General features: G+C 29.8%; 7 protein-coding genes across 8 annotated transcripts; 4 read left to right on the forward strand and 3 right to left on the reverse strand.

Annotated features, from left to right (window-relative positions):
- Positions 1-6,260: 6,260 nt before the first annotated feature.
- Positions 6,261-9,508, reverse strand: LOC115712913 (uncharacterized protein At4g28440). Its single transcript, XM_030641332.2, has 3 exons — positions 9,249-9,508; positions 8,216-8,448; positions 6,261-6,887 (listed from the first exon to the last, which is right to left on the reverse strand). Exons 2-3 carry the CDS (start codon positions 8,436-8,438, stop codon positions 6,697-6,699), a joined length of 414 nt encoding a protein of 137 aa, XP_030497192.2. The 5' UTR covers positions 8,439-8,448; positions 9,249-9,508; the 3' UTR covers positions 6,261-6,696.
- An 8,528-nt stretch (positions 9,509-18,036) lies between these two features.
- Positions 18,037-20,980, forward strand: LOC115714925 (2-methylene-furan-3-one reductase). Its single transcript, XM_030643683.2, has 4 exons — positions 18,037-18,538; positions 18,916-19,239; positions 19,792-19,951; positions 20,539-20,980. Exons 1-4 carry the CDS (start codon positions 18,125-18,127, stop codon positions 20,802-20,804), a joined length of 1,164 nt encoding a protein of 387 aa, XP_030499543.2. The 5' UTR covers positions 18,037-18,124; the 3' UTR covers positions 20,805-20,980.
- Positions 20,981-22,024: 1,044 nt separating this feature from the next.
- LOC115712181 (enoyl-CoA delta isomerase 1, peroxisomal-like) lies at positions 22,025-23,092 on the forward strand. The gene has a single exon (XM_030640430.2). The coding sequence runs from the start codon at positions 22,200-22,202 to the stop codon at positions 22,896-22,898; it is 699 nt and encodes a 232-aa protein (XP_030496290.1). The 5' UTR covers positions 22,025-22,199; the 3' UTR covers positions 22,899-23,092.
- A 16,635-nt stretch (positions 23,093-39,727) lies between these two features.
- LOC115712180 (enoyl-CoA delta isomerase 1, peroxisomal) lies at positions 39,728-40,999 on the forward strand. The gene has a single exon (XM_030640429.2). It carries the CDS (start codon positions 39,843-39,845, stop codon positions 40,539-40,541), a length of 699 nt encoding a protein of 232 aa, XP_030496289.2. The 5' UTR covers positions 39,728-39,842; the 3' UTR covers positions 40,542-40,999.
- Positions 41,000-41,933: 934 nt separating this feature from the next.
- LOC115712179 (carbonic anhydrase 2) lies at positions 41,934-51,085 on the reverse strand. 2 transcript variants are annotated; one of them, XM_030640427.2, is made up of 10 exons: positions 50,807-51,085; positions 49,283-49,351; positions 45,263-45,324; positions 44,855-44,995; positions 44,182-44,230; positions 43,975-44,091; positions 43,789-43,842; positions 42,925-43,010; positions 42,467-42,572; positions 41,934-42,352 (listed from the first exon to the last, which is right to left on the reverse strand). In XM_030640427.2, exons 2-10 carry the CDS (start codon positions 49,331-49,333, stop codon positions 42,185-42,187), a joined length of 834 nt encoding a protein of 277 aa, XP_030496287.1. In that variant the 5' UTR covers positions 49,334-49,351; positions 50,807-51,085; the 3' UTR covers positions 41,934-42,184. The 2 variants fall into 2 exon arrangements, with proteins under 2 accessions (XP_030496287.1, XP_030496288.1); XM_030640428.2 differs by lacking the exons at positions 49,283-49,351; positions 50,807-51,085 and adding an exon at positions 45,592-45,746.
- An 8,747-nt stretch (positions 51,086-59,832) lies between these two features.
- LOC115715287 (AMSH-like ubiquitin thioesterase 2) lies at positions 59,833-62,801 on the forward strand. Its single transcript, XM_030644136.2, has 8 exons — positions 59,833-59,880; positions 60,260-60,553; positions 60,652-60,741; positions 60,876-60,938; positions 61,043-61,117; positions 61,209-61,271; positions 61,473-61,525; positions 62,393-62,801. Exons 2-8 carry the CDS (start codon positions 60,269-60,271, stop codon positions 62,565-62,567), a joined length of 804 nt encoding a protein of 267 aa, XP_030499996.1. The 5' UTR covers positions 59,833-59,880; positions 60,260-60,268; the 3' UTR covers positions 62,568-62,801.
- A 2,080-nt stretch (positions 62,802-64,881) lies between these two features.
- Positions 64,882-66,222, reverse strand: LOC115713001 (uncharacterized). Its single transcript, XM_030641468.2, has one exon. It carries the CDS (start codon positions 66,038-66,040, stop codon positions 65,120-65,122), a length of 921 nt encoding a protein of 306 aa, XP_030497328.2. The 5' UTR covers positions 66,041-66,222; the 3' UTR covers positions 64,882-65,119.
- Positions 66,223-72,089: the final 5,867 nt, after the last annotated feature.

Below are 72,089 nucleotides of genomic sequence, written 5' to 3' on the forward strand. Positions count from 1 at the left end.
ATTTTTGTAGTTTTCATAAATAATATATATATACAAATGTGCAGTAGTATAGTCCCTGCTTTAACTTCTAAAGACTTGCCCAAATAGTTTTCTATGTCAGTCTTTTCTACACACATTTCCCTCTTCTCTTATTTTGATCATGAATCAGCCTCTCTCTCTCTATCTTTCTCTAGTAGCTTCATGTGATCATCATATGGTATTTTCTACATTATATATGAATATGTTGTAATTATTCATGTGTCTAATTTTTTGATAAGACAGATAAATAATTTATATAAATAGTACCTAACAAAACAACTTGTTGTGTATGAAAAAACAAACAACATGCTTTTACATTTCATTTTGTAATTTGAACATGGTATTTTTCTATGTATTATGGTTCAAACCATTTCAACAAATATATCAAAACTTATTAGGCTGATTTATTTCTTGCTTGCCCTGTTTAGCAATGAATAATAATTGTAAGTCTTATAATAAACATTTTATACATTTATAACTTCAATGTTACTTTTTTCATTTAATGAAAATACTTTTGTTGACTTTCAGAATTCAAAATCAGTACTCACATTCAAAATTGGAATATAATAAAGTTAAGATGAGTAGTGAATGCATAAAATGTGTTCATAATGCCATACTTTTTTTTTTTTTTAATTTCTCTTTATCCTTTTTCATGTTCTCTCCTCTACACAAATTTAGAAAAACAAAGCAAATTACCCCACTTGTACTATTGTTTCTTTTTAATCCAATCAATAATGGTTTTCTACCTATGTTCTCATATTATTACATATTGTTTGGTAAATTAAGATTTTTCTTTTTCTACTAATTTGCCATCATAAATATCAAGATTGGTAATTTATTAAAAAGGTCAATATTTTAATAAATTAGATAAGACCAGTTAATATATTGGATTTACTAGATAAGAATTGTAGAGTAAATTAACAAACTAATTAATTAGTGGATTTTGATGATGGGTATTATTATTGGACACTAGTAGTATTTAGTACTTCTAAACATGTCGTTTTGTGATTAATAATCGATACTTTCTAAAAATTATTATGTTAAACTATATAAAATTTGATATTTAGTTGGACCAATAACGATATTGACATATAAAAGAGTATTAAACACTACTAATACTTTTTAAGAATTTTCTTGATATTATATATTAGCTTTGGATTTGAAATTAGTGAATTTTGGGAAGTGGAGAAAATGATGATGAGATACTCAAGTGACTAAAAGATGAAATTTTCTTATCATCCTTGAAAATAAGATTTTAAGAAAAGATATTATGGTAGCAAATGATGTCCAATAAATAATTAGTAATTTTTTAAATATATAATAAGTGAAGGTACTACACATGTGCCCCTTTTGCATTTCTCTTTGTAAAATCTACCTAGGCTTACTATCATAACATATTTGGTACATTCATAAACCATTTTGTTTTTTCATTGTGGCATAAAAATGTGTGTACTTTTTAGAAGACTTTTTGTATACTTGGGTAGTTGGTACTACACATACATATATATAAATATAGTTTCATCAAAATCAAGAAGCACATAATTTCATCATTGTGAACTTTCAGAGCTTATTTGTAATGAATATATAAAGTTATTTTTTACTTATAGAAAGGGGTTAAAAAGAAAATTTTAACTTCATTTGGCTTGTTATCCCTATCTTATTAAAATCCAGACAAAAACTATATCCTTTGCATATGATAAAATAAGAGATAACAGCTTTAACAAGTATATATAGCCTAGGGGTACCCTTCTCTCTCTCTCTCTCTCTATACATATATATATATACATATATGTGTCTGTTTGTGGTGGTGTGAGAAAGAGCAAAGATATAATGTTATGAGAAAAAACCAAATACACAATATGAAGAAGTTAGAAGGTTTGGCCATACAAGAGGCCAACTCTCCTTTTACACTTTGTTTTATGGAAGATATCCTTTTTCAGCCTAACATTTATATTCAACTGCTTTCCGCGTTTTACACATAAATACATACAACAAAACATATATATATATATACATGTATTTTATAATGAAAAAACAAAATACAAAATACAAAATAAATCATTAAAATAATAAACTCTCTAAAGATCTTCAAACCGCGTTGACTATTATTCTCTTATTCACAACCAATACTTATCCCACCTAATCACTTCTACCTATATGTCTATATTTACAGACACCAAAAATACTACTTGGTTACCAATAATGAAAATATAAAAATAAAAATTAAATAAAATTTAAAATATATGAAAAATTAATAAAAAATTATTAATTTTTTTTTTATGAGAATAGTCTTTCGATTTATTTTAGAATGAAATAATTATTTTATTAAAATAGTAGAAAAGTAATTTTATTAGAATGATTTCTAATATTTTAATATGCAACTAAATAAAAGAATAAAATAAAGATTGTTTCCTTTCTATTTCATTCTATTTCATTATCTCCAACCAAATATTAAAAGTAACTATATAAAGTGTAATAGTATTATTAGTGTAATTTAATATTAAGTCACTTCATAGTGATACCCAGACCGGTTCTTATAGTGTGCAAGTTGGGGTATTGTACAGAGTCAAAAAAAAAAAAGGGGTCAATATATTTTTTTTTAATGAACTCAAATTTTAAAGGGGCTAACAACTTATCATGATTGGTCATTTTTATCTCAATTTTCAAAGTATATTTTCAATTCTATTACTGTTTTTAAACTTAAAAAAAAATCAATTACTATTATTTATTATTTTTTTTCAAACTTTTCATATTTTTTTTTGTTATTGTATTAGAATTAACAACAATTTTAATAAAATAAAATTGTACAATATATTTAAAAATATTATTTATAAATTATACTATTTTTATAAAAATTAAAACAAAGCTTCTAAAATATGTAAAACGCGTGGTGATACCAATCACCTTGGTGGTGGTAGAAATGCTATATACACACAAGTATATATACAATTATGAGTAGAGTAGTATTCCAACTGGAAAACATAATAGAAGAGCTTCAATAGTGAATTGGGAATAAACCTTTGATTGTTGCATTCACATTTTCCATTAACACATATATATATATTCATGTATATCTAAAAAGAATCATATAATGAATCCCTTTTTTTTAATGGTGAAAAACTGCCTTTTTTTCATAAGTAGTCTCAGTGGGCCACATTACAAGAGTGTAAACAAAGTTTATTTTAGTGTGCCATTCTATATAAACACTGTTCCATATATATATAAAAAAAAAATGACCAAAATCATGTAGTGGAGGAGAATCTTGTTCTAGTCAATTTTACAGAGTTTTTTTTTATATATAATATATATTTTTTTTATGTAAAAAAAATAAAATGTGCCACTTGTTTTAACTCTTTATCAGTAAATCTGAAACAGAATAATACACGTTGAGCTAATCATAACTAAGGCATATGAACACATACACACACATGTTGTACACCAATGAATCACAAAAAAGATTAATAATTTTTCTAAACAAATGTCAAAAATCTCCTTTATAAAAATGAAATTGGTCAGTATAGGAACTTCTTTATATTATTACATATTATTATTATTATTATTATTATTATTAAAATATGGTTTGTGTGGTCAGACTGTTCCCCCTTATCTCAGTTAGCAAAATAGACAAAATTGTCATGCTGCTGATAACTTATGAAAGGTTCTATCATATAGAAATAAATTATTTATAGAGAAATTTTTTATGTTTTAAAATACTGGCCAGAGAGATATATTAGAATTATTATGAAGATGATCAAGAGAAGAGTCTTCATTTGGATCTGTCAAATTTTTGTAATGAATTCCTGGTACTTAGGCTATATATCTTATCTTTACATAATAATCTCATCTCATGTGCTCCCACATGCATAGCCGGTTTTGACTAAGAAGACAAAAATTTTAAGTATAACGATATGACCTTACTTATTAGAAAGATGCTACCTACTACTACAACAGTTGCCTCCATATAATCATGATAGTGTTTTTTTCTTCCTTTAATTAATAATTATTTACGAGTAAAATAATGATACGTGCACCAAAATATTACATAGATCGTGACACTATTTTTTAAAACAATGGGTAAATTTGATTGGTTGAAACAAATTAACGATCATATTATTAGTGTTAGTTTGTCCCAATTTGTACCAAAGAACAAGGGTATTACTAAACAAGAAAATTAGGTTTGTTCCTTATATACATGCATTTATAACTTTACAACTGTGTTTTTTGATATTATAATGTATATAACTCCATATATATATATATGTATGCATGTAAGGCCAATTGTTATTTGAGTAAGAAGAAAGCAAAGTTGAAATAGGTCTATAAGATCATAATGGATGAAGAGTGAGACATAACCAACAACAAAATTGTTGGCAAAGAGAGCAGCTTTTTCTCAAAGCATTTTCTTTGTTTTAATAATCATAAAGAAGTATATTTAGAGATAAATAAACAAATGGGGTTGGATTTTGATAAGGAGTTTTTGAATTAAAACAGATAATATATATATATATATATTGGGTTAATTTATAACTATTTTACATATATACTACTGTACCACTTAAGGATATAGTGTGAGACAGTGGAAGTCTTGTGTGGACTTGAACTACCAAATAAGAATTAAAGAAAACCCACCAACAACAATTATTTCTCAAAAGAAAATCTATTATAACAAGTGCACTACCACACATAATCATGAACACTTAGCATATATATATATATGTGTGTGTATATGTATATAGTAGAGCACCTAACAAGTATGCTCAGCAGTGCATGCATGCTTACTTCATAATGCACTAATCCATAAATGTTCGAAAATGATAGTAGTAACTTAAATGAAGTTAAAACCATTCAGTACATAGATATATTTTCTTCTTTATAGTAAAAAAAAATGGTACTTTTTCAATCTAAGTATTTGATTAGTCCTCTACTTAGTCACGGGTTTTGTATTAATAAAGAAAACCCCATTTGAAAATATACACTAAAGTTATCTTAATGATGGTTTTATTGATCTTTAATTGGTATGTAATTAATTACCTCTTTATTGCCTATGTGTATATGACGTTGATAAAACGTAATGTCATATATCTATATTTTAGTCTCATGTATTTAATAAGAAGTTTCTTTTTCTTTTCTAATGACTTTTTTTTTTTGGGTCATTTGCCATGTGAATTTTGAGTGGTCCTTTCTCCATTTTAAGGGCAAGACAATGTGTGGAGCCTAAGTAGCACTTGAGCAAAGACAAAGATGATTGCATATGAGTATGTATGTGAGTAGGGACATGTACCCCATTACACTATCAACTCATTCCACTTATTTGCAATCCTGTTTGTGCATAACAAAAACCACTTACTCTTAAAAAAAAAAAAAAGAAATAAAGAAATGTACTACCAGATATTCATTTTCGAAGATTCAGATGGATATGGTTCCTTCCTTCCATATGGGGTTTTCCTTTTTCCTTTTTATTCATTATATAAGAAAAATTAACCTTAAAATAATCTCAATAAACAACACAACTCTATCTAATAATTAAAGCTTATTAATTTTGCTTAGTCCATTGTAGTGTAAGTTTTTCTATACATTTCAATATGAAAGTTTACCATTTTCATGATCTTACTTGCTCACAAAATGTACAGAGAAGATCATGTTGATTGAGACTCATGAATCATGATATATATTTTCCAATTTCATTTTTTTTATGTATATAATTAGAAAGGTTGAGCTTCTGCTGTCGTTTTAATAAAATCACTTACCGACCAAATTTCATTACGGGCCACTTTTGTTACGATTACTGTGACTTGTGATACTCCTAGTCACATTCAGAATAATAATACTAATAATAATGCCAACAAACAACATACCCTTTAAGAATTGGGTAATTAAATTCCAAAGATAAAGTTCACGGGAGGCTAAAACAAGGGCATATCCAGCTCAGACACGTCTCTGCATAAGATCTCATCACTCTACATTTGGAGCCCTACTAACCTCAACTTTCGAACCCTTTTTAACTTTTTCTGGCTCAAGTTTCAGAGTAGACCTCTTCCCGTGACACATAATTTATGTACTACAAATCCAAAAACCAAACTCATCAACTACACACTCTCACTTAATTCAGAGACTAGTCAGAGAATGGACGAGAATAAGCTTCTATGACTTTCCCACCACCACCACCCCTTTTCTTTATTTCTTTCTTTCTTCCTCAAAAAAACCAAGGCACATAGATAGAATGTACAAAAATGAAGGCAAAATTAAGTGAAAATAGCAAAAGGGCATATTAGCATTCAAGATATTAAGTAGGAGAAATCACATTCCAGTTATGCAGAAGAGACAATGGTGGCTTCATAGTGTTTATCTTATATGTATTCTTCGAAAAATAAATAGCTAATTGTAAACAGACAGCCAAATCCAAAAAGCCAGCTCCCTTCATATCAAACTTACCATATAACCAACCAACGATTGCACCCATTTTTTTTTTCTTTTGCTCAAGGTGAAATGCAACTCGAGGGTAGTAACTAAGCTTCAAGATTTCTTCTTCCTACTAGTAAAACTTTCATGAGATTGATTGGCGAAAAGATGCCCCGTAGAGAACCGTACTTCTTTTTTTTGTTTCTTTGCTGGGTTTCGATTTTTTTTTTATTATTATTTTCTTGGGCCAAAATGTAGAGGGAGCACCATCCTTGAAAATCACTCTTCAACAACGTTCACAAGTTCGTACTCGATCAGAGAAAGGTTGTTGTCTTCTTTCACGTTGAATTCTGCAGGTTCAGTGACTTCGACACGGCCCCACTTGTCCACAGCTAGCCTCATTGATCCTTTGAACATGTCGATTTTAGCATTCCGAAAGATAACGGTTGAACCCTCTTTCATCAGGTCCACTGGAAACATCAAGTAAGATTAATGCACATTTAAAAAAAGTAAAACACATTTGTTGGATAAAATTTGAATGAATAAAATACATTTGTTGGGAAAGAAAAAAAAACACATTCTTGGTAAATAAAACATACCAGCTACATAACCAGCACTGCGAAAGGGAAAAAAACCTTTCGTGTTCTTAGCTAGGATGCATAACCATCATTACGACAAGAAATCTTGCCTATAGTATTCTAGAACAGAAAACCATGCATATATCTACTCTACGTGAATATTTATTCTTTTCAGCAACTAGATTTGTAAGCTTGCAAAACCAAAGACCTCAAAAGAAGTAAAATATTTCTGTTGTTACTCAACTTCCCGTCAGCACCACCCCCTTAAGATATCTCCCAAAAAATACCTATTGCCCGGATAAAGACTTACTGAACATATTTGGCAATGAAATACACATCAATCACAATGAAATAGCTTTGGAAAGCTTGTCTAAATTAAGCTGAGGTCCATCTTGTTGTCAATAAAACAAACAAGCATCGAGTCATGGCAAGAAAAGAAGACACCCTGTCTAAAGACCCCAAAATAATATTGTGTAAAGACTTATGGAAGGAAAAAGAAAAGTTACCAAGTGAGTTCCACATGACAACTTAATCATCTTAGAAAACAGACAACAATGAGCAATGCAGAACTGACCAATGAATTCTAATAAAATTAAAAGCACAAAAACAATGAGAGACTCATGAATAATTAAAGTAGTTGAACACAAAATTAATAGCCTGTACGGTTCTTGCGGCCATCCGATTCCATCAGATTACAAATCCCTTCACTAACATACTTTTGTTTTAGGTTTCAAAGCTTTAGAATTTCAAACCTAGTCAGCTTATCTAAGTACGCTATACTAGGATTGCAAAAGCATCAGTCATATAGCACTGCCTAGACAACGACACCACATTGTAAACATACAAGATATGAGTTAAAAAAAGAAGAAGTATGAAGACAATGGTGATAAGACACTATAATGGTACAAGGTAGTCAATTTTAGAAACTTTCCAGTACACCTAACACGCAAGATTATCGTACGAAATGAAAATGAAAACAGAATTTTGTAAAAACAAAGACTACCATCCAACAATCACCATATATAAAAGCATAATATAAGAATAATATCTCTAAAATCCAGACAAAAGAAAATGAGCCCATAGTTAGCACACAAGAACATATGTTAACAGAACAGAAAAGTCCCCAGGAACAGAACATATGCATAATTATCAAAAGCCAGAAGGATTCTCAACATTCAGCAATGCATCAATTAAACAGAACATTAATTCAATATTCACACCTTGGTCATTTCTAGCTGTGAAAATAATCATTCCAGTCTCATCCCCAACCAAGCATTCAGCAATTCTCATTTGACGAACCTGGGGACCATCGGCACGGCCCTTCTGCAAAACCATTTTAGTACTGACAACCTTTACTGTGAGAGTGTGCCCACTGGTCCCAGGCCGCAGCTGCTCAACCTTGGTAAAGACTGGTTTCCTCAAACTTGTTTTTGATTCTGCCATTACAAGAAGCCTACACAACCAAATGTTAAAAAGTTTCATCAGAATTGCACAAAAAACATAAAAACCTCAACAACAACAACAAAATTTCATGTGTAGAAGTCTCAAATTCAACAATGAGGGGCACTTGATAGCTCTTAGGACCCATCAAAACAAAAATGCTCGAACATTTATTTTATACCTTCTCAATTGACAAAACAAATCGCATTAAACCCATTTCGATTAAAAGGAATAAAAGCAATTCAAACTTTCACATTTCACATTTCATCACACCTAATCCAGAAAAACTAAATACCATAAAACTATTATACCCCCAATACAAAATACCATGAAAGTATTATACCCCCAATACAAAGCAAAGGTCCTAATTTGAAAAGAGAGAAAAAATAACTAGGGCTTGATTGGCAACATTTTGTTTAATTGCTCATTTTAAAAATTGAAATGAATGGGTATAAGATACCTACATAAAAATATAAATACATATCACCAAATCAAATGCAGCAATACAGTACCACATTAATAAAATAAATACAAACAAAAATCCGTAATCTAGATTTCAAATCAGATATATCATCCATAACTAGCCAAATTACATAAAAACTAATCATAACCAACACATAAAACCCCATGAATTTCAATGTATAAATCCGCTTCGAATAAAAAATGAAACAGATCAGAAACATTCAACATAAACAAACAATTCCAGTTCCAAAAGATCACAACTTTGATTATAACGAATAAGATAATAAATTAAACAATAAAATTAAGATCAATGGATTAGAAAATGAAAACAAGAGATGGGCTTTAGATTACCTTGAGAATGAAATGAAAGGATTTGGGAAGAGAGGAGATCTGAAAAAAGTTAAGCCGTCACAGTCGGCTGATGAAGGAAGGAAATGAGGGTTTTGTATGAAGAGAAGAGAAGAGACTTTCTAATATTCTCTCTTTCACTTCACAATCATCCTCACCGTCCACCTCATCTTTCACTCTATCTCATTAAGTCTTCATTTCCTAAAGTCAATGACTTCATATTTTTCAAATTGACAATTTCTTTTTTTTTTTTTTTTGACATTCTCTTTTTTGAAAAAGAAAAATACTTGCACTTTATTTTACACCCTCATTAAAAAAAGATTATCAAAATTAAACCATATTAATAAGGCTAATTACGATTTTCGCCTTCTGAACTTTGACATCTACTAAATCATGTCTCTTGAACTTTTAAGGTCGTTAAAAATGCCCCCTGAACTATTGAAATTATTGAATTTAAAGACTTTTTTTCAATTTTAGTAAAAAAGTCTAACGTTGATGAAAATTCAAGAGATATAATTTAGTATATGTCAAAGTTCGAGGGACATGATTTGATAGATATCAAAGTCTGGGAATCATAGTTTAGTACATAAACAATCATTGAAATAATAAAATTGAATGAAATTAGACAAAAGTCCTTAAATCTAATAATCTCAATAGTTCATGGGACATTTTTAATGACTTTAAAAGTTCAGAAGGCATAATTTAATACATGCCAAAGTTCAGGAGACAAAAATCTTAATTAGTCTATTAATAATAATACATAGACCTTGTTGATTTAGCTTTTACAAGCCCTTTTTAATTTTTAGAAAACAAAAATGAAAAATTTTCTCTTTTTTTATTATATTATTTTTATTTTTATAATGTTTTTCATATTTTATTGCTTTTTTGACAATTTATTAGTATTATTTTATTATTACTTAGTTTTGTTGCTTTTAAAGTCTAATCAATTATTTACTAGTATTATTTCAAATTTACTACATAATTGTTTGTTTTGTATGTTTTGTGGTAGTTTTGTTTTTGTTTTGTACTACATAAGGGTGGTTTGTCATATATGGTAGTTTCACGTTTAAAGTACTTTTGGTTCATCCTAAGAATGATGTGTGCTAGACACCCTAAGTTCAAGAGATTTTTAAGATAAGTTTTTATTCACAACAATTATTATTTGGAATGTTTTTTCTAGTACTCGAATTAAAATTTTTATTTTCATTAAGTAGAGTGTGACATTAACTGAATTTTATATATTTTTATAGGTGGTTCTCTACTTCACTCACTTGTCTATTCAAGGATCTAAGGAGTTTCCATGAGATAAGTTTTTATTACAATTTATTTTTAAAATTTACTCTCTGAAACTTATACATGACATAAATTCTAAATTACTTATTTTAACATCTTTTAAAGAAATTACTAATTTCAACTATCTTTTATAGTTTTGCAAAAGCTTCAACTTTACTGGTAGGACTAAGATGGGTCAAAGGTGTTTTATTTTCAAACATTAAAGTTTTATTATCTAGCTTTCTTAGGGCATATCTCTCTTAGGTTAGTTGTAATTTTTTGTTACGACTCATAGATTGGCTAAGCATGCCCTTAGGATAGATAATGAGTTTTTTTGGATGAAAGAGACCCTCCTCTTTGTTGGTGCTTACTTTTTATGATCAATTAAAGTGATCATGACAAAAAAAAAAAGAATAAGCTAGGATTTGTAGCTTCTCCCAAAAGGACTTTTGAGAAGTTATTTTTAAAATTAAAATAAATTATAATTCATAATTTACTCACAAAAGATCTTCTTCTAATGATATCCAAACACTTTGAAAAATATTTTTCATTAAAAAAAAATCTTTATATAATAGTTATCCACATGGTAAAAATAAAATAAAGTTTATACTTATCTTACATTTCTAGCTGTAAGCAAAAATAAAAAGAAAGTTATTGCCTGATAATAATATAGGAAATATATGAGGTAGACACCCTTAAAAGGTTGAATGGGTGCACACTCAAATACATAAATTTGATTGGTGGTTTACTTTTGTTATTAGTTGTTACGGTGAGCCTACACTGCATAGTAATATTTCCCTCCTAATAAAAAGTAGGGCATTTTACAATTTTGTATACATTATTTTAATTAATTACAAAATATGTGCAAAAAAACTTATTATCATTTTCTCATACATTTTTATATATAATTAAAAACTTTTTTTCAATTTCTTTAATAATATATATATGGTAATAATTATTAATTATTATATATATGGTAATATTTGCTATGTTTATTTTTATGTTTATAATTATAATAAAAAACATACCAATAATATAAAATATTTTATATATGTGTTTATTTTATTTTCTATTAATTAAACATACTAATTTAATAAACAAAATAATAATATTCACATAAGTTTATTATATCACTCTATTATGTTTATTTTTTAGTAATTTTTTAGAAAATAAATAATATATATAAAAAGATTGTTTATCTTTATCTTTTTCTTTATTTATTGTGTCATGTTTATTTTTTCTAATTAAATAATTTTTGGAGTTTTATAAAGTTATGTTTGTTTATTTATTTTTTGATGTAAGAATTATACTTCAATAGAAAATTCGTTCACTAATTCATTAGAAAATAATCAATATATAGAAACAATAAAAAAAATATACTTATTTCAGTATAGTATAAATTGTCTATGTCTATTTTTATGTTTACAATTATAATAAACATACTAATAACATAAAATACTTTGTATATATATGTTTATTTTGTTTTCTATTTATTAAACATACTAATTTAATAAACAAAATAATAATATTCAGATATGTTTATTATATCATTCTATGTGTCATGTTTATTTTTAGTAATTTTAAGTATTGATTTATATTTATATACATTAATGTTTATAATTTTGATATTGTATTTTATTTTTAAAAAATCTTATTAAATTATAATAATTCATACTAAAATAGATAATAAACATTTATCTTTTAATAACAAAAATTAACTTATTTAATTTTATAAAACTGTTTAATTAATTTTAAGAAATTGTTTATTTTGAGTTTTAATAAACATAGTTTATTATTTAATGATTAAAATGTATGATTTCATGTAATAAGTTTTCAAAATATATAAGTTTTTAAAATAATTTTTTTTTGCATATTTTTTGTAATTATGTTGTTTTTGTTGTACATTTATGAAAAAAGCCCTAAAAAGTATGGATAATTATATTAGGAAAATTTTATAGGGATAATTACATAAAAACACTAATTTTTGTAAAATCTTTACATTCTTACGTGCAAAGATTTTTTTTTTATATATATTTTTATGGTATTCTATAAAAATACAAGAAAACAAGAAAACAACCACATAAAAGTAGCAAGAAAACAACATAAAAATAACATCAAAACTACATAAAAAAATAATATACAAACAATAAAAAATCAACAACAAAATAACAAGAGTACAATATAAAAGATCATATTTTATGTAAATAAAATCTAAAAAAACTGTAAAAATATTGAAAATTTTATACACACCGTATTTTTGTAATTTTTTTTTTTTTGAAATTATCCCAAGTTTATAATCCATACTTAAAAAATCACACAATTACTAAAACAACACCCCGTAATTATACTATACTATTTTATCCTAATAATTTTTACTCTTACCCAAACTACCCCACCCATTTAATTTTTTCAAAAATCTCAAAAGTCTCTCTCTCTCTCTCTCTCTCTCTCTCTCTCTCTCTCTCTCTCTCTCTCTCTCTCTCGTGCCTAATGAACCCGACGAACCCTCTGCCTGTTGGGTTTTGTGCCCTAAATAAAATTCATTTCAATATAATCAGATTCACTAATTAATAAAGATCAGAAATCATTTTATGTTGCATGGTTCACATAATTTATTTCATGATTATATTTAATGTATAAATTCTATTAAGTCCAGAACATATGTATTTGTACATGATTATAGTGTTGTCAGCACAGTGAAATAAAATCATGATTATATGTTCAAAAGTTTAATTTCCTGATTTGTCAGTTCACTGGATTTAGACTGGCATGATAATCAACGATAGGTATGCTTACATCTTGGATAAGTGTTATGTCCTTTCCAGGGCATTGACAAAGTTTACCAGTATCGGATGTATGGAGTATACATTGGAAGAGACCAATATTGATCTTGGTAAAGATATTATAATACTTACCGTTGTATCTTTCTGAGTCAATATCACTGATTGATCTTAGATCAAAAGATCTTAATCTTGACATGCTTATGTTCAATCTCAGGAGTGTTATTCATGTTCTTTGATTTGTTAGTTAAGCCTACTTTTTTGGTCCGGGTGATACGTACATTTTGGGAACATGATAGTATAATTGAGTAGGAGCGCTAAACATAAATATGGAATTTATAGCTTCTATCAAGACATAGGAGTGAAACGATGATTTCCTTTGAGCTTGGCTTAATAGAGATAAATGGAAGAGCTCTTGTTTCAGTGATTATATTTTAGTTCACTGAAATATCATTTATAGGAAGCTAAGTGTTTTAAGGATAAAATACAATGAGGGGTGAAACGGTAAATTTATCCCTACTCGGTGTAATCATTTATAGAGGATCTTTGATTATTGAGATTAGAATGATGGTTAAATGTTTATAGCGTATCTATATCGTGGAACATATAAAACGTTCTATATGACTGAGAGTGCAATTCCAAGTTCTATGAGTGGATGCAATAAGGAATTAATAAGTTAGGGAATTTACTTGGTGAATTCTAGTTCTGCTTATTGGAAGCTCGGTTGTATAGACCCATGGTCCCATACTAGTTGAGACCATACTACTTGTAAGACTCGGATAATTGATTTTAATTAATTAATTATAATTCTAAAATCAGACTATGTCTTGCTTGGTTTTCATTTATTTTTTTAAAAAAGAAAAAAAAATATTATTTTATATACTGCTGGTTTGATGAAAGTAAAGTTGTTGTGATCATACAAATTGCACACTTTATAATTCTATTGGTTCCAAAATGAAGACTAACTTATTCTATTATTTGCACTTTCAGTAGTGGGGTGATGCTATTTTCTTCCCATGAGTTTGAGATCATTGGGAGAAGAAGAGGGCCATGAATGAGCTTTCACTTAGAGCTGGTTTCTCTCAAGAAGCTGTCGTGTGGCATAAACTTACTAAAGTAACTTTTACAAGAATAAATGTAATAATGTATTCAATTCATATATGTTTAGTTTATTATCATGATATCCTCACTTAACTCAAGCAATCAAAATATACCTGTAAATTATTCTTTTTGGGTAAGATTATTTTATTTCATTTTTGAACAAATTGTGGGTAAGATTATGGACTATTGAGCAGTATTACATTTTGTATAATTTTAACCTAATGTAAATGAAACAAATATAGACAACTCCTAAATAAAAAATGAAAATGGAGAAGGAAATTAAAAAAATTGTTGAATAAAATTATGATCATATAAGTAACACTATTAATTAATAAGAGCAATATATTCATGCAATATACTTAGTACTATTTATTGGAAAATGATAGTGATGTTGCTCATAGCCATGGAAATATTAGGATTGCTTATTTGGATTCGACCAGTCATTCTATCACTAGAATGAGACTCAGTAATAATATTGATCTTTATGAACCAAGAATTTAATAATTTAAATATATATTTATATATTATATAACTTTATCAATCTATTCTATATAAAGTGTGCTTATATAACTGAAATTCTTGTTTTATGAGAAATTCATGGATGACTTTTAATTTTTATTTAATAAAATAATAAAATATTATTTATATATAATACAATAATAATAAAACAAATCCTATTAATATTTGAACTGATATTAAATAGCTCTTCCCCCATTTAAAAAAGAAAACAACCGAGCATTTATGCTGCCTCTAAGGTCACATCATCTTTCTTTTTCTCAGATCTGTTTTGTTTTTCTTTTTCAGGCTGGTCGAGCTTCTGCAATTGAAACAGGGACAAAGCTTTACATATCAAACTTGGAATATGGTGTTTCAAACGAAGATATTAAGGTTACTTTCCGCATTATTTCTAATTATATTTTTTTCCCTTCATATATACATATATGTATTAGTTTTAAATAAACATTTTAGATTATTCTTTGTTTATTCTGAGATTCCGAAGTACTACAAAATTTAAAGATCAACAGAGCTCAAAACATTTAGGATTATGATTGAGATAGTTCTATTTAGCATAGTATTCATTTACGCGAGCAGTATATGACGTTGAGTAGAAATCACTTTCTTTATTATCATGTTAAAGTCTAAAGTAAACATGGGTATGCATGCACACATCAAACATTGTCTTACATAAACATTAATGGAATCATGGAACAAGCAGTATTTTTCTTGTATGGTCGAAATATGAATTGTGCAGGAGTTTTTTTTTCTGAAGTTGGTGATCTGAAACGTTATTCAATCCATTATACGACCGAAGCGGTAGATCGAAGGTACCTAGCAAAGTTTGGCATAATTAGATCCTTTCTGATGATTCATTCTATGCTACTGTAGCTTAGAAAAAAATGCTCTTTTTCTTAGTGATTAAATCTTTTGATCAACTAATAATTAATAATAAAAATAAAATAAAATATCTAATTGAAATACACCTCACCATACGTGTGTATATATATAAGTATATATAATGCAATTCAAAAATAAATTAACCATTATATATGACTTACACTACACTAAAATTAATTATCATTTATTACCCTGATTTTAATGTTTGATTTATCTATTTTGTAGATTTCTCAAATAAATTAGTATCATCATCATAATTTTATTTATGTTTATGATTTTATTTATTTTATAGATTTCTCAAATAAATTAGTATCATCATCTACCTATTGTTTATGCAATAGAGAGGTAAAAGTTTCATATTTTTAAAGAGGGCTTAAACAAGTTTATTCTTTTATATATATCAACCATAAGTTATATATGATCATAATTTTATTTATGTTTATAATTTGAATTTCTATATTAATAGTATTATTGACTGAAGTATTATGTGTCTCAATCTTAATTTCAATTTCAATAGGTATGTTCATTGTTATATATTCATATGAATTTTAATAATAAAAAATACATATAATTTTTATTAATTATGGTTAGAAAAAAAAAGGGTCACGTAGAACTTAACAAGTTTTTAATCTTTGAAAAATTCTCCAAATGAGTTTTTAAAATAGCTTAAAATACTTCTATTCTTTATGTAGTTCTTTACATATAGATTTTTAGCTCTACTTTAAATTTTTTTCGTTTTTAAATTTTTTTTTTATTCTATTTTAAATTTATATATATATATTGTATATAACATGTGAAAGAGTTGTTCCAATTCTGTTCTTAGAAAGCCATTATAGCTAATTTCTATTCTATATATAAAGTGTGCCAGAATTTTTGGTTTATGAGAAATTCAAGGGTGATTTTTTATTTATATTATTAATAAAATGATTTATTATTAAAAATAAAATAGTTTATGAGAAATTCATAGGTGACTTTTTATTTATATTAAAAATAAAATGATTTATTATTAAAAATAAAATAGTTTATGAGAAATTTATGGGTCACTTTTTATAGTTTTACATGCCTTTCATAAGTTGATTTTTTTAATTAAATAAGCTATGCACACCATGTCTAATCATTTTAAATGAAAATACATCACGGTTTGCAGGAACATCGCCGCTTTGTCGACACTATCATATTCAATTTATCAACGAAAAAGTGGACAATCCAGATATATGCGGACCCGGCTAGAATGAAAACTGCAAAATACAAAAATTACACTATTGTCTCTATCGAAGCAAATGAAGATTGAAATCCACCAATGACTATCATTAGTTTTCTTATCTACAATTTTTAGACAAATGCTATCCTCAATTATCAATAATTTAGAGATTGATTTTTAATTTTCTTTTTATCTTACACCCATTTAAGTAATGTTTCTTTAAGTATTGGAACATCAATTTTTAATTTATTTTTGGATTAATTTAAGAATATATTTAAATCATCAAGCTTTTTTAAACACTAATATATTGCATTCGGTATTCACTTTTAATTGATAACAATATAAACTATAATATTCAGATACACATAATAATAATCTCATCTAATAACTAATAATATTTTTTCTTTAATTTTTAATTGTATCACTTTCAAATAACATAGAAAAAAACCTAGCATAAAATTTAATATACGTGCATCGTACGTAGTTTTTTTGCTAGTATTACAATATATGTGCATAATAACTTATTTTTCTATAATTACACATTTTATTTATTATGAAGAAAATTATTTTCAATTTATTATACAATGTATAAATAATAAGTATTTGATTGTGGGAATTTATTCCCATTCATTATTATAATTAATGAATAATGTTATATTAATAATTATTTTATATAATTTTAAAAACCAACTATTATTATAAATATTGAAAGTTTATATTTAGATTAAATTACTATTTAATTCTGTGTTATAAAATTATTATTCAAATACATACTATATCTAAATACAATATATTTAAATTTTAAACATTTATATTTATAAAAATTATAACGTTCAAGAAGAAGAGTAATTTTCGAGATGAATGTACAATGTTGAAGAATAAATTGATATAAAAATTTCACACTAATTTAGTGGTCTGACCCTAAATATGCTAAAAAAACACTTTTTTTTTTTGAAACAAAAAGATTTATTGAGTAACCAATACCATACATTTTTCAAATAACACTGTTAAAAAAAAAAAATTAACAAAACAGAAAATGCATATAAATAAAATAAAAAAAAAAAAAAAGTTAAAATGTAGAGAAGAGTAGAGAAGATAAGCCGTTAAGCCTTAAGGGACAGTTGGAAGCAATGTATGCCATTGCCACTCTCACCTTCCCAACTCCCCAATTGCGCCTTAATCCACACCCATTTTCCATCACTTTCCCGGGAATCTCTAAAACTTTCTCTTCTACTATCTTCTCCTCACCCCACAAACTCTACCTTTCCCATGTTCCTTCTCGTGCTCTCAGAGTCTCCGCTAGTTCCCAACCCTCTTCCCCTGCCTCAACCGAGACCTCGAAGCTCTCTTCTGTCCCATCCCAGATGAAGGCTTGGGTGTACGGAGAATATGGAGCTGTAGATGTTTTGAAGTTGGAGAGTAATGTTTCGGTCCCAGAAGTGAAAGATGACCAGGTCTTGATTAAAGTAGCTGCCGCTGCTCTTAACCCAGTTGATTTCAAGAGAAGACTCGGCAAGTTCAAGGCCACTGATTCACCACTTCCGGTAAGTTCTTCATTTTCTTTCGAGCTTTTATAGTTTTTAGTCTGATGGGTTGATGAGAAAATGCCTGACTCGTATTGGGTATTATTAGATTTTCCCATTCATTAGCTGCTTTAGAAAATTTTCTGTTTTCTTAGTCTGTTTGGTTGATGAGAAAATGCCAGACTCAAAACTGAGTACTCTTATAATTTTCTCATTCATTAGATAATCGTGTTTGGTTGCACAAACTACCAAAAATTACACTATGAGACCATAAAAAAAACCATAAATTTACATTGTTGCAAATTTAACATTTTCATGTTGTTAATGGTTATAAATATTATTTTGAGTATGAAACTTGTAGGGTCACAAGTTCTGATTTTTTCTTATTGGTTTTGAAGACTGTTCCAGGGTATGATGTAGCTGGTGTGGTAGTAAAGGTTGGGAGTGAAGTGAAGGAGTTAAAAGTAGGGGATGAAGTATATGGAGACATACATGAGAAAGCCTTGGATGGTCCTAAGCAATTTGGGTCTCTTGCTGAGTACACTGCTGTTGAAGAGAAACTTGTGGCCTTGAAACCTAAGAATATTGACTTTGCTCAGGCTGCTGCACTTCCTCTTGCCATTGAAACTGCTTATGAGGGCCTTGAAAGGACTGGATTTTCAGCTGGAAAATCTATTCTTGTTTTGAATGGTGCTGGTGGAGTTGGAAGCTTGGTCATTCAGGTATCTTTTTAGTTTTACCTACATTGCTAAAAACAGAATAGTTACAATGGAAAACGACAATGATTACAAACCATGTTCCAAATTCCAATCATGTGTAATAAAACTACAGTAACTTCTTAAGCATTAAAATTAACATAGAACGTAATTTTCATAATGAGCACTATAAATCTTACCTTAACTCGTTAACACTCATTGAAATTTGAGGCATGTAGGCCTAGTTTAAATTCTGAGCTACAATTCACTCCAAAGCATAATCATTTGCATGAGCAAACCACATACTTTGAAATGCACATATTAGCTGTTATTAAGTCATTACATAATTGGTCTCCTGAGCACATAATCCTTTTGTTATTCAATTCAGTAATTACTAATTACTCTAATATACATCAATTATTACAAGAGAGTGAGTGAGTTACTGACCACAAATCATTCCAATATGGAAGTATTGGGAATGAAATGCATTTGAAATTTAATGTATAAGCCGTTGCATATTGTTTTCATTCTCTTAATTAATAGTAAAGCTGTCAATTTCTGTGTCTTGGTTCTTCACAGCTGGCAAAGCACGTATTTGGTGCTTCAAGAGTTGCAGCCACTGCAAGCACAGGAAAACTGGAGTTCTTGAAAAGCTTAGGTGTTGATTTGGCCATTGATTACACAAAAGAAAACTTCGAAGATCTTCCAGAGAAGTTTGATGTTGTTTATGATGCTATCGGTAAGCTTTATTCATTAACTGCATCCGCAACAATCCTTTTACTCAAACCCGAATAATAACAAAAACAGAAATTTATGTTTCTTTTCTCCTGGTATTGAACCAGAGTTTTTCATTGGGGTAGGCATGATAATTTTCTTAGGGGTCATTTGGTATCTCATACATTATTTTGAAAAGTTAATGTAAAATTATCAATATGTGTTATCCATTGCATGAATGTTTAGAAACCACCTTAAAAAGCTTTAAAAGCTTTAAGATTACCTCTCAGGGCTTCAAAAATAGAAAAATTTCATTACCAAAATGAGATTGTTGAAGATCTCCATTTATATGGAAAGATTACACCATACCAAACAACTCCTAGAGTCCAATAAAACTAATCAGTTGCGGACTTTAAAATTGAAGGGATAAAAGATTGAGGAGGCATATGACAGTTTTGAGGATATATATTTTTCTCTTGTAGTGAATTAAGGATTTTGAAGGTGGCAAAACAAAACAAGGAAAACTTTTACTCTTGGGTTTAAGATTAGGATATATTTTCAACCAATACATTATTATCATCTCAAATATTTTCTATATTATGACAATGGCAGGGCAATGCGATAGAGCAGTGAAAGCCATTAAAGAAGGGGGAAGCGTAGTGGCCTTAACCGGAGCGGTTACGCCTCCTGGTTTCAGATTTGTGGTCACTTCAAACGGTGAAGTTTTAAAGAAATTGAATCCATATTTGGAGAGTGGGAAAGTGAAGCCAATCATAGATCCGAAAGGGCCATTTCCATTTTCACAGGTTGTTGAGGCTTTCTCTTACATTGAAACCAACAGAGCTGTGGGGAAGGTTGTCATTCATCCAATTCCATAAGACGAAATATATCTAAATAAATAAAAGCCATTTTTTCAAGGCATTTGAATTATATACGCTATGGATAATATTGCACTATAAACTCGAAAGTTAGTCTGTATAAATTAATGGTATAAGTGTTCAATGTTCTCTACCATTTTAAATTTTACTTCCATCTATAAATATTACTTGTTTTATTATCATGTGTATTGGTATATGCTTTTCTTGTTTTAGCATCATCACATTCTCATGCAGAACTAGAGCCAAAAAAAAAAAAAAAAAACTTTTATATTCAGAGCAGCGCTATGGGGACACGTGAGACACATTCTATAATAGATTAACGGTATTCTATAATTAAATAAGTTTAATCAAATATTAAATTACACTAAAAATAATATTTTCACTAAAATTTAAATTTGGTGTATATAATTCATTCAGTGACGCTTTAAAAACAGTATTTCTATAATGCATTCTTTTAAAATATATCTATCCATATGAACCTTAATTTGTTGCATCTAAAAAGATTTGTTTAGCTTAATTTTTGTATGGTCGACTATGTTATAGCTATTTAAGACATTCAAATATACTGAAAATAAAGTTTAAACAATCCTTAGCACGTGAAACTTTTTTATTTTATACGTGAAATAAACAAGGTTCAAACTCTTTTATTTTGACAAATAATTATAAAAAAAAATAAGAATAAAATTGCTATTAGACATCAGTAGTGTCTAGTATGTTCAAGACGTGTCGCCTTATGATTGGTTAGAGATACTCTATAAAAGTTATTATATTAAATTATATAGGACCCGATACTTAATTACATCAATAGCGATATTGACACGTAGAAGGGTACTAAGCACCAGTAGTAGCCCTTTAGCATTTTTCAAAAAGAGCATTGCTATTAGATAACTATAAATGTTATTCTATTATAAACTATATGAGACCCAATACTTAATTACACTAATAATAATATTAACACATAAGAGGGTACTAATAATACCTTTTACCATTTCTTCAACTCTACGTAAATTGTTATTCATTGCTACACAAAAAAAAAAAAAACTCTACATAAATTCATTTTCAATACATCAATTAAAGCATTATATATCAATAATTAGTACGCTAATAATTATTCTACCTAACTATCCCTTAATTATTAATTAATTATATATCAAATAAACCAATCTCATTAAATTCAAAATCATATGCCATACGTAAGTAACTTAACTAACATGGCCTACTATTCCTAACCACCTTATTTTTCCCTAACCAATTAATTTTTGTTCTTCTATTTGGAGTTTGAAGAACTTTTTAAAGCTTTAAACTTCTTCCTCCCATATTTTTTATTTTTTTTCTTTTTAATTTCACAAAGTCATTGAAGAGGCACCCATTATCACAGAAGGTTCAAATTCAATTATGTGCACGTTAGTGAAGAAAGGCAAAATCTTCATACTAACCCTAACGGCTCAAGATGAACACAGGCTAAACCCAACTCTTATCGATTCAATTCACTCAGCCATACGCAGAGTCAGGTCAGAGGCTTCTTCTTCCTCATCTTCCGCTCTCATTACCACAGCCCAAGGAAAGTTCTTCTCCAATGGCTACGACCTTGATTGGGTTGGTTCATCCCAAACCCGTGGTCCTCTTCTCGAATCCAAGCTCAAACCACTCATCGCAGACCTTATATCGCTCCCCTTACCGACCATAGCCGCCGTTTCCGGCCACGCCTCTGCTGCCGGATTCATACTCGCTTTAAGCCACGACTACGTTCTCATGAGGAAAGACAGAGGATTCATCTACATGAGCGAGCTCGATATTCGACTACCGATCTCGACCTGGGTCGTGGCTTTGATCAAGTGCAAGGTCGGCGCGCCAGCGACTCGGCGGCTTCTTCTTCTGACGGCAGCGAAGGTAACGGCTAAAGATGCTATGGAAAAGGGAATTATTGATTCGGCGCACGATAGTGCTGAGTCGACGGTTAAGGAGGCGGTTGGTTTGGCGGAGAAGTTAGTGGAGAGGAAATGGGATGGTGACGTGTATGCCCAGATAAGGATGGAACTGTTCTCTGAGGTCTGGGGTCAAATTCGCGTGGACAACTGTGCATCCAGGCTTTGATTATTGGGCCGGCCTTGCCAAAGGCCCATATCTATCTAAATCTACATATAGGGGTTTTTTTTTGGATAAATATGGGAATATACAATAGAGTTCACTTTTTTATATGACAAAAATAAATAATGTAAAAAAATATAGGATTAAAAAATAATTAAAGTTTGAAATATGAAAAAATATAATAAATAAATTTGATAAAACTTTAATAATGAGTTTTTCTGGAAAAGTCATTAGAAAAGTTATTATTGCCAAAAAAGTAATTGAAAAAGTCACTAAAAGTAGATGTCTTAGTATAAATAAAAATAGAATTAATTTTATAATATATTGGATAAAAATAAATAACACAAAATAACTCAGTTTATAATTGAAATATAACCGGTTTTGAAATATAATGAATAAAAAAAATAACACAAAATAAATCAAACCAGTGTTATAATGAATAAAAATTAATAACACACGAAATAACTCAAAATGATTATAACTAAAATAAAATCAGCTATAATGAACACAAAAAAGTAACATGCAATAACTCAAACTAATTGCAAATAAAAAACAAAGAGAAAGTCAATTACTTAAACATTAAAACATATATTAAAGACAAAATTAGTTCCACAACAAAATATCTCATAACACATAATACCTCATACAACCCGTTATAATTTTTTTTTAAAAAAAAATGGGAATTAATTCTAAAAAATATTAAGGCATAAATATGAAAATAATCGGTTCCATAATAAAATAAATAAACTCAAATTATAACACATAAACTCAAATAATAACACACAATAACTTAAATATAATATGAAGAAACCAGCTATATTTATTAACTAATTAAAAATTTGAGAAAAAATTAGTTCCGTAAAAGAACTAAGATAAAAACACACACACAAAAATCAGTTAAATAAAATAACTCAAACAAAAATACCCATTTAACATGCTTCAACCTACCAAATAATTACACTCATATCATATCTACCCCAAAACACTCATTCATTATGATATATAACCGGTTTTATTTTAGTTATAACTGATTTGAGTTATTTCGTGTTATTTGTTTTTATTTATTATAACACTGTTATAGAACCGGTTCTATTTTAATTATAACTGGTTTGAGTTATTTTGTGTTATTTTTTTTATTCATTATGTTACAGAACCATTTATATTTTAATTATAACCGGTTTGAATTATTTTGTGTTATTTTTTTTATTCATTATATTATAGAACCGGTTCTATTATTAATTTACATTTGAGGCACCTACTTCTGATGACTTTTTTAATGACTTTTTCGTTGACGACGACTTTTCCAGTGATAATAACTTTCCTGGTGACTTTTCTAGCACCGAAAACTTTTTCGACAAAACTTATTATTTTTTTTACAAATATGAGATTTTTCACTTTTTTTTTTTACAAAAATATGACATAAACAAGTCCATATGAATGTAAAAAAATAAAGAAAAATAAATAACCCTATGCTATTAGTTATTTATGCCATAAAAAAGTAAACTATTATAATTTTTTTTATATATTATATAATTTCTACATATATTCTTTATATATTAAAAGTGATTATTTAACGTTAATGTCTTGTTTAACGATCTTTTTTTTTTTTTTTTTTAACGTTTTCAATAATGTCGTTAACCTATTATTCTTATGTAAAAAAACTAAAAAAAAGAACGTCTCAAGAAATCAAAGAAATCAAACAATAATCGTGAAATCAAAGAACATCTATCTCTCTTGCAAACACGATCTTCTCTTCTTTTGAAGAAATCAAAATTGGAGAACGTCTGTGATAACTCTAAGATTTAGAGTTATTTTGATATCTTTAAACTTGAGTTTTAAACCAAATAGTAGAGAAATTAGTGTCTATTTTATGTAATTGTGTTTAGTTTGTTGTGTCTTTGTAGTAAATAAAAATGTGTTTGTGCTATTAATTGTTAGAGTAACTTATGTTACTAATTTTGTGTGTGTTAAGCAAGAAAAAGGCGGAAGTAGGTGGTGGGAAATTTTGGGAACAGAAGAAAAAGAAGCAGGGAAATGCATGCATGATGCTGACTATTATTGTTGTAGCAATTATCATGTAGCAATCGGCAAGCCCAGTAAGAAAATCGTGACAGTGTTCCAGCTAGATTAAATGAGGAATAAAGGGTGCTTAGGTGGTGAGAATGTTGTACAATGAGTCAGCTGATGTGTGGAAAAAAAAAAACAAGTGGACAAATGACTTGGATTCCCAATTAGGGTAAAGTTTAGTACCCTCATTGGGGCAACCAAAAATATAGAAAAATGGAAGATAATGGCTGCACTTTGAAGCTTTAAGTAGTAGTACCATTTTCAGCAAAGTACAGAGAAAAAAAAAGATACAATGAAGAGAAGAAGAAGAAGACCAAGAAGGAGAAAAATGCAATCACAATAGAGAGGACTTGAGCTCACTAACTCATTTGTTTTGCTCTCCTCTTTAAATTTGTATCATCTTCTACTCTTTAGTGTTCTTTTTAACTCCATGGATTTGCTATTTTTTGGTTTTGTGCTTTTAATTTCATATATGAACTAGGGTTGAACATCGGGCGAGTTTACCGGGTTTTAGGTTCGCGGGTTTCGGATTCAAAAAAATAAAACCGAACCCGAACTCGAATAGGGCACGGGTTGGCATGTTTCGGTTGGCCGGGTTGGCGGGTTGACCCGGTCAACTCGTTAAAAAAAATAATTTTTTATTCAAATAATTATATCCTTTTTTTTTTTATTTATTAAATTAAACATATATAATATATAAATTTATTCATCAAATCTACTATTGAAGAAAAGAAGCATTAATCAATTCAACCAACAAACAAACAACTTGTAGACCCAACTTCTTCCTTGTCCTCCCTACAAAGAGGTCTTTGGATTTGACCATTCCAGGAACATTTCCAGAAACGGTTGTGAATGTGAAATGAGCCACTGCCTCTTTCCTCCCAAGTGAAACCATTACAGCTGCCTTTGGTGTACGAGGCTCATACTTTTCCAATTTGCTTTCTTTCTCACCATCCATTATTAACTTCAAGTTCCCACCATCCGTGTGTGTGTGAAATGTTAGTGTTAATTATGTTAGGTTAGGGCTGCTGAAATGTAAAAATGTTTTAGGATTTTTTATTTTTTAATTAATAATTTAATATATATAAACTGTAATAAAAAAAAAATAAAAAATATATATAATATATTTAAATTATGGGTTGGCAGGCGGGTTCTCGGGTTCAACCCGAAACCCGGTACCCTTAAAAACTCAACCCGCGAACCCGCTCGAAGGGTACCGGGTTGAACCCGACCTACCTGAACCTTTTTTAAAAAAAAAAAAAAATTGCGGGTTCATGGGTTCGAGTTCGGGTGGGTTGTTCAGGTTCGGGTCGAACTTATTAGAATATTTCTAATTAAGGAAATAAGATAATATTATTGATTCTGATAAATGAATATTTTATATTCATTGAATATGGACATAATCAATTACGTAATATTCTATATATGGTCAGATTTCTATATTCATTACCTGATTTGATTTCCTGAATTAATTGTCAAAATATTCTGACAATTAATGTGGCACAGATACTGATGGAGTATCTCACCTATAAATATAGGGTCTCGGTCCCCGAGCTCCTCACTCATTCTGTTCATAACAGCAAATTCCATCTAAAGAGAGTTGAGAGAGCGAGGAAGCCCGATTACCCACATCAACCAGTTTCCTTTGCAGATCAAAGCTTATGTGGGTTTGAAGCTCAAGAATCAATGGCTGGAGGTATTTCGATCCTTATTCATAGTGCATATATGATTTATTAATTCCGCACTTTATTCATAATCATGTATGTTTTAGTCTATACAAATAAATGTCTAACAGTTGGTATCAGAGCGGATTATATATCTCTGTCTTGATTTATTTTGAGTTTCATATATATATATACATACATTTACGGGGTTCTTCATTTATAATATAATATATATTTTATATATATACTTTCATATTATATAATTCCCGATTATATATATATTCATATACTCAATTTTTTATATATACATATATATATATATATTCATCTTCATATTTACGTTCATATATATATATTATATACATTCATTTATACCGTATAATATATATATGTTTCTGAGTATACACTTTCATATTATATTCATTGATTTCTTTCCATATAATTGATTATCATATTCTTTTATATATCTTTATGATATTTTATATAGTTTAATGTGTATATGTAAGTATATATGTATATATATATACATATCCAGTAATAATTTTTGTTTGCATATATATTTTATATACATTTTCTTTTCATTTACGTATATATATTCATATTTATATATATACTTTTATATTAATATTTCATAATCTATATGTTCATATATATATGCACATTCATATTTATATTCATATACTGTGTGTATACATATAATTTTCATGTATATATGTTTATGTATAATACTCAATGCTTTCATATTTTTGTTGCATAAAATTGTATGTAATACTCTCTTTCATACATTAATGATGATTTTATGCAGTATATATACATTGTATACGAGTATATATATACATGAAAGTTTTATTTTTCGGTCTATAATTTTTCCGTTTTTATTTTCGGTATTTATTTTAAATCCTCTATTCATTACTATATTCATATATTATTTTAGATCGATTTTATGAATGAAAAGGATTTAAAACCCATTTGAAAACTGAAAATTTTTTCTTAAGAACACGATCGGACCCGAAAGAATTTTTTATGAAATTAAAGACTACATTTTACGTGTTTTCGATGCTTGAAATCAATATGGATTTCTTAATTTATTCATTTAGATCATTTTGGGATTGGTTTCATGAATTTTGGTCATCGGTGTTGTTTTTCATGGTAGTTTTTCAAAAAAAAAAAGGGAAAATTAAGAAAAATTTAAGAAAATTCTGAAATTTTGTTACTTTGATTTATTTTTGGAATTTTATTTTATTTCCTTATTTTTGTTGATTTAGTCAATTAAATTACATTTGTTTAACTTTCCATTCTTATTTAACATATATCTTCATATATTATATGTTATTTAGTAATAAATTATTATGAAAAGTTTTTTATTTGGTAAATTAATTACATGCTTTATTTTTTACATGTAATTACAATAATTGTGATATTTTAAGAATGTGAATATTTAATTATTCTACAATTAAGTGCGCAATTATTATATTTATTTACCAATTAAGTAATTTATTGATTAAATTAATTGATAATCTGTCATCAAGTATATTCTTTAATTTTGCATTTAATTTATTTCATATAATTAATTGTACTAATTTGTATATTTACGTTATTTATACAAACTAATTATTAGTACAAATAATTAAGATATTATATGGTTATAAATGCATAATTAATTACATATCATGGAATTAAGCATTTAATATATTATCATACAATAATTGTTTTAATTTGTATTTATTTGGAAAATTTATTTTTAATACAATTAATTTTGATTTGTATGATTTAAATGCTATACATAAATTCCTTTTATAGTGCTAGATATATTTAGAAATGTTCAAACATTAAGATATGTTGAATATCTTATCTAGCACATTAAGTTTCATAAAATTTCATAAAATTATTAATAAAATATTCATAAAACTTCCTAAAATGAATAAAATATGAATAAAATGTAAGTAATTTTGTGGTTTGACATAAGAAAACATGAACTCGGGACAAATGCTCATATCTAGAACGATTTTTAATGATCTTTGGACGACCACACTAGGAGCACTAATCTCAGTGATTGTCTACTATGTTAATAACGAAATTACTTTTAGGTAGAGCCCAATACCTAATGTCAAAGTGAAAATATAATTTTATATAATTAGGGAGTAGCCACAGCATCCTTATTTGTATAAAATTATACATTAATTAAAATTCACCTTAATGGACATAACTTGTAATTAATTATATAGGTATAATAATTTTACCCCACAGGGATTTTATTATATTTGTATAATTAATTAGGATAATATGTTAAATTAAATTCTCTTAATTTACCCCACAGGGAGTTATGGGGATTTAATTTAATAGTGTTATCACAAATTTAATAAAGATAGATAATAAACCTTCATTTTCCTAAACTAATAGTTTAATTAAATCTATCATAAGGTTCATCTAATTTTATTAAATTTAAAATTTAGCCCACAGGCAATTTTAGATTTAGTAAAATTTTAATCTTCAGTTTATATTTTAGTGTCTAGTGAACCACATAATTTTAAATAATTAGGGAGTAGCCACAACATCCTTAGTTATATAAAATTATATACATTAAGTGGATCAAGATCACATAATGGACATGAATTATGTGAACATAATAATCTTACCCTACAGGGATTTTATTATATTTACATAATCAATATGTTAAATTAAATTCTCTTAATTTATCCCACAAGAAATTATGTAGATTTAATTTAATAATTTTATCATAAAGTATAAAATTTTGAAACATTTATAAATAATTAAGTGTTTCATACCTTTCATTGAGATAGAAATATTAAACTTTAAGTTTTTCATAAATTGTGTAAATCTATCATAATCTATACATCTAAATCTAATCTTATTAAATTAAAAATTTAGCCCACAGGCAATTTTTGTTTAATAAGATTTCATATTTAAGCATGTTTATTCATTAGTAAAAACATGATTCATTTAAACCTCAAAACTATATGTAATTTTATTACATCACTATTCATAAATTTTTACCATACTAGTAGAAATTTCCAAAATTTATTCTGATAACTTCATCCAAAATGTACAGTTTTTACTGTATAATTAAGAAAAATAAATCACACTTTATTATCACCAATAAATTTTCAATTTATTGTGTATGAATTCATTCTAATATAGTTAATGTGATTATTAACACATAGTGGATTATTTTAGATTGTTATTCCACATTCATAATTTCTTGCAAGGTTTACAAATAAACCTAAGAAAGTCAGTAACTGTGAGCAAATCTTATCCATAGACAAGATAAGTTCTCACATTTAGAAGTTTAAGGAACAAGCAATATAGTAGTGGCTTTGTTTTAAAATTGGCAAAGACCTTTATGTTTCAAGATTCTATTGAAACTTGATTTAGACACATTTAGAGGTCTTTACTACAAATGATGTCACTCATAAAGATATGCAAGTTCAATCTGACAATAAGAAATGTGTTATTAATAAGAATTCTTCTACATTATAGCACCAAAAATTATGGAACATATCTCCATAAATAGAATAAATGTTAATAAATGGTGGGGATCTTCATTACACTTGATTTTACTAACTTTATTTAGAACTTGTGTGAATTTCATTAAGAATATGTATTCCAACAAGTCAAAATTGGTGCATACTAGAATTCTACCATATTAGAAATCATACAAGTCAATTAATTTTGAAGACATGGACTCAAATTTTGCATCTCATTTTTAACGATTACTCACATAAATTATTTTTCTACAAAAGTATAGATTTATATGTTTCAAAGACATTTAAATCTTAAGTAGAGAAATAGTGCATTTTGCATATTAAGATAGTGAGATCAAATATAAAATGGAGAATACTACATTAAAATTCGTGAGTATGGATAAACTCCCAGTCCATTTGCAAAGTTTCTTTAAAAGCATGGGTTCATTGCCCAATACATATGCCTGTTACACCTAAATCATAGTGTGTGACAGATTTAAGAAACTAAGCATTTTTGGACATGGGGTGGAGCCTACATAGCAAACTCCAAATCTTCCTAAATCTTTGTCTATTAATACTCTTAAATGGGGTGTACATATCGAATCGTGTTCTAACCAAAGTTGTTTCTCAAACATATTTTGAGTTGTGATAAGGTTGAAAACCGACTTGATGACATGTACACATTTTATAAATACCCATATATAGTTAGAGTACAATTGTCAAAGAAAAGATCTGGAACCTAAACCATAAATGAACATATTTCATTTGAAAAGCTATAAAGTTTAAGGGTTACATATTTTATTATCCATCTCACAACACTAGAATTGTGGAATTAAGAATTGACTTGATCAGTGGGAGTGATCAATCTAGGAACCTAGTTTCCGAGAAAGATCATTCATATTTTCTCAAACTTCCACCTCAAGTGTTAGATTAATTATGATTCACAACAACCCTTAAGATTAATGGTTATTGAGAATTCATAACTAATCATTAATAATATACAAGTCATTGGTAAAATTCTAATAAGTTATGTTATTTAGTAATTGCTTACAATTTCTAAAATAACATGCTATTGAACCATTTGCTCTTTTAAGAGTTTGTTGGTCCATCGTTAAGATGACTTATTAGAACAGTAAGATCAATGTATTCTAGTGATCACATTTTGTGCAATAAGAGTTCAACTACAATATTAATTTGAGACACAAATTAAATTATAGAATGATAAAGAATTGAAGTTGTAGTACAATATGCCATGAATGAAGAAATGAATATCTTAAATAGCAATAAAGTTTATCTTTAGTAAAGTTGCCTAATGGGGTGGAGAACATTAATTAAGCATAGGTTTTTTTTCACCAATAATATTCATTAGGCAACATTGAGAAACATAAAGATATAAAAGAATATTCATTGCTAAGAAGTTCATTTTGAACTAAGAATCAATAACAAAGGAGATTTACATTCTCAATTGTTTTTATAAAAGATTCTATTATAAACCTTGGCATTTGTTGGTTGTTTTAATTCATTAATCAATTCCAAATAGTGAACTAGAGGAGAAGGTATATAGACTGCCATAAAGATTTTCCTCTAATAGTGGTGAACATATGCAAGCTTAAAGTGTCTACCTATAGATTAAAACAAACATCTCACAAATTGGTATTATATCATCTTTTCCTTTAGGTTTGAAAAGAGAATTATGGAAATAATTATATACCAGAAAGTTAGTGGGAGTAATATTTGTTTTATACGTCGACAATATGTTACTTGCAAATGATGATAAAAGTTTTCTATATAAGTTGAAATCATTCATATCTTAAATTATTATTTTGAGATAAGGAATATAAATAATATATATAATTTTAATTAATTATAGAGTAGCCACAGCATCTCTGATTAAATAAAATTATGTATTATTCATCAGATATAACTTTTATCTTTAAGTGTGATAAATTCAACTCGAACTAGCATCTGAAAAATGATCTGGAGTGAGAATAAATTAAGAACATTCATTTGCTTCTATTTTAGAAGCCTAATGTATGCCTAAGAGTCTGAATAAGACTTTGCATTACATTTGTTTCAGGATCGTTAAGTAGTATCAGAATAACTAAAGTTAAGACCACTTTATTTTTCATACAAAGTGATGAGGTATCTTTAAGATACTAAAAATTATATTCATACATATTTTAAGATGAATTGACCATCTGGAAATATAGTTAACCAATTAGATTCTAACATACTTCACTGGTTGTATTGATTCACGTAAATCAATATTTTATTACGTCCTTAAGATTACCGGTAAGTTATATTATAGAGAATCTTGATTGTTATTTCCACTATAGAAGTCAGATTCATTTATTGTTTTGAGGATACATCTCGTATGATGTATTATAGAGTTTCATAGTAGGCCTAGAGTTCAGAATTACAGTTTCATTAGGCCATTAAGAAAATTTTGCGATAAATTCAGCTACAATATTTATGGCTAATAACTCTAAGAGTACTGGCCGAAGCTAGCATATCGACATTAAGTATTTAGCCATAAAAAGGCGTGATAAGTGGTCATTAATCACGCAAACTGAATTGGGTGATCGCATAGATCCTTGACTAAAGGCATGCCGCAACACAAATTCAAGGATCATAAAGTAAATATGGGATTCAGTTAACCCATATGCAGTTTTTTTATTTGTACAACCAAAAATTATTTTATGAAACTCTAATTTCAATATTTTCTCATATTTATGTGCACCTTAATTTCATCTGAGAAAATTATCGTAAGAGGACCTGAATAAACATAAGGGTTAGGGTTTATTCACTTAAGTACATTGCCACATAAAGTACATTGTTATATAATAAATATATCGTAATACATGGAAGATAATACTCGACTTATAATGAGGACATGTCGCTATGATTCGTATTTTTATTTTTTAATGATGAACGTTTGGGTTTGAATGTTTTAGTTTAAATGCTGACCAAGTGGGAGAATATTAGAATATTTCTAATTAAGAAAATAAGATAATATTATTGATTCTGATAAATGAATATTTTATATTCATTGAATATGGACAGAATCAATTACGTAATATTCTATATATGGTCAGATTTCTATATTCATTACCTGATTTGATTTCCTGAATTAATTGTCAAAATATTCTGACAATTAATGTGGCACAGATACTGATGGAGTATCTCACCTATAAATATAGGGTCTCGGTCCCCGAGCTCCTCACTCATTCTGTTCATAACAGCAAATTCCATCTAAAGAGAGTTGAGAGAGCGAGGAAGCCCGATTACCCACATCAACCAGTTTCCTTTGCAGATCAAAGCTTATGTGGGTTTGAAGCTCAAGAATCAATGGTTGGAGGTATTTCGATCCTTATTCATAGTGCATATATGATTTATTAATTCCGCACTTTATTCATAATCATGTATGTTTTAGTCTATACAACCCGACCTACCTACCGGGTTGAACCCGACCTACCTGAACCTTTTTTTAAAAAAAAAAAAAAAATTGCGGGTTCATGGGTTCGAGTTCGGGTGGGTTGTTCAGGTTCGGGTCGAACTCGCTCAAAATTTAGAGTTCAGTCCTAATATGAACTAAGGTTATTGAGATTTGGGTGGTTATGAACTCTTGTATGAATTAATGATTTGATTTGTAATAGTTGAAGTAATGCTATCTTTCTTCAATTAGATGTGATGAAATGTTGAATGAATATTATTTTTTTGGCCAGATTTAATATTTAGGAAGCTAAATCTTAGAAAAGTAAGACCTAATTGAACTATACATGATTTTTACCTATTTTTTTAGGTATTAAATAGTAGTGGAATATGTATATATATTAATGTTGCTGCAATAATTAAGAATTAAAAATCTTAATTTTAAATTTCATTTTAAAAATTAAAACAAATGTATATTATTTAATTGAAAAAATTAAATATTGATATATTGCATTTAAGGTAACGTACTATGATATGCTGTTACCTGGAGATAAAATATGCACTAAATTGAATATATAAGGTACGTAGTAGTTGTGATGAAAAGGGCAATAATTCTAATCTGCCAAAGCCAGACTATCTATATATTTTCAAACCCTATATACATATATAGCTTACTGTTGTTTACACATCAAAACTCATTTCACACGTTTCTGGATTTCTTTTACCTACATATTTACATCTGACCCAATTAATTGATTAATTGTTACAACTTCTTGATGGGACTACACACATTTTTGTATCAGTAATTTGCGGTAAAATTTCATCAACTATCAATTTACTTGCAAAAAAATCATCTAACTTCATATTTTAGTGGGAAAACCCTTCAAAGTACGGTTCCGTTTACATTTTTAAGGTGTCGTCTGTCCAATCTCGTTAAGTCCTAATTTTGTCCACGTGGCAATAACAGGTCACTAAAAAATTATCCTACATGACCATGTTTTACAAAATAAAAATTAAAATTAGTAATTAAAATAAAAATAAAAACTTTAAGAGTAATTTGTGCCAAAACCCCCTCAACTATCAATTTACTTACAAAAAACTATCCAACTTTTGTAAGTAAATTGATAGTTGGGGGGTTTTGTCGCAAATTAATCTAAAATATATATATACACATGATGTCTTTTAACGTTTATAGTTGAAGTTTAGTGCAGTGCTGAATATTTGATTATTATTATTATTATTATTTTTTTTTGAGAAATTAAAATCATTGTATTGCTTAAACTCAAATTTACAACTTAATAGTACCATTACGACCTTTATAATCTATACAACTTGTAGAATTTATAAAATTAATTGTGTTGTAAATTTATAATTGCTCAAACCATTCCAAGTCTTTTTATTTCAGTTTTTAGGCAAAATTAATAAAATTCTAACTTTTACCTCATCTCGAATGCAGAGCATTAACATGGGTAAGGGTGCCCATGGATTGGTTTGGTCTTGAGTTTACCAAACCAGTATAACAGTTTTTTGAATATTAAAAATCAAACCAAACCAATAAATTTCTCAAACCAAACCAATTGGTTTAGTTCGAAATTGTTTAAGTAGAATTTATAATTATTCATATTTTTTAAGTGATTGTACTGTTTTATTAAGTTTTTAATTTTATTTTTTAAAATATATAGAGTAATTTGCGGCAAAACCCCCCAACTATTAATTTACTTGCAAAAAATCATCCAATAAACTTTGAGGTTACATGTTTTTTTGCAAGTAAATTGATAGTTGAAGGGATTTTGTCGCAAATTACTCTTAAAGTTTTTATTTTTATTTTAATTTTTATTTTGTAAATATAGCTACGTAACATAATTTTTTAATGACCCGTCATTGCTACGCGGGCAAAATTAAAACTTAACGAAGCTGGACAGACGATACTTAAAAATATAAACAGAACAGTACTTTAGAGGGTTTTTTTACTAAAATATATAATTGGATGATATTTTGTAAGTAAATTAATAGTCGAGAGAATTTCACCGTAAATTACTATTTTGGGAAAAAAACAAAAAAATACAAAAAAGGGAAAAAAATTACAAAAATATCTTGGGCCGGCCCATTAAACATTTATACAGTCCACATACAAATATTTACAAAAATACCACATGCACTAAGCCTTCAGCTGTACAGAGCGAACCATGAAGATGAAAATACGCGTTCGTTTCAAAACCGCAAAACAACCAAAATGAAACCAAAACGAGAAAAATACAACTATTAATTCTGGCAAAATCAATTGGAAAAGAATACCTGCAATGATCTAAACTGAAAATGACGAAAAAAAAATCAGAAAAACTGTGAAGAAACTGAAATTACACATTTGTTTTCTATTTTATTCGATCAAAATAACTCCCCCTAATATCGAAATCTATATTCATGAAATGTAGATCTGTAACAAACAGATCTGGAGCTCCCACTAAATCCAAAACAATGTATGATGTGAAAAATTTAAAAAAAAAACCTCATGAAAAATACATCTACGTTATATACAGTTGCATTTTGATTTATTTTTTGTTTTGGTTGCCTTATAGTTGCATTATCGTTTTATGATAGTTTATATATTATGCAAGAATTTAATTTGATGGGGACTAAGAAATAGTAGTTATACATAGTAAGTTTTGTGCAAATAGTTGCATATTAATTTTATAGTGAAATAACATATGCAAGTAGCAAAACTATAACAAAACTACAAAACAACTGTATGCAAGTGCAAATAGTTGCCTTATAGTTGCATTATCGTTTTATGATAGTTTATATATTATGCAAGAATTTAATTTGATGGGGACTACGAAATAGTAGTTATACATAGTAAGTTTTATGCAAATAGTTGCATATTAATTTTATAGTGAAATAACATATGCCAGTAGCAAAACTATAATAAAACTACAAAACAACTGTATGCAAGTGCAAATAGTTGCCTTATAGTTGCATTATCGTTTTATGATAGTTTATATATTATCCAAAAAAAAAAACCTCTATTACTCGTCAAATTACAAATTCCTATTGTACAGTACTCTATAGTATATACCAAACCGTATATAAGAAGCTAATGTATTACAGGAGACATGCAACTACATAAGAAGCTTGCACAGAGAGGTTGATAATCTAAGTGAGAGACTTTCTGAGCTATTAGCAACAACAGACACTGCTCAGGCTGAGCTGCCACCCTGGCACCCCACAGAAAAAAGGGAAAAGGGAAATGTCGCTGGAGGATTAAAAATCCCGGCAAGAGAAGGTTCTTCTTCTCTAGTTATCTGTTAAGTTAAGCCATACATTAATTCCTTATTCACTTAGGCGTAATGAAGTTCTTCTTCAACTGAGCACTTCTAATTATCATATTCTAATATCTCAACCAAAATTCTCTATATAAATATAAATATTCATACAAAGAGATTTAAGAGCTTCTGTTCCTTGCGATCACGAATTCCGAAGCTCTTGGTCATTACCGATTCTTCCGAGCTACGTGAAATTGAGTCTCGCCGAATAAGCTTCTCCGTCGACATCGGGAAGATACCACTACTTCCTCCGCTCCGGAGTAGTACAGCTCCTGCCTCGGATCGTAAATTGACGGCAGCGATGGAAAGTAATGGTAGGAACTCGACGGCCAGGATGATGTGTCCGCTGCCACCGCCAGCATGTCGGAAGATTCTTCGAGTTTCTGCATCAAAACCCCTTGCATAGGTCGCAAAACGCCTCCGCACAGAACCGTCTCCACCGCCGCTTGACACACGTGCCAGTTCCCGCTCGATAGAAGCCCCACTTCCCCACGAGCTCAGCTACTTCCACCATGAATAATTTCCAGATATACCCACAAGATTGTGTGTGCAAGTGGTAAAAGTGTAATAAAATAAACTTAAAGTGTATAAAAGTTGCTTTTAACGTGTTGTAGTATATATGTAATAAAGTTAGCTTCTTGTATTTTTAGTGTAAAAATTTCTACTATTTTTGTATTAATTAATTAATATACTTTTGTCTATTTAAATTAGTTGTTGTTGCATTTGCATTAGGCTATTATGTAAGACACAGAGAAATGAAAATGATGGGTCAGTGACTCAGTTCTTACTGCTGACACATCAGATGAGTACATTTTTCTAGTAACTATAAAATGTACAAATATGAAAAAAAATATTAAACTAAAAAATTATTTTGACCAAATAATACATGAATACATCCTATTTAAGAAATGCATTATAGAATGAGTGAACCACCACCCAATATTTTATACCCATTTATCTATTTTTTATTTGGTTTAACCTCTCTTTTTCAAATTTTTGTAATATTAAATTCAAAATCCTATCCCATACGTAAGTGAAAGAAGAAAAGGGCTACTATTCATTTGTATGTTTCTATTTTTTCTAATCAATAATCAAATCACAAACATGGGTATCCTTAAATACTCCGCAGGCTTTTACCTTTTTCTCTGTGGATTCCATAACTCCACCCACCAACCCAACTTAGTTGGGATAAGTTGAAAAATATCAATTTTTTGTATTTATTAATTAAAAATATTTTTATATTATTTTTTTTATTAAAATGTGCTTATTTTTTTTTGAGTGGATTGTCTAATATATCCTCACTTTTTGTTTAACTCTAGCATATAATTTACATAACTTAAGGGGTCTAATGTGCATATCATCAATAAAAGTGGGTATATCTAAAAAAATATGAAAATAAAGGTAAAAATTAAAATAAGTAAAGTAAACTGGGTATACAATCTTACTTATTTTCATATGTTGCTATTTTTTTTTTTTTTTGCTTCTTATTATTATTGTTAGAATTTATATCTTAGGATTAAAAATTGATTTTTTTTCTTTATTTTCAATTAATTAACAACTTGCAGCGGAGAATGTTTTTTAAAAAATTAATATTACTAATTTTTATATATTTTTTTATGAATAATATAAGAAGTTAGGTGTAGAAACATGTCAGCTCGACATATAATTACAAAATTTCTTTTTTATAATAGAAAGCTGACATGATTTATTACACTTTTTTTGTATATCTAATTATTTAAAATTATTCTCATCATTGTATATCACGTGTTGTCATTATCGTATCTGATTAAGTCGCTATCATTTTAGCTTACCAAAAAAAATTAAAAATATAGCGAGATTTATGGCACTTTTACTATACAACATTCAGAAACGGAATAAATTAATGAAGAAATGTAACGGAATAAATGAAAAATAATCGGAATCAATATTTGTAATATGTTGTTTACTAATTTTTTTTAGAAATGGAATAGTTGTGATTTATCTTGTTTACTTTATTAGGAAACGTAATCGGAATGCTTAAATTGACTAAATTGGTCTTTTGAGTTAAACTATATTATATGATAGTTATTTTGTAAGACATATTTTAAAAGATAAAATTGTCATTATATATTTAATATTAAAAATAAAATAAAATTAATTAAAATCTATTACCCTAAATGACATTTTTTACAAAATTGGATTTGGTGGGGATGTTCTCCCTTTCTTTTCTTTCTTATTTAATGGAGTTTTCCATTTTTTAATTTTAATAATGTAAGTAAACAAATGTAAGGGAATGATTACCTTACCATTGATTCTCGTTACTTATTAGTAAACATGCCATTAAAGTTAAAAGGGTAAATAGCGGCATAAGTCCCCAAAGTTTTATATTTGTAAGCAGCATAAACTCAATGTTTATTTTTAGCGGCATAAGTACCCAATGTTTGTAAAACTGTAATTTTTCTCTAATATTTTCAGTACATACGCTGTTATTGTTTTAAACAAAGCACATATAAGGCCTAAATTCTTGATCATTGGGTCTAGATAGAAATATGTAGTATCAGCTACTTCCAAATGTTCTTTTAATAAATTCAAAACAGAGTCTGTACTGATGAAACTAGAAGAAAATTATAGTTTTATAAACATTGGGTACTTATGCCGCTAAAAATAAACATTGGGTTTATGACACTTACAAATATAAAATTTTTGGGTACTTATGTCGCTATTTAGCTAAGTTAAAATAAATAGAGGTATATATATTTTAAAAAAATTACCTTATATATTATTTTTAGTATGTGAATTGTAATTGTTGCTATAAAGAATTTCGTAAAAATATATATAAAAAAAATTATATTAAACTGTAAAAATAAATAAGAGAGATAAAAAGATAACAAATAATAAAGATTTTAGACTGTTATCTCTGACTCTTATATATATTAATAGAATTATAGATTTTAGAACCAGTCTCTAAAGCTTATGAAAATTGACCTCAAAATCAAATACGACTGAATGTGCACTTTAGAGAAGAAAGGCAAAATCTTCATACTAACCCTAACGGGTCAAGATGAACACAGGCTAAACCCAACTCTTATCGATTCAATTCACTCAGCCATACGCCGAGTCAGATCAGAGGCTTCTTCTTCCTCATCTTCCGCTCTCATTACCACCGCCCAAGGAAAGTTCTTCTCCAATGGCTACGACCTCGATTGGGTTGGTTCATCCCAAACCCGTGGTCCTCTTCTCGATTCCAAGCTCAAATCACTCATCGCAGACCTTATATCGCTTCCCTTACCCACCATAGCCGCCGTTTCCGGCCACGCCTCTGCTGCCGGATTCATACTCGCTTTAAGCCACGACTACGTTCTCATGAGGAAAGACAGAGGATTCCTCTACATGAGCGAGCTCGATATTCGACTACCGATCCCGACTTGGTTCGTGACTTTGATTAAGTGCAAAGTCGGCGCGCCAGCGGCTCGGCGGCTTGTTCTTCTGACGGCGGCGAAGGTGACGGCTACGAATGCTGTGGAAAAGGGAATTGTTGATTCGGCGCACGATAGCGCGGAGTCGACGGTTGTGGCGGCGGTTGGTTTGGCGGAGAAGTTGGTGGAGAGGAAATGGGATGGTGACGTGTATGCTCAGATTAGGATGGAACTGTTCTCTGAGGTCTTGGGTGAGATTCGCCTAAGCAACAGTGCATCCAGGCTATGATTATTGGGCTGGGCCGCCTCTCGCAAAGGCCCATATCTCTATCTAAAATCTGTATCTATAAAATTATTAATAAATATATTAATAAGGGTAAATATGTGAGATATTACTCAAAATTTTATATGTTTAAGCTGTATAAATTTAATGTTTATTTTTAAAGTTATAAGTATTAATACTTATACGGTTAAAAATAAATATTAAATTTACGTGGCTTGTAAACATAATAAAATTTTAAATACTTATTTTACTATTTACCTTATTAATAAAATACTAAAGTCATCCCTACTAGTACGACTGAGTCCTCACATTAGGGGACTTGACTTGTTGCTATTCAGGTTTTTCTGTTTTTATAAATATGTGTGTTAGTGGGTTTTGTTTAGATAAGTTTCGTGTGCTGTTTTTTGGTGATTAAGAATTAGAGGTGTGCTAATTATAAATCTTTATTACAAACTCTTTATTAATTTTTGTGTCGAAAATTACATACTTAATATTTTTTTAACAGAGTTTTGATATCACACTCAAAAAACTTCAAACCTATTTTTATAAGAATTAGAGCAATTTGAGGCAAATTTTTTTTATGTTTTAATTTTTATACACTTAATTATTCTTTTTTTTTTTGGCAAAATCTCATTATGTTTTAATTTTTATACACTTAACCTTCTTATTTTTTTTGTTAAATATTACCGTTAAATATTATCGTTAAATATCTACTGGATGACTACTGTATAAAGTAAAAAAATAAGTAACAATAAAAATATTGGGTTCAATACTTAAGACATTAAATATAAGTATTGTTGGTAGAGGTTCAAAAAGTAAAATAAAAATGCTAAAGTAAACATGCTTTTATTGGGATTAAAACTCATGACCTCGTTTAGATGCATAAAATGACTTTACCATTATACCAAAGCTTATTTTATGTTTATAGATATCACTTTTATTATATAAATATATGTTGTAACTAACTAAAGTACATATATATTTTTTTCCCTATTTTTTTTCATGATTTTAATTACTCTAAGAATTAATATTCAACTCCACCACCCAAATAATGAGTTTGATAAAAAAAACCTCATAATTTAGATTTGGACCATGTGATGATTATTATAAAATTAAATAATTAATTAAATGTGACACAGTTATTACCTTGAATTGATTGCCATTAATTATATAATTAATATATACATGTATTATAAGGTAGACAGCCTCTGCAATAAGTCTGTCGAAATATCAATTTAATTTCTTTAATTGATAACTGATAACCCTTGTAGAGAAGGTGATAGGCAAGTGCAATAATTCCTATACCACAAATAACATTATATTCAATTTAATTATTTGTATATATATAATATATATAAAACACTTTAATGAAAAATGGGATACACATGGAGAAAAATCACAGAAACAAACAAATATTATTGAACATAACAAAGAAAAAAAAACACAGAAGAAGAAATATATGTGCCATTGAGGCTACAATATTATTTTTGCTTAGAGAACAAACAACAACAACAAAACAACATTAAATTTACAAACATGAAGTACCTTGAGGAAATTAAGGTTACGACATTTATATATATTTAAAAGAAAAAAAAGCTCTCGATTCCAAAGTTGGATGCTGCTGCTGCTGCATATCATATGTAATTTTATTAACTGGTTAGTGTGGTTGGTGAAATTTTGCAATCGAGATTCCAAACTTCAAAATTTCCCTTGACGAAATCATAGTGTGCTCCTTTGATAGATACAGCATTGTTTGTCAAGGCATCTTTCACAAATGGATATGTCAATAAATTTGACAATGAAACATTCACAGCTTCCTGCACAACATTATTTCCACACCCAAAAAAAGTTAATCTTAATTAGGAGACAGAATAAGAAGATCACACACAATCATATCAAAATGGTTATAATAAAATGTAATAATAATTTACCTTTTCACAGTTGCTGCATTGGTCACCGAAGCTTAAGTCACTGAACTCTGATTTGACCTTGGATTTTGCTGGTGCACATATTTGTACCCAATTCTCAATGAAGTCACTGAATCCCAGTAAAGAAAAAAGAAGAATAAAGTCAAATATATATTCAAAATTCTAATTATAAAGTCACTGTAAAAGCGTTTGTACGACACATACCAACTACAAAAAATAGCAGTACTTTATTTCACTTTGTAAATATTCGGTTCAACTTTAGGTGACCTGGAATGAATCTATACTATACTATCTCCTATTACAAGTATTAAGTAACATTTGTTTTATTTACTTACTCTAACGTGGATAAATAATAGTTTATGTTTAAGATTCTAAATATATACTAGCAGTGCATGCACTTTGATAGTTTTAACTTTCCCATCAAAAATTCAAAGAGTGAATTATTGGTCAGTTTTAGGTACCTAGCTGTGGTCCCATCGTCTGGGATAGACATGAGTCCCTTTATTCCACCACAGCAACTGTGTCCAATCACCACAATATTCTCCACCTGAAAATTCAATAATAAACTCCAGTTTCAAAACAGAAGGAACCTTCTACACTTCTTTTATATATCTTTTAGTTTTTCCTCTTCTATGTATAATACATTCTTTAATTGAAATGTTTCATATTCAGACACCAAAAGCATTAATTCGATACTAAAATACAACGCAGCAGAGCAAACTAGAAAGTGATATACTATGTTTAAAAATGCACATTTACATATGAGCCAAAATAATTGCAAGCCCTTCTATTAAAATCGAATGAGTCATTAGTAAATTTTTCAAGAAAATGAATACAAGAAAGGGATGAGTCTATTTTTGGTTGCGAACCTATGTCTTATCCTAAACCATTTAAAAATAAAAAGACTGATTATAAATACTGTAGAAAAGGATTATTAATTAATTAATTACCCAAAAGAAAAGGAAACTTGTAGATTAATGTTCAAAGTCATAAGGTCTAGCTAGCAAGGAATAGGGGATATGAACATTATCCATTAGCAAACAAAAGCATCTCCTAGTTGTTTGGTGGGCACATGGTCTTAATTAGTTGCGATGAGTACTAACATTTTACACATATATATTATTAATTTAGTTAGGTGTTGAGGAAGAACCATACAGACACTTGTAAATATTTTATATATATATATGTGTTTTTTTAGATAATAATAAAAAATTAAAGAATCAAGGCACCATGATTGAAGGGGAAGAACAAAATGATGTGTGTACACAGTAAAGTTAGCACCAAGAAAAAAGGAGAGGCCTACATATAATATAATTAATATTCACCTTGAGATGTAATATCGCATATTCAATGGCCGCGCCCACTCCAGAGTATTTTGTCTGCAAGTAACAACCACTTATAACTATAAGTCAAAGGTACAATGATAATATTTAATTTATTTAGTCATGAATATAAAGTTTTTATTTTTCTTAAACATATAATTAATTGCTATATTTAGAGTTTTAGCTAACCTGACAATAGGGTGGAACCATATTGGCTATGTTTCGAACCACAAAGGCCTCTCCAGGTTGGAAATTCAGAATGTGTGAGGGGCAAACTCTAGAATCCGAGCACGCAAATACCAAAAACTACAAACCAATTTCAGATTTTTAATTAAAAAAAAGAAAAAGCAAAGTAGATATTCCACTAAGAAATGACATAAGATTAATATTGCTCACCTTGGGGCTCTGCCCTTTGGCCAGTTCACCGTACAATTTAGGATTCTTCCTGAAAAAAATTGACACATTTCCAACAACAAAACACCTTATGAGTTAACCAGAAACTTAATATATAAAAATAAATTAAGAGTTATAATAATCCAAATTGGCCAACCAATTACTACGTAACCATTAATTAAGAACCAAACAAATACTCTAAACAATAGCTACTTCAGATAAATACTATAAAATAAATAATTGCTGGCGTTTTATGCTTTTCTCCTACTATATGACTACTTTAGAATCTTTCTTGTTTAGTACAAACACCATACATTAAATAAAATATATAGTTTTTGCTCAATTTATACCAATGATTAGAATTCTTGATAAGTTCTTCTGATTATAATTTACAGTAATATATGTGCCAATTTATCAAGTAAAGGAAAATTAATTTCCGTGTACGATCTCCACAGATTTTAACCAATATTTCAATTTTAAATATTTTACTTTTATTTTATCAATTAATACATATAATAATCCCATTAATATAATAAATTAAACAACAGTCAACGAATTTGGGCAAGTGGGGGTGCTTTGAATTTGGATACATGTGACCAAAAAATATTAGAATTATTGTTTTTAATTAATAATAAAAACAAAAATGGATGGAAGTATAGTAGGAAAGAAGGTTTACTCGTATTTCTCAGTCTTAAAGTGGTTGAACCCGGTTTTGATCCTCTCAATCGGGTCAAACTGATCCGACCCGGTAACTTCTAACTCGGTGGTGAGTTGTTTGATCTTGGCGGCGGCGACATCCCCGAGGTGATTTTTCTCGCTGAAACCGAAAATAACGGAAACCGTTAGATAACATGCCACGTCATGTGGGACCCAACTTTCTCGGGGGAGACTTATCTCAGCCGCAAAAGTCGGATCCTACGTAATCCATAGAAAACGGATTTTCGTCTTCAAACCCGAGTTAGGAGTGGGGGCCAAGGTGAAATGACATAAAAGGACACTGTTTTCTAACATTATTACGGAAGAAAAAAAACACGGTTTGTTTGGAAGAAAAGAAAAGAAAATTAAAAAAAGAAAAAAGAAAAACCTGAGAAGCTTGGTGAGTCCAGCAATGGCGTCCTCGTACGTGTCGTTACCCATGTCTTCTTTCTGTAAAAATTAAAATAAAATAGAGATTAAAGACTGAACTATGAAAAAATTGAAACGATCAATAAAATCATCGATTAAAAATTCATACGTCGACAAACAGAGAGAGTTTCGACGTTAAAGGTCGGAGAATTGAAATTCAAAAACAGAAATGCTAAAATTCAGTACTGATCATAAATTGATTTGATCTAAACAAACAAAAACAATCGAATTGAAAAACTATATATACAAGCCGATCTGAATATATGAAGAGGAAACTTCAATTCGAACCTGTTATGTAAAGATTGATCGTACGGATTTGAATGTTTTTCTTTTTTCTTACCAAAAAAAAGCTTCTACTCTCTCATGTATAGCGTGACCCAAGAGGCCAATATTTATAGTGCCCACTTAAGCTATTTTTAACTAATAATTTAATTTTTTTGACTAATTAAAAAATATTAATACATAGCCCAAAACGGCAAATTATATATATGACACTCTAGGAATTATCTTATATTTAATATATATAGTATTGGATTATTACAAAAAAAAATCTACTACTTTCTTTTTTAAGAGAGAAAAAAAAAAACAGATTTACAATCTCTTTTAGGATTTTTTTTTTTTACTTTGTAATAAAAATAAATAAGGAAAAGAAATAGTCATAAAGACCGGATATATGGGAAATTTTTTATAGAAAATAGAGAGTAATTAATAACAATTTATGGAAAAAAAAGATAAGATGAATTAATCTATTTTTTTAGTAAATAAAATAAATTAATATCAATGCCACTTTACACGGAAATGGATTTGCTTTTGATTTTTCTGCAGTGTTTTTTTTTTTATTTAATTATTTAATGTTTTGATAAGTATTAAGTGTGCTTTTAAAAAGTGTGTAATTTTTATAAAATTGTGATATGATAAGTGGAGAGTTGATTTTTAATTTGAATTATTAAATATAAAAAGGAAAGAGTGAAAGAAGCGGCCTAGGACTCAGTAGCGGAAGAACCGGTAATGTAATTAAGTGAATAAACGACAGCGTATTGGGGTTGCAGCGTGATAATCAGTGGTGACTAGTGGAAAGGTGACGATGCTCATAAATGACCAAGCTTATATAGAAACCTTTTATCATAATAATGGATTAATAAAACCTTTTTATGATTTATATTTATTATTATGTGTTCAATAATTCAATAACAAAAGAAAAATCAATTCTGTCAGTTATCTACGAGTTCGAAATTTGTAAACATTAAAGAATTGTATTGACTTTTTATTCTCTTCATTGATATTCCATTATATTGGGAATAGAAAATGATGTTTCAAAGCTTTAAGTTAAACCAATTCACAATTTGATAATCAATAAAATTAACTTAATTGTGCACAATCCCAATGAAAGCTTCTGGTGATCAGAATGTTAATGATTTGGCACATTTTATCTTAATTTTGATAATAATTTTTAAAGAAGTGCTAATTACAACTTCTTATTATAATCATATGCCAAAATATTTTTTTTTTAAATTTTTTTATAGTGATATTCGTTATAGTTACAATATCATTCTTGTAAATTTTAAAAAAAATTCTGAATAGTTTACAGTATTGAAAACAGAGTTCTTCATATTCCAGTTTATTACCACGCGTGTTCAAAAAATTTTAAACGTATTTTCGGCGCGGTAAATTATTTGAAATTTTTCAAAAATTTACAGGAATGGTGTTGTAAGCATAACGAATACCGCCATGAAAAAAAATTTGAAAAAAAAGTATTTCAACGTATGTTTCGAATGTAAAAATTGATTAAGAAGTTGTAATTAGTCATCTTCTAATTTTTAATATTTGCAAGACAAAATTTTACAAAACTCGTAATTGAATACAAGAACTTTTTTTTTTTGAAATGGAAAAGAACTCCTATTTATTATAGGTAAATAATATTTAGTTTTTTTTTTGTAAAAAAAAAAAAATAACATTAGTTCTAATATAAAGGACAAGCTAGTTACTATAAATTGATATGACATGACATGAAAATGGCAAGGACAAATGCATTAAGAAATTAGAGTCTTTTGTGGATGTAAGATGATTCAAACTTGAGAATCTCATACCATAAAGATGATGATTGATGAATAAGGTGGTTAATAAAAAAGGAATAGTTTGAAGCTCCAAAATTAAAAACAAAAATATTGATCATCAAGAAATACCTCCAAAATGGAGGACATCATTTTCATGACAGAAGAGCTTCATATCCAATTTGCAACTTGGATTTCTATTCCTAATCCCAATTAATTATGATAATGCCTAAAGGGACCTTTTTTGTATATATATATATATATATATAAAAAATACCCTTTTACAAAGTTCAATTGCAAATGAAGGTAAACTAATTGGTTGATTCAATCAAAGACTCTTGTGGAAATGTGGACCATAAGGAAAGACTAAAGAAAGAGACATCATTTTATGGTTCAAAATGGGTGGCTTTTTGTTTTGAATAAGAGCCTCAGAAAGAACTCACACACACTAATGATCCCAAAAAATGACCCAACCCACTTGTTTTTTAATTTTTATATTGAGATTGTCGTAGTAAATGTTTTTGTTGGATTTAAGACCATCTAAGTTTTATAGGTTTATTTGTAGTGTTTATGTTACATTTAATAGTTATCAAATTTAACTCTAAATAGAGTTTTGATAATTGAATAATTATTATATTTTGTATGGATTCTATATAGTTTTAATCTTTTAAATTTTTTAAATGGAATAATTTATTGAAAATATGATTTGAACAATTTATTGAGCGTTTATATATCTTTTTTCTTTGTATGCACTGCTGGAGTGCTAATTACAACATTTTATTATAATTTTTTAGTCAACTTTCATGTTTGAAATCATATGGCGAAATGTTTTTTTCTAATTTTTTTTTCACAGCGGTATTCGTTATAGTTACAGTATCATCCCTGTAAATTTTTGAAAAATTTCGAATAGTTTACAATACCGAAAATATAGTTCCTGATATTCCAATTTACTACGCGTGTTCAAAAAACTTCAAACGTATTTTCGGCACTGTAAACTATTCGAAATCTTTCAAAAATTTATAAGGATGATGTTGTAAGCATTACAAACACCGCCGTGAAAAAAGAAAATTGAAAAAAAAAATATTCCAACATATATTTTTAAGCGTAAAAATTAATAAAAAAGTTGTAATTGACGGTTTTAAAACAAAGTATTTCAATCTGCAAATTATTTATGTTTCTCAAAATTTCTACAAAACAATAATCATAATATAAATCAATATACATATATATAAAATAAATAATACATTTTTTTGGGATATACTCTAGAAGCTCTTTGTATTTATTATAGACAATTTTAAAATTGGTGGAACGTTGTCTATACGGCGTTAGATGAGACCTGTCTAGAAGTACACCAACTTAGATATATATAACAAGGTATAGAACCACTCTTCTTTATGGATGTATGTGAACTTGGGATGAAAAATTTCATTCAATGACTGATGAGTTTTGTCCTTAATTTAATAATCTTATGCAAATTACATTTATAATAGAATATAATTTGTCTCTATTCAATCAAGAATAGCCAATTCAATAAGCTCGTGATCTAAATAGTACTCACCTCTCCAATTTCTATGAGCCTTTCTTCACTCTTCTTTTTTCTTATTAACAATACAATACACATAATTGAAAGTTGTCATCATGTGAGCCCATTTTGGGATTTGATTCTAATTTGGTTATTGTGAAATGGCATGTTTTGGTTGGTCTAAGGTCCCATAAAATGGCCTACTAAATTGGGTCATGTCATGTATATAAAATAATATTAGGGTCACTCACCTCATCATCTCACGTCTTTACATATTTATTTAATTGTATGAAAAGGGATACCACTATCTAAATTATATATTATTATTATTATATTTTAGATCAATTATGAAATAAAACAAATAAACATGTAAATCTTTAATGTTAGAAAGTATAGGAGATTTTACCGAAACTTTTGCTGAACAGCATAGTAGCATACACTTTTTAAACCCAGCCATGTTGTTGTACCACTTACTCTGTTTAACATAACATTATAATCAAAAGGTAAGATACATAAATAGTTGAACTTTAAAATAAAAAATTAAAAGAGAAGAATTTTCAAAAATATTATTTTTTAATATTTTATTTATAATTTTACAGCATAAATTTTTTAATTAAATTACAAAAATACATTTTGTTCAGCTAAAGATAATTAAAAAAAAAACAAAACAAGAAATCAATCACGACAACTATAAATCAACTATAAAATAGCTAGAAAAATAATCTCATAATAACTAGGGTAAATACCATTTTGGACTCTGTGTTTTGCAAAAGTTACAGATTGGACCCTGTGTTTTGTTAAATGACAAAATGGACCCTATATTTTCTAAAATGGTAAAAATAGGACCCTGAGCTTAATTTTAGACAACTTTTTTTTAATACAACCAACTTGAAGATAATTCCTAATACGAACAGATACAAAAAATATAAACAATTTTGTCATAGCACTTTTAGATCGAATTATAATTAAACTTTAAAAATCAATTCAGGGTCCTATTTTTACTATTTTAGAAAATACAGGGTCTATTTTGTCATTTAACAAAACACAGGGTCCAATTAGTAACTTTTGCAAAACACAGGGTCCAAAATGGTATTTACCCTAGTAACTATAATACAACTATAAATAAACTATAAAACTAGGATCTGACTAGGTTCGCGCCTAGGGTCCATCCAGTACAAGTGCTAAAAAAGACATTTTTCAACTTACCCCTTAAAATTATACATATTTTTTAGTAATTTTCAAAAATACCACATATTTTTTAAATAAATTATCCAATAATGTTTTTTTTTCTCCTAAGGTTCATCTAATCTGCCTAGAAAACAACCAAAAAAATAGTTTATTGTTTTACTAAAAAGGTATTTTTGTAATTAAAAATGTATAAAGAGTACAAATGAAAAATTTTCTGTATTGATGTATTTTTGTAATTTTTTTCAAATTTTTGGTAAATTGTGTAAAATTTTCTAATATGTCTTAGTTTGATATTTCTTTAATTAATAAATTAGTACATGGAAAGGGGTAACTATATATGTACATAATACATAGATTTGTTTTTTCCCCTAAAAAAGATTGTATTTTTAAAATACATAGTAGTCAAACAGATTATTATTATGACTTAAATAATGGTTAAGCATGATATAATACAGCACATATTATGACATATTTCTTTTTCTTTTTGACTTTTAAATCATTAAAAATATCAAAAGTAGTATAGTCTCATCTCATGGATTGAGTTGGGTAATGGGTGTTTTCTAATTGTTTTAGATATTCTGAAAAATTAATAGTAACCCAACAAAAGACATTTCAAAGAGAATAATAAGTGACCAATTCTTATATATGCCTTCTGGCTCTTCAAATACACCAACTCCTTTATATATGTATATTTATATAACAAAGGATGCGGAGAAAGTATAGTGAAGAAAAGTATATGTACCTGAAAATAATTGAAGCTATTAAATATGATCTGTTTTGGTTAGCCAATTTGGTCTTCTTTTCACAGTACCATGCTTGACCCTAAAAATTTACATAACTATGAATTTGAACCACTTTTAATTACAATAATGGAGAGTGTATATATATATAAATATAAATATGTATATGTATATGAATGAAGGGTTAGAAGAAAGATGAAGTGTGGTAATGAGAGTAGTAATGTAAAATGTAATCCTATCCTTATGTGGTTTTTGAGGATATGATATGAGAATTTGAGGTTGTATATTGTTTTGCTTATGAAACCTTATAAGTCATAGGGAACCACTTAAATCGCCAAACATATTCATGTTTAATTAGTTGTTTTGCATTTTTAACAAACTGACAAAAAGTTTTCAATGTGAATTTAGTATAACATTAAAATACTTTTAAGTCATTTTTTGTTTCTATTATAAACTTATTCTTTCTTCTTGGCCTTTACTATTATATAAGTATAGATGTAAAGTAAGCTTCAAAGTGGATTGGATTGGATAGAAGGTCCATTTTGGGACACAGGTTTTGTTCATTTTGATAAGTTCTGTTTTTATTTTCTTCCAATGAATATTACTTTGCAATTTGGTCCCTCAGAAATTTATTTTTGTGATTAAGTTTCTTGAGTTTATAAAAAAGAACAGTCAAGTCCTTTATTGAAATCATAAACTATCTGGTTTTCGTCCACTAAATAATATTATTATTTTTCAGAAAAAATAAATTGAAATATACAATTTTGGAGATGTTAAGGGAAAAGAAAGCAATTTGTTCACAAAACTATACTGTCATGATTCATGAATAAATCTTATTGTGTCTGTGAAGAAACAATAAAGGAAAGAAAAAATTGTTTCTGTACATTGCTCAAGAGAAGAATTACAAGTGTTTATATACAGAATGAGAAAGGCAAATAAGAAGCTGTTACAATAGCTAAAACAGTTACAACCAATAACAGACAACCAACAAATACTGTTGTAACTAATAACAGAAAACTAATCAATTAAACTTCTCTTGACAGCCCCACTCAAACGAAGTGTCCTCTGAACAAGAGACATAGAGTTTGTTGCGAAAAACAGAGAACTTATTGCTTGAGATGGGCTTGGTAAGGCAGTCGGCTAGCTGATGTTCAGATGGAACATGCTGAACTTGAAGTTGTTTGTTGAGAACCTTGTCTCGAACAAAATATAGATCAATCTCTATATGTTTTGTTCGAGCATGAAGTATCGGGTTGGCTGCTAGCATAACCGAACTGATGTTGTCACACTAAACCAATGGTGAAGGTGTAGGAGGAACATGAAGCTCTGTTAACAGAGATTGAACCCAAGTGAGTTCAGAAACAACAGCTGCTAAACTTCTAAACTCAGCCTCAGTGGAAGATCTGGAGATTGTAGGTTGCTTCTTGGACTGCCAGGAGATTAAGTTTTCACCAAGGAAAACACAAAAACCAGTAGTTGATCTTCGATCATCAGGGTCAAATGCCCAATCTGCATCACAGTATGCTTCAAGTTGCAAATTTGAGACCTTATTTAGCTTGAGTCCATAGTCAAGAGTTCCAGCCAAGTATCTTAGAATCCTTTTGACTGCAACCCAATGAGATTGAAGAGGATTATGCATATATTGACATACCTTGTTAACACTAAAGGCCATGTCTGGTCTTGTGATTGTTGCATATTGTAATGCTCCTACTATGGATCTGTAAAAAGTGGGATCAGTAACTGGATCACTACCATAGTTGGAAAGCTTAAGACCACTGTTCATTGGAGTGTTGTGTGTTTTAGCTCCTTGCATTTCGGCTTTGCATAAAAGTTCTTGAATGTATTTCTTTTGTGACAATAATAAACCAGTAGCTGTAGGTAATGCTTTAATACCAAGAAAATAATTCAAAAGACCAAGATCTTTGAGGGCAAATGAGGAGTGCAACCTGGTTATCAAAGCATTAACTTGAGCATCATTAGAACCAGTTATTAAGATATCATCAACATATATTAGAACATACAAAATATATGATGAATGAACCTTAACAAACAAGGATGAGTCTGTTTTAGCCGAGACAAAACCCAAAGAGAGCAAGACTGAAGATAGCTTTTCAAACCAAGCCCTTGGGGCTTGTTTCAATCCATAAATTGCCTTTTGGAGTTTACACACTTTGTGAGGAGCCGATTGATCAACAAAACCAGGTGGTTGAACCATATAGATCTCTTCATGTAGATCACCATTAAGAAAAGCATTATTAACATCTAATTGTCTTACAACCCATCCTCTTGTAAGAGCAATTGTTAACACTATTCTTATGGTAATAGGTTTGATGACAGGGCTAAAAGTTTCATTAAAATCATACCCTGGTTGTTGATGATAGCCTTTTGCAACAAGCCTTGCTTTGAATTGAGTGATGTTACCCTCTTCATCTTCTTTTATTCTATAAACCCATTTGCAGCCTATGGGTTCTCTTCCTTCAGGAAGATTAACAAGGATCCAAGTCTTGTTCTTTATTAATGCAAGATGTTCAACATCCATGGCTTTAAGCCATTTTTCATTTTGCATAGCAGCTTTGACTGTCTTGGGATAAAGAGAAGCCATTAATACTCTTGGCTTTCTTATCCCTGATTTTGATCGAGTACACATTGGATGTTGATTTTGAACAACAGTGGGAGCTGAGGGAGGATGTAACACCCTAACTATCTTAGGCGTATTACGTGATTTTTAAACGTACTGTGCAACTCGTTGCTAATCAACGAGGTTTATGGAAAAACGTGATTAATTAAAATTTTGCTTTTTAATTAAACTTATAAACCATATTACAAAAGTCTCGGGATCCCGATTTATAAAATCATTTACAAAAGTTTTAACTGTTTAACTATTACATAAAAATTAAAAGTCGTCTAACGACCAGTTACAAAAATCAGCCTTGCTGTCCCGAGGATCGTACGCTCCAGGCCTAACCGCCCCGACATGTACAATCTCATAAGCTCGCTCACGGTCCATCAGCAATAGCCTTGCCTTTACCTACACATGAACATAAACTGTGAGTCGACAGACTCAGTAAGAAAAGCATAATAATATCATACATAAAACTAACTGCCGTGTCCAACACGATACTGAGTCCCACTACTGCCATGTCCAACATGGTACTGAGCCACTACTGCCATGTCCAACATGGTACTGAGTTTTGAACGTTCATAGGGACGGTACTATTGACAAGTATCCTCCTGATCGGTCGAACCGGTCATACTCATTCTTGGTCATACTCCACTCGTACCGACGGGATAGGTCAATAAAGACCGAACCACCAACCAAATGTCACTGATCGGTCGAGCCGGTCATACTCATTCGGTCATACTCCAGCCTGTACCGACGTGACAGGGTTGGATGGTTCGAAGCCTATATACATAACTAATGTAATCTAGCAGGCTTCCTACATGCACGCTAAACATGTAATCTACATATGCATACTGTTATACTAATCTTACCTGGATTCCGATTTCAGTGTCTTGGTCAACCCGGCCGAACCGAAGCCGAGTGGCGGATTACGGCTCCTAAACCATAAAAATCACAACGCTATAAGTGACACGCTAAATCACTTCCCGGGGACTAAAACTTGGAACTAAAAGTTTCCCTATCGATAAAAAGCATGGCAATACCCCTAAAAACATAAAAACGAGGAAAACTAGTGGTCCCCGAATTTTCCCCAACCTAGGTAGACCAGGTTGCCCAACCGAATTCCGGCTCGGAAAATTCGAACCCTCATCCGAATCCGGATGTACAACCGAATTCGGTTCCTCGCAGTGCGACCAACTAAAATTTTCATAACTCGACCAATTCAACCCCAATTGGTACCAAACTTTCCAGACCTGCTCTAAACACCCCAAAGAACAAATCTAAGGCCTCAAAACCACCCAGAAAACACATAGACAAAATTCACCATTAAAGACCAAGCTTTGAGTTCCAAAACTCAAACTTGGTTAAATCCACTAACATGCATCCAAACCTAGTTAATTCTACTCAAATAAGCATGAATAAGCTTCTGAAAACACACAAGAACATCCAGCAATTTCACAGAAACAAAATGAACCATTTCACTCAAAAATCACATATTTGCATAGGAAATTCAAAGCTTTAAACAACACCACTAGCATGCATTAAAACCTATATAATCCATCCATTTAAAACCTAATTAAGCTACTGGAAACAACAATTAAACACAGCAATATACAGCTTTACAAACTAACATGCAACCTACCATTTTCACCTCAAAAACATCAAGAATAAAAAGAAGAGATGAGAACCACTTACTAGTAACTATGGATCATAAAATCAACACAAAAATGGCTTGAATCACTAAGGAAAACTCCTCCTCCTTGCTGCTCAAAGAGGGCCGAAAAGAGAGAGGCTTGAGAGAGAGTGTTTGAAAGTTTTGTAATTTTTTTTTTCTAAGTGTTATGTTTTGTAAAAATAAAGAAATAAGTATAAATCCACTTATCAACTTACATTTCAGCCAACAATTAAATAAAATAACATTTATTTTTTATTTCATAAAGTCATAAAAGACAAAATACTAATGGGGCAAAAAGACCATTTTGCCCCTCCACCATAAAATCACATAAATCCAACTAAAGGGGTATTTTTGGGAAATTCTAAATTCCCGGCCATTCCCGACATTCCCAATGTCTAAAACCCGTCCCCAAAATACTAACATACTAAGTTGTGATTTCTACTGAGCCAAACGCCGAGTTCCAAAATACCGGACACCGGAAATGCAAAATATGCAAGCTACTGAATAACATAAATAACAGTAATAAATTATTTAAATAGCTATAAATAATTTCATAATTAAACATAAACAACTGCTAATTTCCAAATTAACTAAGCGGGCTTTACAGAGGAGGATCAGTCGATGTAGAGGCAGTTGGGGGTGACAAAGCTGTGATGTCTGTAGGAGTATGGGTCACGGTAGGGACTGTAGTGGAGTGAGGTGTAATAATAGTGGTTGAAGACTGTCCTACAGTAGTAGGACATGGTGGTACAGTAGTGATATTGACAGGACAAAGCACGGGTTGAGGGGGAGCAACAGTGGCATTTCTGAGTATAGTAGGGACTGTTTGATTGGTTATAGAGGGTACTGTTGGACCAAAGGCTGAACTGTTGGTAGGTACGGGTATTTGACTAGTAGACAGAGGAGTAGTGGGTGGATTTTGAGATGCAAAGGCAGCTTTAGCATAAGGAAAAATTGTTTCATCAAACAATACATCACGTGAGATATAGACCCTACCTTCTTTAGATAAGCATTTGTACCCTTTGTGAGACAAACTATATCCAAGAAAAACACATGGGGTGGATCTAAAATTTAATTTGACTTTGTTATAGGGCCTAAGGTTGGGATAACACAAACATCCAAAAACTCTTAGCATATTATAGTTGGGTTCGACATTAAAGAGAACTTCCAAAGGAGTGCTAAGATGAAGTTTAGGAGTAGGCATTCGATTGATTAAAAACACTGCAGTACGATAAGCCTCATCCCAATATTTTAAAGGTAGAGAAGAGTGAGCTAAGAGTGTTAACCCACTTTCTACTATGTGTCTATGTTTGCGTTCAGCAACCCCATTTTGCTCATGTGTGTGAGGACAAGATAATTTGTGAATAATCCCATGCTCATTTAAGAGTTTTTTGAAGGCTTGATATTCCCCACCCCAATCAGTTTGAAGCTTTTTAATCTTGTAGCCAAGTTGCAATTCAACTTGAGCTTTGAAAGTGATAAAGGTTGGTAAAGCCTCACATTTGGTTCTTAACATATAGATCCAGGTGTGCCTAGAATAAGCATCAATAAAACTAATGTAATATTTGTATCCACTAGAGGAGACAATAGGAGCAGGGCCCCATAGATCTGAGTGCAAAAGTTGTAAAGGTTCAGTATATTCTGTAGTAGAATTAGGAAAAGGAAATTTGTGATGTTTGCCTAAACAACATGCAGCACAAAGATCAGAAAAATTTGCATCAGTTTTATTGCTTATTTTGATGTTACAAGATGACAAGGCACTTTGTACAATCTTGGCAGTGGGATGCCCTAGTCTATTGTGCCAAAGAGAAAATTGAGAATTAATTGGTGGTATAGTGACACTATCACATTGATCTTTCGGATTGGAGAGAATAGGTGACTCGGGTTGTGGTACAAAGCACCTATTTGTGGCAAGATTTTGTAGTTGAATAGAGTCAAACTTGTAGAGACCTTGATCAAGCCTCCCAACCAGCAAGGTCCTCTGAGTGACCTGATCTTTGACACAACAGTAAGATGGGTGAAATTCAAAGTAAACAAAGTTATCTTGGGCAAATTGAGACACACTAAGTAAGTTCTTGGTGATGTTAGGCACATGCAATAAATTGTTTAATACAAGTTGTTAAGAATGAAAAGGAGAAAGGATAAAGGATTTACCAATGTTTTGGATATTCAGACCAGATCCATCTCCCATATGTATTTGCTGATCTCCTGTGTAATCCGAGGAGTAGATTAGATTTTGAGGATTAGGAGTGAGGTGGTGAGTGGCTCCTGAGTCAGGATACCAGCTGCTGTCTTGAACCACTTCAGGAGAAGCATAAAGATGAGAGCATTCAACAAGATTGGCACTGCCTGAAAAACCTTGAAATGTTTCTGGACCAGTGAAGGTTTTATCAAACCTGTAAAAACATTTTTGAGCCGTGTGACCCATTTTGTGGCACAATTGGCACTGAAGCTTTTGTCCCCAAGCAGAGTATTGTCCTTTTGAAGACACATTGGGTCCTTTGTTCTGAGACATTTGGCCACGGCCAGACTGATATCCACGGGCTTGAACATTGCTTTGATTAGGAACAAAACCTGGTGGAGGGTGAGTTGCAGAAAAGGTGCCAGATGGTCCATATTGGGGATAATAACCCCTGAACATAGGATTATATGAAGAAGAAACTGAAGAGGGATAATGAGGAGAAGAGTAAGTACCTCGACCACCTGTGTAAGGCTTAGTATGAGCCAAATTGGCTTCTGGTTTGGTAATGTCCAGTTCAGTGGAGTCTTTTTCGAGCCTAACTTCTTGAGCCATGAGTAAAGCCTCTATTTCTGCAACTGTGTAAGCATCTAGCATGGTGTTCACCGAAGTTACAAACACATTGTATTCACTCGAAAGTCCATTAAAGATTGCCTCAATATGATCTTGAGCTGACATTGGATGACCAATTGAAGCAAGAAGATCAACAAGGCTTTTGATCTTTAATAGAAAATCGTTGAGAGACCCCTGCATCTTTGAGTTTCTTAGCTGAGTTTTGTACTTGCCAATGTTAGCCCTGTTTAGCGCCGTGTAGTAGACTCGAAGTGTTTCCCAGATCTGTGCTGTAGATTCACAACCCACCATTCTTGTAAGTATCTTTTCGGCCATGGATGAAAGTAACCAAGAAACCAATATGCTGTCTTGTTGATCCCAACTTTCGTATTCAGGAGATTGCCGATTGTGCAGTCGATCTTCATTGGAGAGAAACTTGGGAGGAGTTCGAGTAGGATCAAGATGATGTTGGAGTCGACTGCCCTTAATAGCTGCAAAAACTTGATGCCTCCATGGAAGGTAATTATGTTCATCCAATCTGACCGAGAGAGAGTGTGAGAAGGTTACAGGAGCGGAGCGTGGAAGATTAGGTGTGGGATTTTGAGTAACAGTTTCAGACAAACCTCCATTATCAGCCATGAACGAAAGGCTTGAGTAAAAGAAAACGAAGAGAGCAGAGAGAAAGAGAAAGCTCTGATACCATGTGAAGAAACAATAAAGGAAAGAAAGAATTGTTTCTGTACATTGCTCAAGAGAAGAATTACAAGTGTTTATATACAGAATGAGAAAGGCAAATAAGAAGCTGTTACAACAGCTAAAACAGTTACAACCAATAACAGACAACCAACAAATACTGTTGTAACTAATAACAGAAAACTAATCAATTGAACTTCTCTTGACAGTGTCCAACTTATATAATCAAGTAATAAACAATTAAAATCTCACACTCTTCAATCCATCTCGACTAGTTTTTTATCATTAGGATAAATTTAGATTTTTTTTTTTTATCCATTAATCAAAAATACTCTTGTATTTTATTAAGATGTACTTACTTTTGTGAGTGGATTACCTAATATACCATCATTCTTTATTTAAGTCTAGTTACATTATGATGGAGACATTATTTATAAAAATAGGTATATCTTAAAAAAAATATAAAAAAATAAAAATAAAAATTAAAATAAATAAAATAAAATGAGTATACAATATAACTTTTGCAACTCTAAGTAAGCCTCCATAGGGTCTTTAGCATGACACTTTTATCCTTTTAAAACTAAATTTTCTTTTTTCAATTGAAACATGGTCAGGCCTATATCTAAAGACCTTAAACTGACATAAAGTCTTTTAGCACATTCCTAAAATCTAATCAATTTGGAAAATATTTTTAGATAGTATATCTCTTTTAAGCTGTGTTTAATTTTTACCCTCTCTTTTTATATTTTTTATTTCTACCCTTTTTTCAACAACTCTACCAATTATGCCCCTATCATCTAACGATATTCTGACTCTCCATTCAACTCTAACTTGTGTAGCTGTGAGGTTATAATCGGTAATAGTTATAAAAGTGGGGACATTTCAATCGAATTTAAAAAAAAGCTATTTTTAGTTAACTAATGAAAAAACAGGTATATTTCAACTTATCCCTTGATATTTTCCTTGTACTAAATGGGCCGGTTCTAATCCAGTTGTTTCAGCTATGGGCCAACTCGGCCCGAATTTGATCATGTCAGGCCAACCCAGAAAGTTACGGTTTCAAAATTCTGACAATTGTTAATAGGGACAGGGACCCACTTACCTAAAAACTCGAACAAAGTGATCTCAAATGTCAGAACTCACAACAATACACACTGTTCCACTTCTGTAATACAACGAAACTGAAACACAAGACATTAAAAACCATTCAATCATATATTATATGCATAATATATGATTGCCAATCTAATCTTCCTTAACAGATTTTGTACACCCAACTCAATCATCTCTTAACCAGGTTCTTTCTTTCTTTCTTTCTCTTCCATACATTACTTATTGTTTTGCTTATTTATTTCTCTTTTATTATATAAGAAGATATTCTTACCTTTGTTTAACAGAAAAAGCATAGATTGCAAGATAAGTCTTTCAATTCCAACTATTTTAAAAGTCTTTTTTCCTTTGGTTTACTTTTTATTATCATGGTAAATCCAATCACTTCAAATTATTTGTTCCAATGATTAATTCAGAAAAGGGGTTGGGTTGAATTAGTTTTAAATCATTAAATTAGCTTTAAAAATCTTCTTTGATTGTTAGTTAAGTGGTTTGTATAAACTGAATTTCAATGAAGAATTTCTTGTAAAGGGTTTTTCTCATTCTTTTATCTTTCTTACATATAGAAAGAAAAGATGATATTTAATAAGGAAAGAGTTGGGTTAGCTTCATTATGCACAGAGGGCTCTAGCATTAGTTGCAGCAGAATTGAAATTAGAACAGTCAATGAGTCTCAGCATATCAAAGTTGATGCTGTTACTCATTCCTATCCTTCAACCACAATCTCTTGTATTGAAAAAGTACCTCAAGATGATCAAATTTCGAGTATCGAAATCGCCAACCCAAAAGATGGAACTTCTAACTCTTCTACTAGTACAGAAGCATCCTCCTCATCTGTGATCCTGAGAGATGTACATATAGTAAGAATTGATGATATTATATTGTATTGTAACAGAGAAAATTGGTGGTATTGAAAATAGGAACACTTCATTATATAATTGTCATATCATTTTGCCAGTCAGCTCAATTAATGGAGGATTTTCTTGAGCTTGCAAAGGAGAATACAAAGAAGGATTTAGAGACTTGTGGCATTCTTGGTGCCTCTCTTGTAAGATTTAGTGTTTGTTATAAAATATACATTCAATTCAATGACCTTGTTATTGGTGTTTTTGATGTTTGTGAAATTATCCAATGATTATTTATTTTGTTGCAGCTTAAGATATTTTTGTTTCAACTGTGTAGAAAAAGAATCGATTCTACGTAACCACTCTGATCATACCAAAACAGGAATGCACTTCAAGCTCTGTAAGCATCTTAGTGTTTTTTCTCTCTGAACTTTGATTGTTTTGAGTCTCGAAATCTCATTTCGGTTTTCGGTTTTGCTGCTGATTTTCAACATTATGTGGCAGTGTCAAGCTTCAAATGAGGAGGAAGTTTTCACCATACAAAATGAGCATTCATTGTTTCCTGTGGGATGGATTCATGTATGGACTTTGGACCTCTTTTTTACAATTAGAATTGTGTTAATAATTGAAGCTCTTAGCTCTAACTTTGGTTATATTTTTTTTTTTCCAGACTCATCCCACTCAAAGTTGTTTCATGTCATCAGTAGACTTACATACTCACTACTCATATCAGGTACTTTTGTGTGTGTGTTGCTTGCTTCTTAGATTTCTCCTCACAGTACATTACAATGATTTGATTCACTGTCCTTACAACCAAGGCTTGAAACACTATATACCTTTTAATTTATGTTCCAAAACTATGAATCTGAATGTTGTTTGCTAATTAACCAGGAATCTGATGTTTCTCTTCTCCTTATTTTTTAAAATTTTTCAGGTAATGGTACCCGAGGCTTTCGCTATTGTCATGGCTCCTACTGATTCCTCAAGGTTCCTTTTACTCTTCACTTCACTTCTGTAGGAAATTTAGCTCTGATACATAGGAATTAACTTCTGTAATTCCAGCTTCAAGATCACACTTCAAAACAAACAGATCAAAAACAAAAACCAGCAAACACATTAAACTAGAAAAATATAACATAGATGAATTTAGATAGCTTCCAGACACAACAACACACGAGATTTATACTAGTTTCGATCTTAAGTTCAATGTGAACTTAGTCATACTCCAATTTGAAAGCATTGCCACCAATCTTTATTGATAGTGAGAATTAGAGATATCAATCTCAGGAGCTACAAGGAAATAATCACAGTAAGTCATTCATGGTGTAATCCCTCAACAATTTCCCAATCCCAACCCTCTCTCTCAAATATCTCTCTCAATTTCTCACTCTAACTTCTCTCTCTACTGTGTTGTGTCTCTCTTGTTCTTGCCTTTATTTTTATGCTGTGAAATGAGAAGAGTAGTTCTCTTTATATAAGCCAAGAAATCCAATAAACTTGTTGTCATATTTGAGTTAAGTTTTAACATATTTGAGTTAAGTTAGTTAAAGACTAACTAACTAACCGAATGTTGGTTGGGGGTTTAAGGAATAATACCACAACTTCCAATTCATGAAACTATAGAAAACAGTTCACTTCCTTATCAATGGCTTCCAAATGCCAACTCTTTTGGCATACCCTATTCACATTCTTGTCAAAAATGTTTACTCCCAACTAAATTAGGAAAAAAAAAAGACCATGCCCAGTGTGCTTGAGATATGCAGAAATAAGTTGTTGTATTCATATTTCATAGTTTTCTTAAGTATAAGATATCTTTACATGACATTGGTAAACTTGTTAATGAGGAATTTACAGGAGCTATGGAATATTTCGACTAACTGAGCCTGGTGGGATGACTGTACTGAAAGAATGCCAAGAGGAGGGATTTCATCCTCATAAGGAAACATCAGATGGGAGTTCCATATACGAGCACTGCAACAATGTGTACAAGAATTCGAATTTGAGGTTCGAAATTTTCGACTTGCGTTGATTTTGTGCATAGTGGTTGAATAAACAAAGTGTGACTCAAAACAGCAGGGCTCCTAGTTTACCTTCTTAAGTAACTTATAAAGCCTTTTTGTAATAATGTTTGCAGTGCATAGAATATATGCAACTGTGACTATATTTTTTGTCCTCTGTGGTTGGTTTAATCTTCTCAAAGGAACTAAACTCTGTAATAATGTTAATTAAGTTTATTATGTAAATTTAGTCTTTCGAAACAACATATTCATGAGCTTCACCTACCTCTTGTCATTTTTACTTTTGGATTAGAGTCTAATTTGCTCAACTTCTAGTTTGGTCAATATTTGGTTGTTGAGGTTTGACATAGGCTTTAATGTGTCTTGTTCTGCATATGTAATATGACACTATTGTTGTGGATTTTATTTGACTTTCAAGATTTGTTTTTCGAGAGAGATTTGACTATCAAGCTTTAGACCTTACATTCCCATGAAAGAAAAATAATCGTATAAAATTAGGATAAATAAAAATCTGTAGTTTACTTAGATATGTATGAATTTCTAGAAGTAAATGGTGGAGACTTTTTGAACTATTCTTTAAAACAAAAAGAGAAAAATAAATGTGCTACTGACATATAAAATTAAGAGTACTGAAAGCTATGGTGGTGGTGCTAAGTATATTATGAGGATCTCCAATGGTTGTATTCTTTGAAGTTGCTTTATATCTCCACATTATTCAAAATAAATATTTTATTTTATTTTTCTTCTATATCATTTTTGGCACATTTACTTCTAAAAACCCTTCAATGGTATAATACTTTTTAAAAATATTATAATTATAATATCACATATTATTATATATATAATTTTTTTTTCTTTATTAAACTATTATATATTAAAAGTGTCTATGACAATTCTTGATTTAAAGATTCTTTTTTTATTTAGCCTTACACAATTAACTTAACTTAAAGTTAAACGTTAACAAATAAATAAACTCAATAATTAAACCTAAAAAATTAAACAATCTTTTCTTAAATTAAAAAAAAAATATCTTACCCACATATCTCTCTAACAAATCCTATCATTTTTGAAATTTTTTTACACACGCTTTGCTTATTCTTAATTTTGTAATATTTATTTTTTCAGGTCAAATATGTTCTTGCTGCTATTATTTTAAGAACTGGAACAAATGCAACATATATTATAACCTTATTATTATTGTTTTCAATATGTTTTTACTGGACATAAAACTTTAATTTAAATTTATTATTCAAATCTCTCTTAATTAAATATTATTTATTTTTTATTCATTTATTTCCTTCCAAACTCATAATATAATACTTAATATAAAACATAGTATACGTGCATCGCACGTAACAATATACTAGTGTATATATATATATATATCTATTGCACTTTTAATTTTTTATTGTATAAAAAAAACCATAGCATCAATGCCATTGTGTGGCGTTAATGCGAATTTCAAGAATAGCATTTTTTTTTATCTCCAATAGTATAATATCGCTATATTTTGTCACATAAGCTTTCCACCTCATCCAACATTCTCCAAAATATTACCATTGGAGATGCTCTAAAGTGTCATATCGCATCACTATTTAGTAGAATAATGATTCGTTTGGTACGTCGTATTACACTATATTGTATTATATTGTATTGTATAGTATTATATTAAATTGTATTTTATGTGATATTATTATGTAAAATTATATGTGGTATTAATTTTTATGGATACTTAAATATATAATATTTTAGTATAAATTAAAATTTAAGATAATATTATATAAAAAATATGATGTATAACTAATTTAATATAATACAATACAATACGACCTAATATGATTTTCCAAATTACCCTAAAATATCAATTTAATTTAATAATTATTATTACAAAATAGGTAACGACACTAGAAAGTAGTGGTACCAATGCATTCAGAAATTACTTAGTTAGATTTGAGGTTTATTTTTCCTAAGTATATGAATTAAGTTTTTCTAATGAATCTTTAGTGGTTACACTTGCAACTTTAGCTAGCAATAATTTAATGTAGAGCAAATAAGAGGGGACAGAGAAGAGAAGGTTCCTTTAAGTTATTTATATTATCATTTCATAATAAAACTTCCGACAAAAGATCATAATACAATTATGCTCACACAGTTAATCACGGAGCACAGATCTTTAATAAATTACTCTGAATTTACAATTCACCTTCAAATTGTTTACACATGCCAAAAATCTTTAGTAATTTAACTGTAATTTACTTATTATAATGATGATTATGTCAAAAAAACGTATCTCATAATTAACAAACATGAAATGAAACATTGATGTTTGAAAAAGCAAAGATAAAAAGATCTATTTGCATTTTGTGTGTACAAAACAAAAGTATTGTTAGACAAAGAAAGGCTACTTATGATTTTGCCCATATGTCTAAATAACACATTTTTTTTTTAATCCCTAAAGACAACAACATTAGTATTCTCCAATCATTTACATAAAATTAATTAATAAATATAATAATATTCTAAAATTTTGAACCACCCCCAAAAAAAATTTAATTAAAATTAATTAGAAAGGATGAACATTTCTGCTTAAACCGTTCACATTGGTGAAAAAGCCAACGACACCTGGCCTGTAAGGCAAATACGACTTGTGTTTATTATCTTCCTTAGCTTTATTCCTTACGTAATATCTTTCGTGAGCCGACGACGCCGTTTCACCTCTCTTTGCCTTAGCTTTGACTTTTCCTTTGACCATCGTCGCAGCCTCTACTCCTCCTGGCGCCGCTTTCTTCTCAGCTTTTGCCGTTTTCTTAATCGATTCCACGCTTTGCTTTGGCGCGTTGTTAGTGGAATTAGGGTTTAGGAACACGAAAGCGTCTTTGCCATCGCTACTGCTCCGTACAACCAAATCTCTGAATCTCCATAGCTTCGAGAAGCCTGTGGAGTTACTCTTCTTGTTCATCTCAGGTGAAGCTTCCACCGCCTTTTTGGACCATTCGCAGTAAGTACCGGGAGGAAGCGCCTCCAATTCGTCGGCATCGGAGGAAGAAGACGATGAAGAAGAAGAACGAGATCTTTCTTCAATGAAGAGTTTCTTTAACGGAAGACGAAGAGACGAATCATCGGTACCGCTAGCGCCATCTTCACCGTCCGCAAACAGTAGAGATTGATCAAAAATAGGGAAAATCGGTCGGATCTGACCGTCCTGAAACAAATCGTCAGCAGAAATCGGCGATCCATCTGGATTCGTACACGCAAAAGAAAATTCTTCCTCCTCTTCCTCTTCCTCTTCCTCTTCTACCTCTAATTCTTCTCCATGATCAGCTTTCTCTTCATCAACAACAACAACACCTTCGCTCCGCAACTCCTCCTCCTCCTCAAATTTCAGCTTTGCCCTAAAATCATGTGTCATTTTCGATGAAATTTCATCATAATCCATTGAAAAACCCATCCAATTTTCACTCTGTGAAACTAAACTCGCTTGCATTTTCTTCAAATTCAATCCAAACTCCTCAAAGCTAAATAACAAACACCGAATCGAATCAACCTTGTAAATTTGGACGGTGTTTTGATTTGAAATGGATTGAGAGAGTTAAATATGTATATATATAAGTGGTTGGGAGAGAAAGAAGAGTATTGAAATTTAAAGTCTGAACAACACAAATATATATAATAATAATAAATAAATAAATAAAATAAATAAGCATAGAAGGTCACTGGAAAGGCGCGTTGTCATAAAAGGAGTTTCCTTTTAATTTTTGGCCTCTTCAGCTTTTTCAAGCCCTTAATTTTGACGTAAGTTATATTCTTGGTAATTTCTTCTTCACTTTTTAACAAAATAAATAAATAAATAATAATAATATATATTATCCTTGGCTCACACGTTACACGTGTAAGAATCCACACGTGGTAAATATTCTCGTTGACACGTGTTAGGTTGTTTGTTTGTTGGTTGGTTCATTTCATTAATCATCATCTAGAATTCTTTTTTTTTTGGTTTATAATAAAGTGAAAAGTTTTGACTTTTGTTTATAATGTCGTAATTTTTGGATGAAGTTCAGTTGAGGAAATTAATTAACTTGTTGGTGAAGTTTGTTGGATAAAATATTTATTTTATTTTAAATAAATTAAAGAACTTGTTAGACAAGAATTAGATATGAAGGATTTCATTTACATCATGGGTGATGAAATGGGATGAATGGAGTTTGTTGGTCAACTATAATAAGTATAAATTTGTTTGATTTAGTCATTAGTTCTTGTAGTTAAGCACTGGTTATTATAGTATATTTTATACTTAAGATTGTTCTATATAGTTCAAATTTTCAACTATTTAATTAAACATATTATATAACTGAAAATTGTAGTGATCTTATTTACTTGAGAGGATTATATTTATTATTTAATAATAATAATATTATGATGATCATGATCATGAAGGTTTATAGTCTTTTTTTTTTTTCCTTTCAATTATGATATTTTTATTGGGAAATTTGAATATCTATACTTACAAAACCATATTATTTTTTAACTAAACATATACTTAGTAAAATTGGTAATGTATGACAATTTTACACCTTTTCCAAAACTAACCCTCCCATTTGAAATTCTAATCCCATCTCAGCCATCTCTCTCTCTCTCTCTCAACTCACCAACACCCAAGCCACCCAAGCCACACCACAGTCGGACCCTAACTCCACCCACGAAACGCTGACCACGGACCCACGAAACGCTCACCTGAACGCTCACCCACGGACCCCGACGAAAACCCCAACCCGAAGGACGGTCACCGGACAAATTCGAAATGGCCAAGGTGTGTTTTCGGGGTTTTTTCGGATCTGTGAAAGGGTTTGGGAAGGATGTGTTTTCGGGGTGGGAAGATGAAGGTCCGACGTTGTTGGGAGGGTCCGATGGTCAATTTCGGTTGGCCCGATTGTGAGGTCCGATGGTCATAGGGAGTCCGATTTTGTGCGGGTCCGATGGGGTTGTTCAGGGCCCGATTGTACGGGGTCCGATGGGGTTATTCAGGTCCGATGGTCCGATTTCGTATGGGTCCGATGGTGCCATTTGTATGGGTCCGATGGCTACCAATTGGACCTCACAGTGGGTCCGATTGGTAGCCATCGGACCCGATGGTTGATGGTCCTTCGGGACCGTCCTTCGGGTTGGGGTTTTCGTCGGGGTCCGTGGGTGAGCGTTCGGGTGAGCGTTTCGTGGGTCCGTGGTCAGCGTTTCGTGGGTGGAGTTAGGGTCCGACTGTGGTGTGGCTTGGGTGGCTTGGGTGTTGGTGAGTTGAGAGAGAGAGAGAGAGATGGCTGAGATGGGATTAGAATTTCAAATGGGAGGGTTAGTTTTGGAAAAGGTGTAAAATTGTCATACATTACCAATTTTACTAAGTATATGTTTAGTTAAAAAATAATATGGTTTTGTAAGTATAGATATTCAAATTTCCCTTTTTATTTTATAATTTTCTTGAAATTGCATGTGATAATGATATGTGGATTGTGGAGATATAAGATACTTACAATAATTATTTCAAAAGAAATTTATTTTAGATATAAGCATTATTTGGTAAAGTTTTTAAATAAGGTAAGAAGTATACTGTTTTAAAGAAAAAAAAATCTGCAATAATATAAAGAATAGTTTATTAAAAACATTATGCAATAATGAAAACTAGAATCTGCAACTTATAAAAGTATCAACTTTAGATTTTTTAACTTATAAAAAAGAAAAAATATATATGATAGATTATTTAAAACAAAAAATAAATAAATGTAATTAGTTATAAAATTAAAAAAATATTAAAAGTATTTAATCTTTAATGTTTAATATTTATTAATTATTATAATTATGAGTCACAACAGTATAGATAGTTTACAATGAAAAACAAAATATTGGTTGATTGTAATAGATATTATATCCATGTCCTTTTCTTACCTAAAACAAAATAATAATAATAATAATAATAATAATAATAATAATAATAATAATAATTTGTAGTACTCCTTTTCATGTAATATATACCAAATTTATATATAGGGAAATTTGAAATTATATACATATTAGGGACTGAAATTGGTATCCTAATCTAAAACTATACATAATTTGTAAAATGGGATAACTTTTACTTAAACCCAATTTTACCCCCCTCATTTCTAAACTCTCTCTCTCTCTCTCTCTCTCTCTCTCTCTCTCTCTCTCTCTCTCTCTCTCTCTCTCTCTCTCTCTCTCTCTCTCTCTCTCTCTAGCATTTGAAATCGCACCACCCACGAATCCCCACTCGAACGAAGAACTCACCGAACCCACCACCCAACGGAGGGAACCCATCCACTGAGCACGCGACGAGCCTTTCCCGTTTCGGTTTTTTAATTTTTTTTTTCTTATTGATTATGGTAAAAATATTGTTAGTTGATAGATTTAGGTTGGATATGTGCATTCTTGATTAGATCTAGGGTTAGATGGAGTAGATCTAGGGTCTGTGATCTTTCTGGGCAAGAAAATCTGATTTTCTGGTTTGACATGAGCTTGAAGATGAAGGCCCGATGCATGGCCCGATGGTCCGATGCATGGCCCGATGGTCCGATGCATGGCCCGATGCATGGCCTGATGTAGGCCCGATGTAGGGCCTGATGGTCTGATGCCCATTTTGGATTTTTTTTAAAAAAAACTCTATTTATAGGACTGGCCCGATGGGCCCGATGTAGGGCCCGATGGTCGGCCCGATGGTCAGATGCCCACTTTATTTTTTTTTTAATTTTTTTATTTTATATGATTGGCCCGATGGGCCCGATGTAGAGCCCGATAGTAAGATGATTGGCCCGATGGGCCCGATGTATGGCCCGATGTAGGGCCCGATGCCCACTTTAATTTTTTTAATTTTTTCTTTGTTTATAACAAAGAGAGAAGAAGAGAGAGGGGAGGCGGTAATGTAAATGGGGGTATTTTAGGGATATTCTAAAATGTGTCATATCCCACAAATATTAAATATTATGTGTTTAGAGAAAAAATATTAAGTATATGTAAGTATAGAAAATCAAATTTCCCTATATATATCCTATTATAGTTAGGAAAGTTTACAATTATGTATCTTCCAAATAATATCCTATCTAGTTATTAGAAGATTAATTTGTGGCATAAACACTTAAATTTAATTATTGCATGGTTGTAAATAAATAAATAATTTTAATTTTTGGCAGTAATAATACTTAATTATAATTCTGAAACTTTTTAGGTATATAACTGTAAATGTTCAGTCATTATTCACATGTTATTTTTTTTTAATCTGGACCAATTAAAGATTGCTACGTGGTAATTTATTTTACACTTAATAGCCAGATACTTATAGAAATTTCAGAATTATAACTTAGGTATTATTATACCGCTAAAAATTAAATTTAAATATTTATTTATAATTAGAAGTTAAACTTAAGTATTTATGTTGTAAATTATTTTTATTATAAACAATTATTTTATTCCTTATACAAATATCAAAGTGAGTAACCAATTATGCAATGCACATGTTATTTATTTTGTGGGGTAATCTTACACATGCTAATGCTTTCTTTCAATAACCAAATATGTTATGCTCTTCTAGAAAATCCCATACTTGCAATTTTAAATTAATTATATATAAATTAAAATCACCAATGAACTGGTCACCCATATTTAAAAATATTCCAATTGCAATGCTTGTGTGATTATTATAATTATTGATAGACCAAACTTTTAAAATATGATTGTTTCTAGATGATTAGAATAAATTAATTATAATAATCTATATTAGAATTTAATCACTTATGGATTAAGTTTATATGATTAAAGTCATATAGTCAAGAGTCAAAACTCAAAACTCAAGCCTTGTAACTATATTATATATTTTTTTACATATTGTCCCATATGTCTGCTATTATATATATACATCATAAAGCCAATAAATTATTTGGCGTTGACAAATCAAAAGCTTCATAAATATGTATGGGTATTTTTCCTTTAATATTTATATATATATTATTACTTATATGATAATTGTTAAAAAGTATTATTAATGTTTAGTATTTTTTTTTTATCATATACTAATATTTGTGTAGTTATGCATTGAATTTCATATAACTTAAAAAAATATTTTAAAAAAAATATATTATTAACTAACTATAAGGTATTACTTATAAAAAAAAATATTGAATACTATGTCTAATAATAATAATAATAATAATAATAATAATAATAATGATGTTATTATATACAACCAATTTTAATTTAGGCAGCAGCCATTATAGCCAATGCATTTATGTAGTTCTAGAGAGATTTTTTGGTCAAAGTTTTGGCGCAAGCAATTCAGAGTCAAACTAAGTCTTTTAAATTGGTTTTTGAATTGGATGATGAACAAGTAAAGAGAGAAAGAAGCTTCTAAATATATATAATATATTGGTGGCTACAAATACAATCAATTTGTTGGCCTAAATATATTTGTTATTTTCTCATTAATATATTTTACTCTTCACTCTTGACTTGAGTAGTAATTATTTTTTTGATGGAACCAAAGTTAGATTGACTAGTATTATTTAGTTAACTTTACACTTGAGTGAAAATTATACACTAAAATTTAGAGAAAAAAAAAGTGAGAGATAGATTGAGGAATTACATTTTAATAGTTAGTGTATTCTAACTGTGCTCATCAAACAAACTCATTAGTTAATATTATAAAGAGCTGAATCTTTAAAAAAAAATGAGCTCCAGTTACTAATTATATATATAAAAAATAAATTGGATAGTATTTACTGAAAATTTTGAAAATTCAATATAATAAAATAAGAACTAAGAAAATAAATCAAAGAGATGAAATAAAAAAAATAATTTTTACGTGGTTCAAATATTAATGAATTATAATTCACAAGTCATTGTATTAGGCTAAAAAGCCTTGAAATGTTATACAAATGTTCTTGACAAGCTCAAGATTCCAACGTCTTGCTATGGAGTTTGTAATGAATTTCTCTCCCTTTGCATGAGGGTATCATGTAGTATTTATAGGCTAAGGTCGGACTATGGATATACTCGGGACCCGCTAGAATTTACGTGTAACATTGCCAACTAATGGGGAAAATACATATAATATATGTTGACTTAGGACCCACGGATTGAGACCCAGCCTGTGGGGTTATGATCTTCTGTACAGTAGGGACCACTTGATGGCGACAGATGGCATGTGTGTGTTGCCTTTGCGTACTGCGTTGTCAGAGTACGTGGTCGTCGAACAAAAAGTATGTTCCCATTGGTGGTTATGGTCTGATGCAGGGGACAATGCCCCGACATTGCGAGATTTGGTGTCAAAAAATTGTCACTTATAATCTTCTGAGGCGTCTCTTGGGAAGCCCTTTCGGATGCATCCCAGTGTAACACCCTAACTCCTAAGGATGCCACATGTGTGTTTTAGAACATAGTTTAGTAATAATAGATTACCTATTTAGTCAAATTCGTGATAATATTAAAAAAATTCACTAAAAAAGCCATAGCAGTGAATAGGATAACACTGCTAAAAATTT

This window comes from Cannabis sativa, chromosome 4, assembly GCF_029168945.1.
Source record: "Cannabis sativa cultivar Pink pepper isolate KNU-18-1 chromosome 4, ASM2916894v1, whole genome shotgun sequence".
NCBI lineage: Eukaryota > Viridiplantae > Streptophyta > Magnoliopsida > Rosales > Cannabaceae > Cannabis > Cannabis sativa.

What these genes read in the sequence shown, in the direction of transcription:
- LOC115712913 (XM_030641332.2), bottom strand. Translation starts at nt 8,438, where the DNA reads ATGGCAGAATCAAAAACAAGTTTGAGGAAACCAGTCTTTACCAAGGTT. An exon ending in CACAGCTAGAAATGACCAAG is followed by an intron (nt 6,888 to 8,215) that starts GTGTGAATATTG and finishes TGATGTTTCCAG; the next exon opens with TGGACCTGATGAAAGAGGGT.
- LOC115714925 (XM_030643683.2), top strand. Translation starts at nt 18,125, where the DNA reads ATGTATGCCATTGCCACTCTCACCTTCCCAACTCCCCAATTGCGCCTT. An exon ending in CCACTGATTCACCACTTCCG is followed by an intron (nt 18,539 to 18,915) that starts GTAAGTTCTTCA and finishes TTGGTTTTGAAG; the next exon opens with ACTGTTCCAGGGTATGATGT. An exon ending in TGTTGTTTATGATGCTATCG is followed by an intron (nt 19,952 to 20,538) that starts GTAAGCTTTATT and finishes TGACAATGGCAG; the next exon opens with GGCAATGCGATAGAGCAGTG.
- LOC115712181 (XM_030640430.2), top strand. Translation starts at nt 22,200, where the DNA reads ATGTGCACGTTAGTGAAGAAAGGCAAAATCTTCATACTAACCCTAACG.
- LOC115712180 (XM_030640429.2), top strand. Translation starts at nt 39,843, where the DNA reads ATGTGCACTTTAGAGAAGAAAGGCAAAATCTTCATACTAACCCTAACG.
- LOC115712179 (XM_030640427.2), bottom strand. Translation starts at nt 49,333, where the DNA reads ATGGCTGGGTTTAAAAAGTGTATGCTACTATGCTGTTCAGCAAAAGTT. An exon ending in GACGATGGGACCACAGCTAG is followed by an intron (nt 42,573 to 42,924) that starts GTACCTAAAACT and finishes ACTGGGATTCAG; the next exon opens with TGACTTCATTGAGAATTGGG. An exon ending in AATGCAGCAACTGTGAAAAG is followed by an intron (nt 42,353 to 42,466) that starts GTAAATTATTAT and finishes AATGTTGTGCAG; the next exon opens with GAAGCTGTGAATGTTTCATT.
- LOC115715287 (XM_030644136.2), top strand. Translation starts at nt 60,269, where the DNA reads ATGATATTTAATAAGGAAAGAGTTGGGTTAGCTTCATTATGCACAGAG. An exon ending in AGGAATGCACTTCAAGCTCT is followed by an intron (nt 60,939 to 61,042) that starts GTAAGCATCTTA and finishes ATTATGTGGCAG; the next exon opens with TGTCAAGCTTCAAATGAGGA. An exon ending in GCTCCTACTGATTCCTCAAG is followed by an intron (nt 61,526 to 62,392) that starts GTTCCTTTTACT and finishes AGGAATTTACAG; the next exon opens with GAGCTATGGAATATTTCGAC.
- LOC115713001 (XM_030641468.2), bottom strand. Translation starts at nt 66,040, where the DNA reads ATGCAAGCGAGTTTAGTTTCACAGAGTGAAAATTGGATGGGTTTTTCA.